Source organism: Macrotis lagotis, chromosome 1 (genome assembly GCF_037893015.1).
Source record: "Macrotis lagotis isolate mMagLag1 chromosome 1, bilby.v1.9.chrom.fasta, whole genome shotgun sequence".
Taxonomy (NCBI): domain Eukaryota; kingdom Metazoa; phylum Chordata; class Mammalia; order Peramelemorphia; family Peramelidae; genus Macrotis; species Macrotis lagotis.
The window spans coordinates 856,649,559-856,721,647 of record NC_133658.1 but is presented as its reverse complement, the minus strand read 5'-3'; the positions used below and the strand labels follow the sequence as shown (position 1 = coordinate 856,721,647).

The window sequence follows — 72,089 nt, the reverse complement described above, 5'->3', positions numbered from 1 at the left end:
GGTCCAAATTACCAAGCTCTGCAGCTGGGAGCATAATTAAGGATAATTTCCTGAACAGGAGCACCAGCATCCCCCTCCCTGCACCCTCCCTCCACACACCCCGCCCTGCCACCCCTACCACCATGCAGGCTCTCAGCAGTAGTCATCTTGAGAGCAGAGCCCTTGGGGTCTTAGACACAGAGGATTCTGGTATGGACAGGGCTCCTATCTTCTTTTTGGCCCCCATGTTGCTGTAGCATTCTGTATGGTATCACAGTACAGGAGGGCTTTAAAGACAAAGGAAACAGACCAATTTAAGGAATTCATGGAGAAGTGGGGGGGGGGGGGTGACAGGATAAAGGCAATGAGTTAAATTTCCTATAGCACTTTGATATCCATGAGGAATGTTCTATCAACTAAAAGTGTCAAACTCTAATGGAAATGGGGACCATTAAGCCATATATCAGAATTTCTGATTGATCTAGTTTTAAAATGTAATATTATCTACTTTTTAAAACTTGCTTTTATTTATTTTGTTAGGTATTTCCCAGTTGTATTTTAATCTGCTTCAGGCCACACTGGTGTGTTGTGGGTGAAAACTTTGGACAACCAAAAGGTCAAGACTAGAGAGAGAATGAAAGGCCAGAGTAGTAGAAGGGTAATGACAACTGGGATTCCAAAAAAAATCTCATCAACCTGGAACAATGGGATAAAACAAAATCAGTCTTTTAACAAGACTTACTCTGTGCTGATCTCTATGACAGAACATGAGGAACTCAAAACTCAGGGAGCTCACATTTTAATGGAGGAGGACAAATGTAAACCATAAGAGGACATTTAGCCAGGATGGACATAGTCTTGTACTGCTGATGTTCAGATAATCAGCTGTACTGGCATGGATGGGAGAGGCATGGCCAGAAAATAAGGATGGTTTGTGTGGAAAAGATCTGGGCATCTATTTGGATCAAAAAAGTCAAAATGAGTCCCATCTTCATACCTTTATACTATATGTTTCTCAAGTATGGAATGATTTTACTCCTCATTTCTACCTTGTAGGATCCCTGGATAATTTATTGATTTTTTAAAAAAATCCTTTTCCATATCCATGTCTCCTTTGTATGCATCTCTCATATATTCCTGTCCAGTTTATGTTCATGTTGTGTCTTCTATGAGAAGATAAGCTCCCTGAGGGCAGGTAATCTTTTGGCCTATTTTTGTGCCCTCCCTCTCTTAACACAGTGTCTGGAACATAGTGGAATGAATAATTCATGAATGCTTGACTGATTCCTGGCACTGGAAGTATAAAAAAGAACAAAAGAAATAATCATGTTTTAAACATAGTACTTTAGAAATATTATCTCATTTGATATTGACACCAACTCTGGGAAGTAGGTGCTATTAATGTTTACCTTTTTTACAGCTGGGGAAACTGAGGTAAAAGGTTAAGTAACTTGCCCTAGGTCACACAGTAAATATCTGAGGTAAAGCTTGAACTCAGCTCTTTCTGATCCTAGTTCCAACTCTCTAACCACTGAGTTATTTTACTGCAGATAATCCACCCCACCCCCCAAATCAGGGATTTAGTAGGAAGGGATTCTACATTGGAAGGAAGATTTAATTAATGAAGCTCTTAGACTCTTTCTACCTCTGACATTCAGTCATTCTATAAAGATCTGGAAAGCAGCCGTATGAGTGAAATGCTATTTCCATAGATGACAGCAATCACCCAGGTTCAAAATTGTGGAGTCATTGTTGACAATTCCTTCTCCCTTGCCCCCAGCATTCAATTTCTGTAAGAATCATTTGCATCCATTCCCTTCTTTCCACTCACAGTATCACAACATACCTTCATGACCATTTTTTTTTCTGGACAATGGCAGTATCTTTGTCACTTGTGCCTATGCCTATAATCTTTTTTTTTTCCTACTATGTTTTCTTTTCTTTTTATATTCCCTACCCTCAAAGAGCTCAAGGTTTAATGGGGGAGGGAGTAATCAAAATTTGTAAAGAATAAATTGTAAATAATCTCAGAGAGAAGGTAGTAGCATTAAAGGGAAGACTTTACAGAGATCTGGTCTAGGTGTTCATTAGAACTACTGAATGGACTTGAAATAACAGACAGGAATTAGAGGAATTATTTGATAAAAAGTACCAAAGGCTTCACATTTGAATAGCTACTTGATAGAGACCCTGGAATCACATGCATACTTTGAAATCTTGTTATTGCTCTGCAGTATCAATGGACATGGTAATTTCAGAGTTTGGTAGTATCATTTAACATAAAGGGAGTTATCATGCCAATCCCTCCAATGTTTTTTTTTTCCCTAGGCACAGTAGTAATCTAAAGCTCAGACTTAATTCTGCTTAAAAAATCATTAGTGGCTCTTTATTGCCTATAAAATTGAACACAGATTCAAGCTCTCCAGTCTGACTCCTCCCTACTTTTTGAGCTTTATTTCACGTGACTCCCTTTCTCTGCATTTTCAGCCAAACTAGACAAGTAGATCTTCTCAAATCTAGTCCTGGCCACTTCTGTCCATGTTTGGAACATTCCCACCAGATCTCAGATCAACTTTTTTTTTATTTGATTTGGGAGTTATTGTGGAAACAACACTGGCCCAGAGGTCAGAGGAAACAAGTTCAAATGCTGCTTCTGATACTTAATCCCTGTGTGATCTTGAGTAAGTTCACAGTAGCTCAATTTTTTCATCTATTAAAAAAAGGAGACTAGATTAGATGACCTCTGAGGTCCCTTCCAATTTTAAATCTGGGATTCCCCCCAGCTCAAAATAATCTCTTTCCTCATCTCCTCATATCTGCTTGGAACACTTAGTCTGTATCACTCTTTTTGCTCCTATGACATCAGACCTTGGATAGGGCTTATTTGTACAACTGTCGCATTCCCTCTGTCCCCATTAGATTGTGATCTTGAGGGCAGAGACATTTTTTTTCAGTGTGCCAGCATAAAGTCTTACCCATACAAAGCATTAAAAGTATATTTGGGGGGGCAGCTAGGTGGCATAGTGGATAAAGCACGGGCCTTGGAGTCAGGAGTACCCGGGTTCAAATCCAGTCCTCAGACACTTAATAATTACCTAGCTGTGTGTCCTTGGGCAAGCCACTTAACCCCGTTTGCCTTGCAAAAACCTAAAATCAACAAAAAAAAAGTATATTTGGTGAGTGGAAATGAATTAAAGCCTGGATTGTAGGTTAAGGGAGGGAATATAGAAGAAAATGAAAAAGAAGGAATAAGATTGAATCTCTGAGGATACCCACAGCTAAAAAGGAGGAAGAGAGAGTCTGGAGTGATGACTTAAGACACAAAGGAAGCCCAGAAACCTGGGGTGATGAAGGCGGGTAAGGAAAGAAAGGGAGGTGAGAAGACCCAGAGGATCAGAGTTCAGACTGAGTGGAGCAATTTAAGTGAAGAATCTGGACAGCATTACAGTATGTGGCCAGGAGGTCCCTGGTGGCTTCAGCACAGTTCTTAAATGTCAAGGAGAATGGAAACCAATTTTTCACAGTGAGGGTAAGGGGAGGAGTAGATGAGAAGTTCCTTTTTGGCATCCTAGAGCCCTGTAGCCCTCTGGTGAAATCTCTGAACTCCTTCTCAAAATTTTTTTGCACACAACAAAAAAATTATTTGAGTTTATGTTGAAAATCATTTTGAAATACAATGATCAAAATATTATTTTAAAAAAATCACAAACCTGAAATTAATCCAGGTTTAGAACCCCTGGAAGAGATGGTTTAGCATAGTAACCAGGGAATATCTACAGTACCAAGAGGCAAGCCCTAGAGATCTAATTCTCAGCAAGGTTGTTGCTATTGTTAATATTTCTGATATTAGTATTATTATATAATCTCTATTAGGTAGGTGGTACGATGGATAGAGCACTAGACCTGAGAAAGGAAGACCTGAGTTCAAATGTGGCCACAAACACTTGACTGTGTGACCCGAGGCAAGCCACTCAATTTGCATAGTAATCTCTTAAAAACTGCTGATTGACTTGATTGACCCTCTATCTGCTTCAGTGCATCAGTGCATGCCATTTCCACCAGGAGTAGCTTTCAACTTTGGAGCTTTGGAAAGACTTCTTTGGATGGTGGAAATGCCAAAGGGGCCAAAAGAATCTCCAAGATTCAAAATTCGCAGAATGAATAAGATGGTTTAAGCAGATAAAATGGAGACCAGAGCATTACCTACTTCCTACCATTATTGGGAGGATTAAATAAGATATTTGCTGCTATATCAATGTCAAATATTACTGTTATCTACTCCATTACCATCCTTTTCAATTCAAGTGCAGAAAGAAAGTGCCCTGAGATCAGTTGTATCCTGCTATCATTCTTGCAAAAGTTGCTTTTCTGAGTTAGGGTCCTAGGTCAGGGAAGGGGCAAGTTAGCTTTGGGAGGCTTCTCTGACAGAACAGACCTCCATTAAAATTTTAAAATGTTGATACTTAGAGATGTTTCATGGTTATAAAATTCTTTTTTTAAAGTTTTTTGGCTTTTCAAAAGATGACCTCATTCCTTCTTATTGATGTGGCACAGTTTGTTTACATGGTCCCTTAAAAATAGCTGAAGTGTTCACCAAGCAAAGAATGCTTCCTGTCTTCCCCAGACCTACCATCTGCACACCTACTGTGCAGAGCTATGAATGGGTTGGTCATGGTCCTGCAAATGGTTAGGGAACAGAAAAAGATGAGAATAAAATCTTTCAGCTTGGAAAATCACTTTACACCATGGCTTTTTAGAATGACGGAGTAGTTCAAGCTCAAGAGATAGAAGGTTACAGTGGGTTGAATGTTAACAGTGGAGCCAAGAAGACCTGGGTTCAAATACCATCTGTCACACTTACTAGCTGGATGACCATGTTTAAGTCGTTTAATCACTGCCTGCCTCAGTTTTCCTATCTGTAAAATAGGAATAATAATAATAATAATAATAATAATAGCACCTGGCTCCTAGGATTGTGATAAAGATCAAATTAGATTATAATTGTAAAGCATTTAGCTCAATGTCTGATGCATAACAAGTGATATTTAATTATTAGTTGTTATTATTAAATTGAAGAGAAGGTGCTGAACTGCATTGGTAAAGGGAGTTTTCTCTAGAAGTTTCCTCCTCTGATGAAATCACTGGTTTGGTTCCCTTGTTCCTACCCCCCCCCCCAAAGGTGGCTAATAATACACACTGACCTACCTTCAAAGGTCATTATGGGTTTCAAACCTCAAAGCCCATATAAAGTCAACACTTGTCCATATCAATGGCATGTCTCTTCTCCCAAGCAGCGCACTCATTTCCCTTGCATCCTATTTACTGTCAGATCTTACCTTCCAACTCCATGCCTGCAAACTTTGGAATTGGCCTCAGAGTCACGTCACGGGTGGGCATAAGAATTTTTCAAATGTCTTGTGGGAGGGTGCCTTGTGGGAGAAGGTAAAGGCTGTGTGTGGTCAGAAGATCATAGGGTTAGGCTTTATTTATTGGTCACAGAGTCCAATCCCCTTATTTTATGACTGAAGGAATGGATTTGCAGAGAGGCTAAGTGAACTGCCCAATGTTCTTCAGCTGGTATTTGTCTGAGGTGGTCCTGAATTTGAGTCTTCCTGATTCCTGAGCCTCTACCTGCTAAGTCACCTCATTCATTTTTTGAATCTTGGTATTTCCACCATCCAAATAAGTCTCTTTTTAATGCTACTTCTTAAGTAGATGGTGGGTACAAATGATATCAAGTTGTTTGTCTCCTCCAGATCTGTCTGGGTCCTCAGAGAACCTTTGCTAACTCTGTTTACCTGCCCAGGACCAACAAGCAGAGCCAGGGATGGCCTAGGCCCAGAACTCTCAGGCCAGGCAAGAGGAGGAGGTTTGCAGAGTGGTTCCATTCAGATAAAGGCACAGAGACATTTGTGTCAATCATATGTTAGCTAAGTTCCTATTAGGTGTCTATCTCTATGGCTATAAAGACAAATGAGATAATTTACCTTTGATGGGGGAAAACAAAATACATATAAAGTAAATATTGATGCAAGGGATCAGAGAAGGCTGAAGTACTAAGCAGTGACTGGGTTATGAGCTGGCTGGTCTCACTCTCTTGCTGGTATTGTTAATTGTCCTTCAATCTTGAATTGGATTTGAGGGGGTGCTATGCTGTCATCAGTCTCACTTTTTCTTCTCGAGTCACCTGGGTGCAGTGTCCAGATATGGATCAGGATGACTGGAAATGCCCCTGAATGGGAGGCATACAGGTTTATGTGACTTAGCCAAGGTCAGTAAAGTTAGTAAAGTTAAATTTGAAGTCAGGTCTTCCTGACTCCAGAACTGCAGTTCTCTCCACTAGTTGAAATAAAGGATCATTGGCTGCAGAACTAGGAGGGACTTCTGTGTTCATCTGAACTAATCTTTCATTCTTCTAGGGAATGAAATATAAATAACTAATAATGAAATGTAAATTACTAGTTTAAGCTCCTAGAACTCCTCTAGATATCATTTTGTTCAGAGGTGTCAAACTTGAAGTCAGCTGGTGAAACTTAACAAATGTGGCCTGAATGAAATTAAAATGTAATTAGGAAGTATTTAACTAACTAACTAAATATATAAAACAACATTTGTTGTTGTTCAGTCATGTCCAACTCTTCTTGATCCGACTTGGGGTTTTCTTGGCAAAAATACCAGAGTGGTTTGCCACTTCCTTCTCCAGCCCAGAGGAAACTGAAGCAAATAGGGTTTTAAGTTACTTGACTAGAGTCACACAGCTAGTTAAATGTCTAAGGTCACATTTGAACTCAGGTCTTCCTAACTCCAGGATCTATCCACCATGCCATTTAATGCCCAGCTCTAAGGGATTTATCCAAAGTCACAGTGGAAGCAAATAGCACTTCTGATTGGAATTGAAGGGATCTTGAGTCTAGAACTCTTTCTCTTGTATCTTCCTGGTAATCCAATCTGACTCATTTCCTTAGGCTGAGCCTCCAAGGGGCTTATGCTTCCTGGAGCTCTTGGGCCTTCAAAGCAATTCATCTTCAGTCTCAGTGTGGGGGAGAAAGAGTTTTTGCCTAATTCCTTTGGGCTTTCAGGATACAGTTCTATCAGATGGGCATGTCCCAGCAAGAGGGAGACAGTGACTTCCAGCCTCAGTCCTGGCAGGGTTAACCTTGTGCTAGGAGTTGTTTCCTGATAGCATCTCACTTTCTCCTTTCCTTCTTTAGAGAGAAAATAAAGAGGAAAGAAAAAGAGGAAAAGAGATGAGGAAGAGAAGGGGGAAAGGGAGAAAGGAAGAGAGGAGAGGAGAAGAGAGGGGGAAAGAAGAGAAAAGGAAAAAATGAAGAGAGAAGAGAATTATAGTGGTGGAAAACTATAAGGGAAGAGCAGGAGTAGCAAAGAGAGGAGAGGAGAGAAGAAATAGAATAGAGAAAAAGAGAAATGGAAAGCAAGAAAGAGGTGTGCAGAATAATTAAAAGAAAGGGAGAAAAGAGAAGTATAGAAAAGGCAATTTGAGGCTAGGAATGGAGTAGAGAAGAGTGGGCAGGAGTGGGGGTAAGAACAAGGAAGTGGGGAAGGCAAAGCTGTGTGGGTGCCCTCACAGGCCAGCTATCCAGAATATGAAATACAAACCCATTCATACAAAATTGCCCTCCACTATTGTTTTCGGGAGCAGATCACAGCTCATGTCAGCACAGGGCTAGGTACATTTCCCCTCCACAGCTTAACCAAATATTTATCCAACATCTTTGGGTAGAATAGTTCCCAGGCATGAGCAGGGAGAGAACTAGCCATGCTGCTGCCTGACCCTGTTCTCATGTGCTCTGCTTGGACAGAGCTGCTGCCTCCCTTGCCAGCACAGACTGGCCAACCCAACTCAGTCAATGCCTTCAGCCAGCTGGAGAAGTAACTGCAGCACACTGGAAGGAGCCCTGGGCTGGGAATCAGGTCACCTGGGTTCCAACTCTGGCTCTGCCCTTGGGGAAATTCCTTTTCCTCTCTGAGTCTCAGTCTCTGACTCTGTAAAGGGAAGATGAACATAATGAGCTCAAAGGCCCCTGCCAATTCTAACATACTGTAACTTCTCAGAGTGAGACAGAACAGAATTAGGAAGACCTGCATTTGAATGCTGCCTCTGGCTTTGTGACCCTGAGCAAGTCACAGTGTCTCAGTGATTCTGGCAACTCTCTAGATCACTTTGCTGCAGATCAGGTGCTGAAATGCTTTGGAAGAAGGAGTGTCCTCCCCACAAAGCTCTCAACACTTATGAACCCCATCAGGACTCCAAGATAAGTGAGTTCCATCACATTTTTTATGTGGGGTTGGGGTCAGGGAAAGGATTTAGTTTATTACATAGACAGCCTGGTATTGGCATTCAATTTGGAATCAGTAGAACTGGTTTTCAGCCCTAGCCAGCTGTGTCCCTTGTTATTGTTCTGACTTTGGGAAATCACTTGCCCTCTCTGTGCCTCAGTTTCTTCTGTTAAATAGAGATAACAATTCCTACAACTAGCTGCTTCACTGACCTGTAGTTAGAAAGGCCTTTTGGAAGTTTAACAGCTTTAGGGATCCCTCACTGTGGTGTTTGTTTTTATGATGACCCATGCTGTACGGGTGTGGGGACCAAGGTCACCCTCATTGTCTTCTAAGGCTGCCCTGCTCTGCTGGGCTCCTCAGCAGGGCTCTGGGCCTGCCTGAATGTGCTGATGAGAGGCCACAGCTGGGCCCTGGCACCATGAGCCAGCACCTCCTATCTATGCTTCAATCATTCTGCACAGAGCTTGTTCTAGTTCCTTCAGGACTGTGACTTGGGGGAAGGAGAAAGGGATGACTGCTGAAAGAATCAGAAAAGGATGACTGTTGAGAGCTAGGTTAGGTTGGGGGGCTTTGCCTCCAGTGAAATGGCACAACAGAACCCCCTTCCCTGGAAAGACCACTGGCTTTGGGACCAGAGGATTTGGGTTTAAATCCTGTCTTCCAACACTTAATAGCTATGTGTCTTTGAAAGTCCTTCACAGGTTAGACCCTTCCTACTTTTTACAATCTTCTACCTTACTCTGAGCTGCATAATCTAGGATTCAGCAATGCTAACCTTCTCACACAGCTGTCCATCTTTGGACTCTGGGTCTTTTCCCTGGTTAGTGCCAACCAATGGATGTCTGTAATCTGACTAATCATCTAACCCTCTTACAATTCAGTCACTCCCAAAGCCTGTTCTGGTTTGCTGGGACTCAGTCTGAACTATGCTGGACTGTGTTCCACTTTCACATTGGTGTGACAGACCTTTCCTCCTGTCCTTCTAAGTTGTCTTGGACTGGAAAATTGTTTCACCCTTCCTTTTATGGATTCTGCTACTCCAGAGATTGCTTTGAGCCATAATTTAACTGGAAATGATCCTGGGACAAGTCACTATTCTGTTTATTTTTGTGTGTCTAATGTAGGTAAATAAAATAAATGCTCTTTGTCACTGAATTAAATTGTATAGATAGAAGGTTATCTTCTTTCTTCAGGCTCACTGAAAGCATCGTGGAAAAATCTTTAGTAATAGGTAGGATGACAAGATTGATATTCCTCCTATGCCTATTGAAATTGAATTCCCTTGACTGAGCATCTATATTTTGAATGTTTTTCATTTTATGTAGTTTGGATCTTGAGTATTTGACATAGTGACATCTGGAGTCCGACTGATCTTGCTGTTTTTTCACATTCACTATTTGGTAAAAAAAAACACAAAAAAACAAAACAACAACCCAAAAATAAAACAAAAAGCTTCAGTTTTTCTTTTTCTTCCTTCCTTCCTTCCTTCCTTCCTTCCTTCCTTCCTTCCTTCCTTCCTTCCTTCCTTCCTTCCTTCCTTTCTTTTTCACTCCTCACAATATTACCATATGCATTTGGTAAATAATGCAGATATGTTTATTTTTGTTCATGTCTCTCCTGATAGAATGCAAATTCTTTAAGTTCAAAGACTGTTTCATTTTTGTCTGGCACTGGGGAAGCTAGGTGGGGCAGTGAATAGAGCACCACCCTGGAGTCAGGAGGACCTGAGTTCAAATCCAGACTCAGAATACTTAACAATTACCTAGTTGTATGACCTTGGGCAAGTCATTTAACCCCACTGCCTTATAATACCCCCCCCAAATATGACTGACATCTCTAACAGAACTTAGTGGGTTTTAATAAATACTTATTGATTGTTTAGGAATTTGTCATACAGTGGGAGAAAGTGCTGCATTTGGAGTTAGAATGGTAGAATTCCTTCAAATCATGGGGGCCTTTGGCAGGTGGTTGAGGGGAGGAGTAGAAGCTGTAGTTTTTTTAATGCTCTCTAAACTCCTTCTCTTATATCTCATCATAGTAGGTGACCCTAGATTCCCATAGACTTGGCCAGTGGACCAAACCTCTACTGGAAAGGTTTTTAGTATTGGCCTGGTGATGCCCTTCTGTGGCTATGAATGGATGAATGAATAAATGAATGAATGAATGAATGAATGGATGGATGGATGAAAATAAGCTACTCATTAATTCAGGGGTGGGAATTATTATCCTCACTTTATAATGGGGAAATTGAATAAATGAATGAAAAAACATTCATTCATTTATCTTTTTTATTCATTTGGCTTCAAGGTAACCATCTTCATTTGCTGGTAGATAAACTGACTAAATGAATGAATAAGATGTATTCTTTATTCATTCTTCCTTTCATCTCTTCAGGGTGGGGTCATTACTCCCATTTGATGATGAGGAAACTGGACCATGGTTCAGAGAAGCACATATGTGCCTGCCCAAGGTTACATAGCTATCAAAGAGCAAAAGCCAGACTAGGAAGCCCCCCTCCCCCACCAACCCCCATCTCTATCTCTTGATTTCCAGACCAGACCTGGGTCCCCCCCGCCCAATAGCCTGTGCTCTGACGTCTCAGGCACAGGAAGTGAACAGGAATTGGATGCTTTCCATGGAGGGGCTGGATGGCTGCCCAGGAGGTCAGGGATAATTCTATGCCTGGGACATGACTGAGACTTATTCTCTAAGATCAGCAGACCTCCCCCCACCCCAAAATCTACCAAGGCAGATACTTCTCCCTCTAGGCTTGAGTGTGGCCCAGTGTACATGCTCACACACACAGATATACTCATGCATGTGCACATACACATATATGCATACACACATGCTGTCAGAACAAGGTGTTTCTATCCTCTGTCTTGAGGGTCAATGACAGGAATCCCTTCCCTAAAGGAAGGATAATAAAAGGTTAAGTGATGTATAATCAAACTGGTCCAAGGTCGCACATCAACAGAATGCATCAGAGGCAGGATTTGAACTTAGGTCTTTCTGATTCTGAGGCTTTTCCAATCTACCCCAACCCCAACAATTTGTTGCTATCACCTTGAAGGCTCCTTCTAACTCCAACAGTCTATGATTCATGTAGTAGGGACCCTTGTCCCATGCCTCTGTACCAAAGTCAATGGTGACTCTTGAAAATGGGTATTCTCCCTGGGTTGGTTCTTGGCCCCACCCTCTATCCTGACTCAGAAAACAGTTTATCCTGACTCAGCCATACCATTTCCCATAGAAAAAAAGCACCCTTTTGTCTTCCCAGCCAAGCTCTAATCTTGACCTAGTCCAGCATGCTGTTTGGCCACTTGCAGGAGGGTGGGGGAGGGGAGAAGGGCAAGAGGGACCAGGAAGAGAACTGACAGCGAGAAACTCCCTTTTAGACAGACTAGAAGGAGTAGCCACCTCCATGGCCTCCACATGACTCTCCCGGAGATGGGACAGGTACTGCATCCTAGGCACTATGGGCATTTGGCTCCAAAGATGGGGTTCGATGGTAGACTTCTGAGTCTGATGAACTGTGCTAGCTGAGTGATAGTGATAGGGATAGAGAAAGTGAGAACATGAGAGGTAAGAATCTTAAGGGAGGGAGGAACCTTAAAAGTGAGTCTAATCCCCCCCCCCCATTTTACAGATGAAGAAACTGAGACCCTTATATTATGAAGGGTTTTGTCTGAGGACACATTGATAGGAAGCAGCAGAGCTACACACTGAACCAAGGTCCTTTAAACCTCTCCTAGTATTTTACCTGATCTGTTGATGTTTTCAGACCCCAACCCCAGACTCTTGAATAGAAATTTCCACTCCCTTGTGATTCATTCTCAAGTCATGATCTTAAAGTGGAATTGTAAATTGTATCTGACTTGCAATTGGGTTCTTCCATTCTTACTTCCTTCCACCTTAACTTAGTTCATATTCTTGTTTTCTACCCCAATGATTTCAGAATGTGTGGTCAATAGGATATACTGGCAATAGTTCCGGGTTTGGAACCCCGTGACCTGGTGTGAACATCAATTTGTTGGCTTCCTAGAATGCTGATCTTAGAGTCAGGAAGACCTGAGTTGGAATCACACCTCTGACACTTATTAACTCTGCCATCATTTAATCTGTCTGAACTTCTTTATCTCTTACATAAAGATAATGAGCACTTCCCACACAGTCCATGTTCTGAGGATCTAGTCAGATAATGTAGGTAAATAGCCCTAAAAGGCTTTTATAAGGGTTAGTTATTATGATTATTATTATCATCACTACCATCATCTTTATAAAATCTCATCTTTTTCTTTTTTTCTTTTGGTTTTTGCAAGGTAATAGGGTTAAATGATTTGCCCAAGGTCACACAGTTAGGTAATTATTAAGTATCTGAAGTCAAATTTGAACTCAGAGCCTCTTGACTTCAGGGTCAGTACTCTATCCACTGAATCACCTAACTACCCCTCAGCTTTTTCAATGAAATTCAAATGAAAGTGGTCCTGGAACAAATTGCTATCCTGATGTTATTCTGATATGTCTAATGTGTGCAGGTAGATAAAATAAATGTTTTTTGCTATTGAATTAAAGTATAGAGATAAAAGGTTATCTTCTTTCTGAAGACTCACTGAAAGCTTCATGGAAACAGGCAGGAAGACAAGATCGATGTGCCCTTCCTCCTGGGCCCTTAGAAACTGGATCCCCTTGACTGAGTCTCTATATTTTGAAAGCTTTTCAGTTCATGTACTTTGGAAATTGAATTTTTGGCATCTGTTAAAAAAAAGAACCATCAGTTTAAAATTTGGGGGCATCAAAGTTTTGTCAGGAGATTGGGGGTTTTATTTCTATCTGTGATAGTGATCTGGTTCCCAAACAATTTGTTGGTTGAGCTCTGAGATGTTTTGAGTCTTTTATCTGTAATATAGAGGTTCAATGACTATTAGTTTGTGAAGGATAGTGAAGTTCTGATTTATAATTATAGCCTCTAGGTCATGTCTTTTTTTAAATAAAGGTATTTATTTATTTTTAAACTACTTGTGAAGATAATATTCAACTATCATTTTTTATTGTTGTTTTGATTGTCACATTTTTAGGTCATGTCTTTATGGGAAGCGAGAGGAAGAGAACAAGGATTTATTAAGTACCCACTATATGCCAGCCATCATGCTAAGCCCTTTAGAAATATTTGACCATCATAACAACTTTGGGAGATAGGTGCTATTATTATCTTCATTTTGCAATTGAGGAAAAGAGGCAGACGGTGGTTAGATGATTTGCACAAGGTCACTCAACTAGTATTTGACAAGAATTCAGTAGGTACCACATTTTTGAATTCCCAGCCAAAGTACTTTCTCCTTCACATGGACATTTATTGAACACTTTTCACAACTCTCATGAAATTATTATGTCCTCCTTACTCTTCTAATTCCTGGCATCTCTGAATTTTCTTTGAACCAGCAAGAAATAGCTAAGATTAAGAACATTAGCCAAAGCAGAGAGAAGTAGTCAGGTATTGTGATAAGAAGTTCAGATAAGAAATCAGATAAGAAATTCGGAATCCAAATATATCAGATAGAGTCAATGAAGACCCAGGGTAGGCAACAAGGGATTAAAGAACTGAAGATCAAAGTAGAGGAAGGGTCTGGGCAATTTATAATTAGGGTGGAAAAATGACTCCAGAGGACAACTCTCAGTAATTAACTGTCCAGACCAGGATAGTGACATAAAATAAAAACTAGTCAAACCCAGGTCCTTCTACACTCCCTCAGGAACAATGGAAGACAGTAGCAAACAAAATAGAGCATGTAATATAGCATATAAACAAAGAAAAGGATTGCTGCTGCAATCCCCTACACATACAAAAAAGATCAAACAACGGTCCATTGGAAGTTCTAGATTAGAGCCAATGTCAGGGCACTGCTATCCTCCTCCATAGTCCCATCTATGGAAAGGAAAAGGCATAGGTAACATGGTCTTCACCTTGGGGTCCCTGGTCAGGAGAGATCAACTCCTGACTTCTCCAAGTCCTAGGATTTTATCGTAATAGTGGATATTATGAAAAATAGAATGGAGAATTCAAAAATGAAATGATATAACAAAACATATTACAACATATTACATATAAAAATAATAATACTATCTAGCACTTCTACAGTATTTTAAAGTTTGAAAATCACTTTACAAATATTGAGATAGGTTCTATTGTTAGTCTCATTTAACAGATGGAGAAACTGAGAATAAGAGAAATTAAGTGAATTTGCCCAGGGACACAGAAGTTAGTAAACTTCTGTGGCTGAATTTAAATTCAGGTCTTCTTAATTGCAAGGGTTCTATCTACTTTACCACCTAGAAGAACCTAATATTAAAAACAACTGACCAAGAAAACAGGATGGAAAGAGAGAATATAATCACTGGACTCCCTGAAAATTATGTAAGACAAAAAAAAATCTGGCTACCATATTTCAAGAAATTGAAAAAGATATTCACCCAGAACCACCCAGAGATTCAAGTGAAAGTAAGACAGAACCCACAGGTGGCCACCTGAAAGTAATGAGAAAAGAAAACTGGAGGCAATGGGAACCTTCTGAGTTCCTTGCTTAGCCTATGAGGGGCAGGCAGCAGAGCCTACCAAGGAGGGCAAGCAAGGAGAAGACCTTGGCAATCACTGCTACCTTACTCCTTCTGTACACCCAGCTCAGCACCAAGGACCCTCTTAATGCATGCTGATGGGTTGATTTAACCCAATAAAAACAAGAAGTGTTCAGTATCACTGCAGGAGACTGTTTGGGGAAGATTATAAACAAGGCTTCGAGGTAAACAGGACAGAGTTGCCAGACTTCAGAGGTCCATCAATCCTGGAGAATCTTTTGACGTCCTCTCTGATAAGGATGCCAGCAAGGGGAAACTCACTGCTTCTCAAGGGAATACATACTATGTTACAATGTTGAGAGAACTAGAGTGGTCAGAAAGTTTTTCCTTATGTTCATTCTAAATCTTTTCTCTGCAACTTGTAGCCACTGTTTCAAGCTCTGCCTTTTTAGGTCAAACAGAAATATTAGCCAATATGTCAATCAAATATTCATCTCATATACTTGTCAGGCATTGAAAATACAAAGACCAAAATGAACCAGACCCAGAGGATTTCTTACAGTCCAACCTGTTCTTCCTAACAGCCCTTCAACTAAGGTAGTTATGGTGTAAGATTATAGGCAAGATAATCCATCTCCCAGCTCTGTACATTTCCTCTGGCTGCCCCACATGCCTGGAATGCTCTCTTTCCTTATCTCTTCCTCCTGGCTTCCTTGGCTTCAGAAAAAATCCCACCTTCTATGAGAAGTCTTTCCTGGTCTCTCTTAATTTTAGTACCTTCCCTCTATTAATTACCTCCAATTTATCTTGAATGTATCTTCTTTAAACATACACCTTTTCATGTTGTCTCCTTCATTTGACTGTGAACCCCTTGAGGACAGAGATTATGTTTTGCCTTTGTATCCTCATGCCTAGCATATAGTAGGAACTTAATAAGTGCTTGTTAACTGATTGACTCTATAGAGTTAGTAGGAACTTAAGTCATTTTACTGATGAGGAAACTGAGGCCTATAGAGGTTAAGTGACTAGACCAAGGTCATGCAGACATTAAATATCAGAGTTAGTGTTTTTAACCCATACTTTCTTTCTTCAAAGTTCTTTCCATTATAATCCTTTGCCTCTTCAGAGAGTTCAACTTTGTAGTATTATATTTTTTTTTTGCAAGGCAAACAGGGTTAAGTGGCTTGCCCAAGGCCACACAGCTAGGTGATTATTAAGTGTCTAAGATCAGATTTGAACCCAGGTACTCCTGACTCCAGGGCCGATACTCTATCCACCTAGCCTCCCCGGATGTTCAACTTTGAACTATGGACAAAAGTAGTTGCAGAGAGACAGGTATTGGCCCAGAGTTTATATGACAGTGGTGTGGGGAGGGATTGTTTGGACTAGGGAGGAATTGCCAAGTTATTCTCCCTTGCAGGCCCCATTTTCCTGTGGATTGGACCACTCCTTCCTAAGTATTCCTCTGTCTTACCCTTTAGGCATGAATCTCTAGTCATTCCCTCAGGAAGGAGGGTTTCCCTTCCAACCCTCAGAGAAGACAATGGGAAGGGGAAGTGGTTGAGGGCCCACTTCTCAAAGCCTCTCCAGTTCATCTCAAGCTCTCCCCTAAGTAGAATTGAAAATCCATTTGTCTAAGATCTGGATCCAAGTTTTCTTACTATTCTAGGATGTTATATAAAATGGATCAATAATTCTCTTTTTTTGTTCATTCTGAGGGTCCATGCCAGAAAATACCCTCAGATCCACAAGCATCTCTTTCCTTTCTCTGTCTCTATCTCTCTATGTCTCTGCTGCTGTCTGTCTCTCTCTCTCATTCCTCTTCACTGACTGCATTTCTTCTCCCTTTGGCATATTTGCGTAATAGACAGTAATGCAATGGTTAACCACATTTATCTTAAGAGAAACCAGCTTTAAAACAATACCAAAACAGAAAGCCAACAAACTCTTAAGAAATATTGAGGAACAGGGTCATGGACGGAGAAAAGAAGGAGGGGGGAAAGAAGAGGAGGGCGGAAGTGAGGAATCACCCACTCTGTTCTAAGCAGGAACAGGTCCAACAGTTCTGTGTCTTTCAAGTGGTTTCTTCACAGTCTGGTCCTTGCCTTAGTGACTCAATGTATGCTCATCATGGTTCCTGGGTTGGCCCTTCTCTTGCTGAACTGATCCCGGTGGAAGCTGTGTCTAGCCCTTCCCCCCACCCCACCATCCTCTCTTATCCTGCTTCACCATGATCCTCCTCCCTCACTCTCCCCTTTTAGGACTAATTAGTCCTGGGGTAGAATCCACTCTCTGGCATAGGGTTAAGGATGGGAACACAAGGAGGGCTTCTGCCTTACCAGCATCCATATATCCTTGGCAATCTTAAGATGTGTTTCATAAGGAAAGGTTTCTTAAGTGTTTTAAGTACCCCCAAAGTGGAACGGGCTGTTTGGGAGTAGTGAGTTTCTCATCATGGAGATCTTCTAGTGCAGGCTGGATGACTGCTTCTCAAGAGTATTTTTAAGAGCATCTCTTCTTAGGTATGGATGGACTAAAGACCCTCTGAGGTCATTTCTATCTCCTTAAAGAGAATTTCTTCTAGTTTTTCATCTCACTTAAAATTACTTTGCTTTACACCTATACACACACCCACACACATATATATATACACCAATATAAATACAGGCATATGCATATATTCTTATAGATGTGTATATATGCATTCAAACACATGTATATATAAACATATGTATATGCATATGAATATAAAATATAAATTTGATTATATGTGAATATAAACATTTGAAGGTAAACATTTTGAGTACAGGGGCCATCTTGCTTCATCTTTGTATCCCCAGCATCTCACACATGATAGATGTTTCATAACTGTTGGTCATTGATCAGATGATTGATCCCATGTGTTATAGCCAGATCTATGATATTATTGCCAGACTCAGTGTATGGGAAGAGCTGGGGCAAGTGTGTTGCCAATGCACTGTGGCCTGCTTTAATACATGGCAGTTTGTAATGGTAATTACACCATTATTATGATTGCAGGGTTGGAATTGCCATCCTCCCTTGAGGGCTGCATTGTTGAGGTCATAGGTCTTCCCCAGTCTTTGCCACAGTGTGATTCTATGGAAAGCAGCAGGGTGAAGGGTGAGCTTTCCTTCCTTGCTCCCTGTATCTCCAGAAGATCAATCAGTCTATGGGACCCACCCCTTAAGGAGGTTCTAGGGATTTGACTCTCTCTATGTATGTCATTCTTGTAGTAGAGAAAGTGTGATGTAATGGTTCTACTTAGAAAAACCTGAGTTCAAATCCGGTCTCTTTCTAGAAATATGATTTTGGAAAAGTCATTTATCCTCCCACTATCCCAGGAAATTCTAAGTTTGGTGAGGGAAAGGCTGGGTGGGAAAACTACAAATTATAGAGAAGGCGCTGACTTATATTGGGAGAGGAAGTTCCTCATAGGAATCTCCCTACTCTGATGAAATCACATATTTGGTAAAAAAAAAATAAAAAATAAAAAAAATTACTTGACTAACAAAATTGTAAGGAACAATTAAGAAAGTGTTTGCAAAATTTTAAGGTCTATATATATATCCTCCATGGGAAAGAAAAAGGGGTCTACCACAGAAGGAACAAGATTACATCTTGTGCAATGAGGTTCTATGCCCTATTTAGTTTATTACAAAGTGTGAAGAGGTTTACCTGATGTAATTGGAATGACAGCTTGTGTTTGGTGGGTCAAAGGTTGTCCATGTCCCTGGTGACCTTTAAAAAGCTAAATAAACTTGCTAACCCTGGACACCCAATCAAAATAGTTGAGGGTAAGAGCAGCTTTTATGGAGCATGATATCAGTGCCCCTACCTAAAGGCAGCAAGGGGGGAAAGGATCTCTTCCCCCCCCCCCCCCAATCAGCTAAGCTATAGAGAGGAGCAGACCTGGGGAGCTGAGCTCAGCAGAAAAACTGTGCCCATTGGGGACTGGCTTTAAGGCTCCATAAGACAAGAATCTCTGTTCTCAACTCTTGGGGATGATGCTGCTTCCTCTCTTTCTGCTCCCAGGGAGATGTAATGTGTCTTCCTAGCTTTGCAGCAAGCTACCGTGATTGAAGGGGGTGAGGAGGGAATCCCCTTCCTCCAAGGTGCTCTCCCCATCCCCAAGAGCTGCCTGCCTCCACTGTGTGTCTAGTGGCTTGCAAGCTTAACTCTTGTAAAGACCACTGGGGATCCAGCCAGTCTCTCTGACCAGCCAATGGCAAGAGATCCTTCCAGTTTTATTGGGAAACCTGTGACCCAATTTGCTTACACTTGTAACTTCTATTTGCTGTCCCTTATTTTCTGTGATCACTTTAATTAGACTGAGCAGGGTAGGGAAGCAGCACATCCCCCCCTTACCCCCCACCGTATACTTGTGAGATACTCTTCTAGTCTCTATTCTTAAATCCATCTGTGTTGAATGAAACCCAGTTTGAAACCCAGATGAAAATCTGAGTTGGAATCCTGCCTCTAACATTGAGTCAATTAAAACAAACACTAAATGATTTACAAATATCATTTTCTTTGAACCTCACAATATCTGTGAAAGGTAGATGCTATTATTCCCATTTTTTGTTGTTGCTGTAGTTCAGTCATTTCAGTTGTGTCCAACTCTCTGTGATTTCCATTTGGGGTTTTCTTGGCAGTGATACTGGAGTAGTTTACCATTTTCCTCTTCAGCTCATTTTATAAATGAGGAAACTGAGGCAGACAGAGTGAAGGGACTTGCTCAGGATCACATAGCTAGTACATGTCTGAGGTCAAATTGGAATTCAGGAAGATTTAAGACTTCCTGCATTCAAGGCTTTTACTCTACCTACTGTGACACCTAGTTGTCCATTTTACAGTTGAGAAAACTGAGGCAGACAAAGGTTAAATCTTTGTAGCTCAGATACAGTTGGAAGAGACCTCAGAGGCCTTCTAATCTAACCCCTTGTTTTACAAAAGAACCTCAGGGAGATTAAAGTACCTTCTCCACTTCACACAGGTAGTCAGTAGAACCAAAAGGAGAAAAGAAACAAGCATTTATTTAGTCCTGGGCACTTTACAAATATTAGTTTACTTGATCCTCAAAACACGACTGGGATGTAAATGCTACAATCATCTCCATTTTACAGATGAAGAAACTGAGGCAAACAGAGGTTAAGTGACTCACCCAGGCTTGTAGTCTGAGGTCAGATTTGAATTCAGGTCTTCCTGACTCCAGGTACAATTCTAAATAACATGCCATCAGATGTCTTAATGGCAGATCTGGAATTCAAACCCAGGGCCTCTAGCTCCAAAACCAGAGTTTTCTCCACTCCCTACACCCCCTATCCACTGTCAAAGTTGACTTTGGAGACTAATGAAATGACTAGACTGGAGTGGAGCTCCTACTTTTATGAAAACAAAATCCCCTTTGCTCTAAGGCAAACATTGTTCTTAAACTGTTTTTGCCCTGGGCCCCTTTGGCAGTCAGAATGAATGCAACCGATGGATCCCTTTTTAGAGTAAAGTTATTAAATGCAAAAAATAAAATTCATAGGATTACAAAACAGAGATGAGTGAAAAAAAAAGTGTAACTTCATCCTAAAGAGGTTCATAGACTTATTGAAATCTTGTAGTTAAAAAAAAAAGAAAAGAAATCTTGTGGTAGTAGTTCTAAGGTGACTCACTAGATTAGGCATTTAGAGATTGTCATAGTGCCAAGATACTGGCCTTGGAGTTGGGTAGACCCAAGTTCAAAACCTACCACAGACATTTACTTGCTTGTGATTTTTCAGCACATTGTCTTTCTTCTCTAAGCCTTATGATGCAGTCTCATTGGCCTTGAAGGACCCTTCCTGTTATAAATCTGGGGTTTTGAGTCCTGTGACCCAGAAGTCTGTGTGGAAGGAAAGTCAATCAGGTTGAATTGCAGTTGGGTTCTGGGGCTCCTGTCAAGTTTATGGGGACTGCAGAAACAGCAGAACACTTTCTGACTGGTTTGAAGGAGGGGCATCACCACCAAAGGAGCAGGTGCTGCTGAGTTGCCATGGGGATGCCCTTTTGGAAGCAAGAATTTATTTTAGGTTCATTATTCACTGTGTGACCAGAGCCAAGTTCCTGCCCCTTCTGCTCCTCATTGACTCTTAGCTGTAAATGTCCTTTAGAGAGCATCAGGTCTAAATCTCATTTTACAAAATGACAAAAGCTGAGACCCAAGAGATTTGTCCAAGTTGCAAAGAGAAGATTAAAGACTGAGTCCAGATTCCAGATCCAGTGCCTCCTCAGTTTCCCATCTGACAAATGAGGGAATTGTATGAGATCTGGGGCTTTTAACTTTTCTTGTGTCCCAGACTTCTTTGGCAGTCTGGTGAAACCTATGGTCCCCTTCTCAGAATAATGCTTTTAAATGCATAAAATAAAATATAGAAGAATACAAAAGAAACTAATTATGCTTAATTGTAGTTATCAAAATATTTTTAAAACATGGTCAAGATCTTAGTTTAGGAACCCCTCCACTAGATAATTTTAATTTCCCATTCACCTGATATTTAATGACTGTGATAACCCCCACTTGAAAGCTACTACTGAATAGAATGACACTTGTATTCTTTTCAGGGAATTCCCAATGAGCAGCTCGGGTAATGGTGACAGCAGAAGGAGGGTCTTGCCCATGACCCTGGTCATATAGTCCAAAGTATTTCCTAGATTTTCTGGGACAATCCCAGTTTTAATAGCAACAACAAAAAAGGACCCAAACCTTTCTACAAGAAAGATCCTTTATCAGACCCATTATGGCAATTTGAGCACTGGAATTTGGTAGTGAAAAGATGATTCAAGTGGGGTTGGAATTAGGAAGACCTGGGTTTTAGTCCTAAATCACTCACTTCTCTACTTGGTTATGGGTAAACCACTTCCCCCCTCTGGCCCTTACCAGGTTGTGGGTAACAATGGATTACCTCCCTGGGTCCTTCTGGCTTTGACTTTCCGTGATTCTGTCACCACATTCTTGAGTCTTGTCAGTCAAGTCAGTTCTCTGATTCACCTGAGTCCTTATTCCATATGTAACTGAATATGAGGCACCAAGGAGGGAAATGGGAAGGAAAAAAATAATATGGTTCCTACCCACTAAGGATGGGATTCCTCATCTTTATATATCATGGGTCCCTTTGTCATATCGAGGAGTATGTAAAATCCTGAGAATTATGTTTTTAAATAATTGAAGTAAATGGTCAATTTCAGTTAAAGAATAGTAAAAATAATGATGCATTTTTTCTTCCTCCAAGTTCAAAGAGCCCCTGAAATATAACTATAGCAAGTAGCCCATGAGCCCCAAATTAAGAACCCATGCTCTAAAGACTTGGAATCTGAATGCAGGGAAAAGATTTAAACACCCCCCAGACACTTGTCTAATATTGTTGGGGGTATTTAATGAAGCCAAGAAAAAAATTAAAAATAAATGAAATCCAGGTCTTCTATCCCAAGGACAACAGTTCCAAGTCACTGGGCTCAGATTTTGGAGGGATCTGAGATGACTCTTTAATAACCCACAGCAGAAATAATAATAATAATATTTTTACAGATTAATTTGCTATAATTAATTAATATACCATCTATTTATAAGATATTCACATATTATAATGAACAAATTATTATGAAAAATGAATATATTAGATATTCCTATATGTACATATTTTTATACAATACTTTTATATAATAATGTATTTTATTTAGCTACAAGAAGCAGTTATTTTATCTATACATATTATAATTTGTTGTTCAGTCATTTCAGCCAAATCTGACTCTTTGTGACTCCATTTGTGGTATTCTTAGCAAAGATTTTGGAGAATTTTGCTATTTCCTTCTCCAGATCATTTTTTAGATGAGAAAATTGTGGCAAAGAGGGTTGAGTGACTTGCCTCAAGTTCACTCAGCTAGTAATTGCATAAGACTGGATTTGAATTCAAATATTCCTAATTCCACACCCTGTGTTTTGTCCCTTGTGCCACTTAGCTATAATAATCCATAAATCATTAAATATTAAAGTATAATAATAGATAATTACATGAACTGAGACATTTTCAATTTGAAATTCATCAAAAGATGAGAATTTTCATTTTAAAATAATAATAAATGAAATATAATAATAGATGATATTTATAAAATGATTTTGATTTGCAAAGAATTTGACATAAATTATTTCATTTGATCTTCACACCCGCTCTGGGGGGAGGTATAGTATTCCCACTTTACAGAAAAGGAAATTAAGGCTAAGAAGAGGTAAAATAGCTTTTATCCCAAATCATACAATCATACAACTAGTGTCTAATTTAGGATTTGAACTCGAGTCTCTCATGATGCTGAGACCAGTATACTTTTTACTATATCAGCAATTCTTTTTCTTTTTTTTTAGATTTTTCAAGGCAATGGGGTTAAGTGGCTTGCCCAAGGCCACATGGCTAGGTAATTATTAAGTGTCTGAGGTCGGATTTGAACCCAGGTACTCCTGACTCCAAGGCCAGTGCTCTATCCACTGCGCCACCTAGCCGTCCCTATATATCAGCAATTCTTAAAGTGTGATCTGAAGACTATTGATTGTCCCTCAAGTCCTTTCCAGAGATCTGTGAAGTCACAACTATTACATAATAATACTAAGATGTTTCATTTATTTTCCAATATTGTAAATATTCATGGAAAAAGCTCACAAAATGCAAAAGCATTTGGGAGGAGGAAGTCCTCCATAATTTTTCAGAATGTAAAAATGTTTATAAAATGTTTGTGAATCACTAGAGAATACCTAAATCCTCCTTAGCCTTGCCTGCCTACTGGACCTTCTTTAATAGCCCAAAAACTATCCCGTGCTGCCCCTTCTTAACTTCCAGTTGGGGTGAGGGCCTGAGTGTTCCCTACCTCCTATCTTAGGCCAGCCTCTGAAAACCTTCCCCACTTTCTGGCAGGGATGTCATCCGAAGCTTGGGGCCACTGACAGCCTAGACCCGAGTTCCCCTGTTATGAAGCTCTACTCACTGAACATTGTCCTTAGATCTGGAAGAGACCAAGATCATCTAGGCCAAGCATTTTCCCAGACATTATCTCATCTCAGCAGTCCTGGGAGGCCGGTTGTGCAGGCTTAGCCCCATCTGAAAGATGAAGAAACCATCAGAGTGAGAGGAAGTCATTTGATCGTGGTCACACAGCAAGTCAGAAGGCAAGCAATAGAGCTGGGCATCCCTGGCCTCCAGCCCCGGGACTGTCCAATTTACTGTATTGCCTAAATCATATTAGCATGTGTAAGAATGTAGGAGTGTAGAGCCTGAGCCCTCTGGGGCTATGTGATCCATTAGAGGTGATGAAACTGAAGCTCATCGGGGAACCAGGGGAGGGGGGTTGCTCAAGGGGGCACCCAGCAGAAAAGCTGAGATTCAAACTTCAATCCTGGAACTCTAAATCCTGTGGTCATGATATTTCAGTGCCAGAGTAGCTGCCAAGTCTGAAGAGAGTTTGGTCTAATTGGAGTTAGATTTGATTAATCAGGGAAAATTTCCTGGGCAGGATATAAGCGGGGGAAGGGAGAGCATCACTGTGCCACATAAATGTGAGAGTGATTTGTCTGTATAGGTACATGTTGTCTCTTCCATTAGAAGGTAATCTTCCTGAAGGCAGGAATGCTTTTTGTCTTTGCCATCTTATTGACTGGCACAGTGGCTGGTGCAAAGAAGGTGCTTGTTAAATGCTTAGTGATTAATTGAATGTCTAAGTCCAGAGCACTAGACTTGAAGTCAGGAGGCTTAGGTTCAAATCCTGAGTCTGATACTTACATTATGACCTTGAGCAAGTCCTTCAGCCTTTGGTTTCTTTTCCCTTATAAAAGGAGAGAGAGAGAGAGAGAGAGAGAGAGAGAGAGAGAGAGAGAGAGAGAGAGAGAGCTCTACCTAGACAAGGATAGAAAGAGGTAGAAGATTGACAGAGATGTAGAGATTGATAGATGATGATGTTTGTCCTCCATTCTTGAAGACATCAGGGAAGGTGATGCCATGACAAGTACATGGATTGAATTTGAGAGAGGGAATGCTGTGCTAAGTCAACAGCCTCAGTTTCTTCTTCAGAGCCATCTGAGTCAAGTGGCCAGATAGGAGTCAGGATGACTGGAGATGACCCTGAATGCAAGGTAATTAGGGTTAAGTGATTTGCCCAAGGTCACACAGCTAGTAAGTGGTAAGTTTCTGAGGCTGGATTTGAACTCCTGTCCTACTTACTCCAAGGTCAGTACTCTATTTCCTGTGCCACCTGGCTGCCTGGATAAGTAGAGAAACAGAAGAAGATGGGTATATGTTTAGATAAAGATAAATGATAAAGCTAGATTGATAGATACATATATGTAAAGAGGTAGATATAGAGATAGGTATATATATAATATATACATATATATACAGAGAGAGAGATTTATATATAGATAAATGTTATTGATAAATGATTAGAAAGATAGCAGTATGTAGAGAGGTAGATTGATATATAGTTTTATATATAGAGAGAGATTTATATAGATAAATGACAAAGGTAGATGGATAGAAAGATACAGGTATGTAGAGATAGAAATGTGTAGGTGGATAGATATATAGAGAGATGCATATATTTAGATAGATCTAGATAAATGATAGAGGTAAATAAATAGATATAGAGAAAGATAGCAATTTTAGATGGAGATATAGATATATGATAAATGGCTGATAGAGATTAGGTGGATGTTTAGAAACTTAGAAATAGGGAACAGAGAGAGACAGGAAGATAGTGTAGAGAAGTAGGTAGGAAGTACTTTTAAAGCATTTTCCATGTACCACACATCTATCTTTAATATGGGTATAATAATGCTTCAGAAAGTGTTTGATGATCTTTAAAACCATTTTCATCACTATCATCTGGAAAGGAGTGTAGCCAGTGGGACCAGGGCTTGGGGTAGAAGATTGATCCAGGAGTTGGGTGTCATGCTTGGGATGCCTGCTTGGGTGTCCTTGGGGTGCCATGTGAGAAGAGGTTCAAGGAGACAACTCCCACCATACTTGTTTCAGCTTCTCTAGTGAGTGATGCTGTTGTTTTCACAGGTGGAGTTAAACTTGATGCCATCAGAGAATGCCCCTATCCAGGAGTCCAGGAAATACATCTTGCTGTAAGTCATCTCATCTTTTCTCTGTGACCAAGCCAAAGAGACACTCTTGGTTCTGGCCCAAGAACTGAAAAGAGTGGAATTGGGAATGCTCCTCAGGAATTATTTCTGTCCAGCCTAAGAGCTGACCTTCTTGGTGACCTTGCCCTCTCCTTCAAATCAGGTTCAGGTCACTAAGACCTTTCTCTATGTTCTGAAACTCCCTAACAAACTTACAGAGAGGAAGGCTACAAAATAGATGTCCATATCAAAGTCTGTCGGGAATGATTTTGATTGTTTTCTCTTCGTTTCAAACTATTGGACACTTCTTTAGTGAGGAGAAAATAAAGTACTCATATGTTTGACAATCAACCAATCAACACTCAGTCAATGAATATTTGTCATTTAATATTTGGGCATCAGCACTAGCAGATCTGTGAGGGTCAGGAGAAGGTGCAAAAAGATAGACCTGAGAAAGACTCAAAGAGCCTATGGGCATGAGAGGATCTTCAATGTATCCCCAATGAGTTTAGGCATTTCTTAAGGACCTCCCATTTTCCTGGGCTGTGCTAAACCCTCGACTAACCTGTGAGGGGCTGAAGGCCAGTGAAGACACCCAACTGAGAGGCAAGGTAGCTACATGTGAATAAAAGAAAAGACAATGGACAATCAGACAAGAACCTCTTGTTAAGTGCCTACTATGTGTCACTGTTCTAGCCCTTAGACTACCAATGAGGTACAGGGAGGACATGTGTTTGATTACATACAACTTTGGGAGTCATAAGTATGTGAGAACAAGTATCTCTGGAACAAGAGGGCCCTCAAATCTCACCTTTCTCTCATATGCCCAATCAATCCATTCTACCCAATCCAACAAGCATTTATAAACAGTGTTAATATGTCATATGTTGCTCTAGGCCAGCCAGAACACAAATGCAAAATATTATCTCAGTCACCTGCCCATCACCTATCTCCATCTTCAGTTACAGTTCCATGCTTATTCTCTATTCAGATATGTAGATATATATTTGTCTATGTATGAGATGTCTGTGAGCATACATCTGTTGAGTCATTTTAGTCTTGCTCTACTCTTTGTGATCCCATTTGGGGTTTTCTTGGCTAAGATGTAGCAGTGGTTTGCCATTTCCTTCTGCAGCTCATTTTACAAGTGAAAAAACTGAGGCAAAGAGGGTTAAATGACTTACCCAGGGTCACACAGCTAGGCAGTGTCTGAGACCCGATGTGAACTCAGATTTTCCTGACTCCAGGTCTATTGTGCCACCTAGCTGCCCTAGATTAAAATGTAGCTGGGAAACATTTAGCAAAATTTGAATGCACAAAGATGAGTCTTCTTTATTTCAGACCCAACACTCTATCCATCATGCCCCCTAGTTACCCTATGAGATCACATTTGAGTTCACATATATGTACATGTCTAGGAGACTCTTCTTTTTGTTTTTAATTAAAAATTTTTTCTAATTGATATTTTAATTTTTAAATTTTATTATGAAAGTTTTTCAATATTCATCTACATGCATATTTTTGTTACATAATTTCCTTCCACCCTCCCTTCCTACTCCCCTCCCCTCAGCAGCAGTCTAGTGAACATTGCATATGTACATTTATGCTTAACATTTTACATATTAGTTATTTTCTGTCTAAGGAATTAGGACTAAGGGAAAAGGAAAAAAAAACTATGGGATAGGAAGGAAAAACATAAGAGAAATATTTTTAAAAATGAACATAGTGTTCAGATTCTGTAGTTTTTTTTGTTTTGTTTTTTTCTTCATCTGGATATGGATAGCATTGTCCATAACAGGTCTCCCAGAGTTGTCCAAGTTCTCTGAACTGCTGAGAGGAGTTAACATATATCAAAGCTGATTAACTTGCAATGTAATTGTTAATGTATATAATGTTCTATTGATTCTGCTCCTTTCACTCAACATCATTTTGGAGACTTTTCAAGAATTCTTTACCTGGGGTCACCTGGTTTGACTATATTTCACTATAATTGGTTTTCTTTGTAATCCTATGTGTTTTATTTTATGCATTAGATGGTCTGAGAACACAGAATTAAGGATCCTTGTTTCCTGGGAACCAGACCCCAATGTGATGGGAACCACTTCCTTTAGTACCTGGAGTAATGGGACAAAGCAACTTCTGTTTGTTGAGAGTCTAAATGAAGTCCCAGCTCTGGCCACTGCCCTGGCAGGGAATGTCTCAGTTTAGGGAAATGCATATTGGCAGTTTGAACCAAGTGTAAGAGTCCTCAAATATAAATGAATTCTCTTCATGAATATTGGTTCTTTGATGGCTTCCACAGTCCCCAGCAGACAGTGCCAGTAGAACCTCCGTGTGCAATGTGATATAGACACTTTACCCCACACTGAGAAAACCCACAGGATGAAGCCACAGAACACCCTGCAGAGAGGGAAAGCCTAAATTTCCCAAGACACTCTGCCTACTCCCATACATAGGGAGAGACCTACTCCTACTTCTGACTCTTATCTCTGAATCCAAATCACTTAAAGTTGTACTTAGAAGAATATAATGGCACTTGTCCAATCCTTCAGCCACTCTAGAATTCTTACAAAAAATAAATAGACTCTGGCAACATAATAGAGATAAAAAGGGTCTTGGGATAGTTAGTGTCAGAGCTAGAAAAGACTAGATATATACAGGGTAATTTGGGGGTAACCAGATCAAGACTCTAATGGGGGGGACCAAGAAAAGTAAGTCCTGTAGGTTTTATTATTATCCTCATTATATAGATGAGAGAACTGAGGCCCAAAGCTTTATGACTGGATGATGGTCTCATATGAAGTGAATGTCAGAGGTAGAATTTTGATTCTCTCCTCACTCCAAGGTGTAGAAGGTGTAGAATACTACACCTTAATGAGCCAAGGGAAGAAACTTCCTGGGGAAAGAAGCATGATTCAAGTTGAAATCTTCTGAGATTGCCTTATAGTCATGTTCTTTCTTATAGGTCCATAGTTATTTGTATATTGTCTCTCCCAGTAGAGTCTAAGTCCTTGAGAGCAGGCACTCCCTTTTGGTCTTTTTTTGGTATCCCTGGTGCCTCACACAGTGGCTAAGTATTTAATACAGTCTGCTGTCCATCCCTCCCCCACCCTGTATAGTTAAATGATAACAGTGCAGGTGTCTAAATCTATAGACGAATAGATGAATGCTTCCCATCCCCCTTTCTACTTCTCCATACTACCTTTTTCTCATCTCACCCACACAGTTTGGTTTGCCCTTTGGCAACCACACTTGTAGGGTGAGAGTGTTAGGAACATCTCCATTTTACAGATGAAGAAACCATGATTCAGCGATCACACTGTGATAAGAGGCAGGGTTTGAATAGCCAAGAACCTGAGCATCAAGATGACATCTTTATTTTCACTAACTTTTGGTTTCCTGTGTATCTTATTTTATACATTGAATATTATTGCTCTGAGAAAAGGTCCATGGGTTTCCCCAGGGTGCCCCAGGGGATCATGGCACAAGACACCTTATCTTATTTGGAGGTAAAATGACACTCCTTGACACTCAGAATATACTGGCTTTGAATTCATCAGAGATCCCTAGTCAGTAAGACACACTTTTACTCCAATACTACTATCATTATAACATTTTCAGGTGATTTTTTGCACATACTGCTTCATTGCTGGACATCAATGATGTTTCCTGGAAGGGAAGAGTGAATCTGAGACTAGAATTCTCTATGAAGATGGCAGTGAGATATCAGTGAGATACTAGGCCTGGAATAAGGAAGATGACAGACACTAACTGTGTGACCCTGGGCAAGTCACTTAACCTCTGTCTTAGTATTCCCTCTGGAAAATGGGGGTATTAAAATGGGTAAGGGTACCTTCTTCCCAGGATCAAGTGAGATATGTTTGTAAAGTGTCTTGAACACCTTAAACCATGATATAAATGCTATCATCATCTTCATTATTATCATCAGCACCTGGTCTTCAACATTGTGAAAAGGATGCCATGTCAGGGGACCAAATGACAAATATTACTGAAGATCTGGATTGTACCTCTACTACCTCCTGGCTGTGTGTCATAGGAACAGTCCCTCCCCCTCACTGGGTCTTAACATCCTTCTCTGTAGAATGAAGGCATTGTACTCAGATGTTCTCTGATGTTGCTGGTTCATGGGTCAAACTTTCCTCTTCCAGGTTGGCTGCCTCATTCCTTCCCCTGTGTCTGCACCTATGTAAAGAATTATTTAGTTTCTCTTGAGCCTGATGGTAACAGCTCCCATTCTCTTTATTCCCACAGAGTTCTTCCGACATGTGGCCTCCGACTTTCCCCAGTCCAGAGGAATCAGAGGCAGGGACCAGGTCGTGACCCATGGGTGTAAGTACAATCAATAATCAGTAAGAATTTCTCAAGTGCCAGTAAGGAGCCAATCATTATGCTGAGGGCTGGACAAATAAGTACAAAGAATGAAACCATCTCTGTTCTCCAAGGGCTTCTAGTCCATCAGAGGAGACATTGTGTAGGTAGAAACCCATCCAGACCACATATAAAGAGAATCAACAGAAAATAAGCACAAAGCACTTAAATACATATAAGAGTTTTTGGGGAGAGGGGAAGACCAGGAAATATTTCATATAGTAGTTGGCAGTGGAGTAGAGCCTTCTAAAAGATGGCAGCGAGGAGGGAGTACATTCCAAGCATGGAGGATTGTCAGGGCAAAGGTATGGAGGAGGAGACAAGAAGTGACTTCTTATGGGAAGAATGGAGGGAAGACCAGTTGGGCTGGATAGTAGAGTGCCAGATGGGGAGTAATGTTCAGTGGGGTTGGAAAGAAATGGAAAGCTAATCCCCAACTGGCCACCCTTTTGTCAGTGAATCACTCATTGCATGATGCACTGGGCTGCTGTCTCCCTTCCCCACCCATATGTCCAACCCTCATTTGGGTGACCCTGAGCCCTGCCTTTTGTACCCAATAGGAACAAAGCCATGCCCATGGGGCTTCCTCTGTTACATGTTCTACTAACTAGAGCAGGATTCTAAACTTTGGCAAAATAGTGTTTGCTATTTGGCCAACTGGCTCACCCTGAAACCCACCCCAGCTCTGCTACCACTGAGTTGTGTGACCTTGGTCAAGTCCCTTTCCATGTCTGAAACTCAGGTTCCTCATCTCTATAACAAGGAGAATAGATTATATGATATTTTGGTACCCTCTAGTCTAGATCCTCACATCCTAAAGGCTCCAGGGAGGGTCCACAAGACAGAGGTTATATGAGGAGTTAAAGTCTTCATTCTCATAATGGCAGCTCTGATTTCTGTGGTGCTTTAAAATGGGCAAAACACCATTCCTACATTATCTCTCGAAGTCCTTACAATAATCCTATGGGATAGTTGCTATCATTATCTCTGTTTTTCAAATATAGAAACTGAGGCTAAGAGATTAAGTGGTTTGGCCAGGATCCGCACAGCCAGTAAGTATCTGATGCAGAAGTGAACCCTGGTGTCTCCACCTGGAGCCACTGATTGGTATTGGATCAGTGGGTGGGAAGGAAGACAGTGTAGTGTCTTTCATTTGTCCTCAACCCTCCCAGCCTTGGGTTTGTGTGCTTCCAGCAATGTGTGAGTCACTAATGGTAAAGCCAGGAGGGGTCTTTGAGGGTGGGGGAAAGAAGGGATTTTGGCCTGAGTATGCAGACAATTGAAGGTTTCCTATTGTATTGTGAGGGTTGTGGAGGACAACAGTTTAAAAAGCAAAGTCATAACTTCCAGACTCTTTTTAAAGATGCTACAATGACTTCTTTTTTCCTTCTCCCCCCCCTCTCTCTGGTGTGTGTGTTTGTGTCTATGTGTCTGTATTGTGTTTATGTCCCTGAATGTATTTGTGTATATGTGTGGTATTTGTGTTTTCGTGTGTGCTGTGCATGGTTTGGGTGTGTGCCTGTGATGGACTTGTGATGTGTTATACCTATGTGGTATACATGTCCTTGGTGTGATATACATGTGGTTCTCCATGTGTGGTATGTTTGATATATGTGTGGCAAAATGTCTGCATGGATGTGATGTGTCTGTGTATTTGTGAAATATACATGTGCATGTGTGTTTTCCTGTGTTCATTGTGGAACCTATGATTCCAGAAGAGTGTGACCTTCTTGTCCAAGACTACCAGTTCCCAATACCAACTCAAAGGGAAGGGACCCCAAGGGACCAGCCCTCACCATTCAGTGTTATTGAACTCCTCCTGTGGGAAAGAGCTACGCTAATGACATGAGCTGGACTGTCCTGCATTCGCAAAGACTTGCCAACCAGCACGAGACAGACATGTCCTGGGCTGCCTCCTGACTCTGAGGGCGCTGCTGTCATCAGGAACAAGATGGCCAGACTCAAACCGTTAACAAAGCCCATCGGGAAACTCTTTGGACTCATAGTTCTGAGCTATCGCCAGGCATTGAAGTAGCTCCACCAGTGGGAACTTCTTTTTTTGACTCTCGTGCATTTTTTAGTCCAATAGCAGCCAGCAACACTTCAGTGAAAGCTCCTCTGGAACCACCTCTGGCTTCCCACTTTTCCAATGCAGGCAGAACCAGGTCACGCGGGCCATTTGTAAATGAAGCCCCGTCCACCTTTCCCCAAGTAGCATCATCCCCAGCCTCTGATAAGGCCATGGATCCCGAGCAAAGCGTCAAGACCGCACAGACGTCGGAGGGCAGCCCCAGAAAGCGGCTTCCCAAAGGAGAAGCCGTGCAAGCCAGTGGCCCCTCCACCGCTCCGGCCACAGCTCCGGCCCTGACCCCAGCCCCGATTCCGGTTCCAGGCCCGGCTCCGCCTCCATTCCAGGGCAGCTCTACTTCTTCCCCCGCCACGCCCCTCCATGAGCTACTTTCCCAGCAGCAGCACTTTTCAGGACCTCCGCTGGTCCTGAGGGAGGGGCCACAGGAGAAAACGGGCCACCAGAAGCCCCCAAAGAGAGCTACCGTCGAAGGCCCACCCCACCTCCCCCAGCTCCCTCAACACCCTCTGTCACCAGCATTTATGTCGCCCGGCAAGGCCGAGCATCTCCTGGAAGCGCCCACGTGGCAGCTAGTAGAGCCCATCAGGCCAGGTCCTTCTGGCTCCTTCGTGTCCCCGGGGCTCCACTCTCAGAGCCAGCTCCTCCCGGCCCACCCGACCATCCTCCCTCCCGAGGAACTGCAGCCCATCCCCAAAGTCTACATCCCGCGGGCCCCCCACTTGGCCATGAAGCAGGCCGAGGAACCACCCAAGAAGGAGAAGAAGCCCCAGAAGCCCGGCAAGTACATCTGCCAGTACTGCAGCCGGCCGTGCGCCAAGCCCAGCGTGCTCCAGAAGCACATCCGCTCGCACACCGGGGAGCGGCCCTACCCCTGCATCCCCTGCGGATTCTCCTTCAAAACCAAAAGCAATCTCTACAAGCACCGCAAGTCCCACGCACACCGGATCAAAGCCGGCCTGGCTTCGGGGATGGGCTCGGAGATGTACCCCCCGGGGCTGGAGATGGAGAGGATGGGCGGGGAGGAATTCGAAGAGCCCACCGAGGGAGAGAGCACCGACTCGGAGGAGGAAACGGGGGCCGCGGCCGGGCCCCCGGCTGACCTGTCTCCCAGACAGAAGCAGGCCCTCCTGGGCAGCGGCCTCTACGGGGCGGCCGGCGGCCGGGCCCCGGCCCCAGATCGCTGCTCCTCCTCCTCACATTCGGGCACCTCCCAGTCGCTGGAGGAGAGCCCCCAGTTTGCCGAGCCTCTGTCGTCGTCGTCGTCGGAGCATCCGCTGAGCCACAAGGCGGAGGACACCCACACCATCAAGCAGAAGCTGGCCCTGAGGCTCAGCGAGAGGAAGAAGGTGCTGGACGAGCAGGCCTTCCTGAGCCCCGGGAGCAAGGGCAGCACGGAGTCGGGCTACTTCTCCCGGTCCGAGAGCGCCGAGCAGCAGATCAGCCCCCCCAACACCAACGCCAAGTCCTACGCCGAGATCATCTTCGGCAAGTGCGGACGGATCGGCCAGCGGACGGCCATGCTGACGGCCGCCGCCGCCGGCCAGCCGCTCCTGGCCCTGGCCGCCGACGACAAGCCCAGCCTGGGCCCCATCTCCGTCCCGCGGACGCAGGTCATCGAACACATCACCAAGCTGATCACCATCAACGAAGCCGTGGTGGACACCAGCGAGATCGACAGCGTGAAGCCCAGGAGGAGCTCCCTGTCCCGCAGGAGCAGCATCGAGTCCCCCAAGGCCGGCATCTTCCGGGACCCGTTCCAGCTGGACCCGTCCAAAGCTCTGCTCCCCCACGGCGAGAAGGGCAAGGCCGACCCATCCCTGCTCTCTCTCCAGCAGCTGCCCCCCAGCTCCACCGAGCCGGCGCCCCTCCTGAGGAGCCATTCCATGCCTTCCGCCACCTGCACCATCAGCTCCCCGCACACCTTCCGAGGTAGCTACTCCTTCGACGACCACATCGGTGAGTCGGACGCCCCGAGCCGCAGCCAGGTCTTCACCTCCCACCCGCGCACACTGAAACGCCAGCCCGCCTTCGAGCTCCCTTTGGGAGGGGAATATAGCTCCGAGGACCTCGGACTGGGCCCTAAGGACACGACCTCCAAACCCCCCGAAGAAAAAGAAGTGAAGGAAAGCGAACTCACCAAAAAGTCCCGGAAAGGCTCCAAAGCAAAAGGGATAACCTTCGAATGTAACATCTGTGGGGCTCGGTACAAGAAACGGGATAATTATGAGGCCCATAAAAAGTACTATTGCTCGGAACTTCAGTTGGCCAAACCTGCTTCCACGGTTGCCCATCCATCCTCTGAAGTAGAAAAGAGCCAAGGGGAGCCCGAGGGGTGGTCTCAGATGATGCACTATAAGTTGGGGACCAGTTTAGAACTCACACCACTGAGGAAGAGAAGGAAAGAAAAGAGCCCGGGGGATGATGAAGAGCCCCCCTCCTTTGAGTCGGCCAAAGGTCACTCCTCGCTGGGGCCTGGGAGCCAGTTTGCCAACCCAGTCCCCTCTGAAGCTGCTTTGACCCTCCCCCACGAGCCCACCAAGCCACCAGCAGAGCCAGCTCCATCGGTGCCACCCCTGGAGGGGACCATGGCCTTCCACCCGAGGATTCCCAAACCAGCTGCAAGTTCTGAGTCTGGGAAGGAGAGAAGAAAAATCTCCACGGAAATTTCGGTCATTCAGCACACCAGCTCCTTTGAAAAACCGGACCCTCCAGAGCAGCCTAGCCACCAGGAAGGAGAGGACAAGGCTTTGTCGCAGTTCCCATCCCAGCCACCAGTCACTCCCCACGGGCGCTCTTCCCACTCCCTGCAGCCGAGGTTAGTCCGCCAGCCTAACATCCAGGTTCCTGAAATCTTGGTCACCGAGGAACCTGACAGGCCGGACACTGAACCCGAACCCCCACCCAAGGAACCCGAAAAGACTGAGGAATTTCAGTGGCCTCAGCGGAGCCAAACACTCGCTCAGCTCCCAGCAGAGAAGCTGCCCCCCAAAAAGAAAAGACTGCGCCTGGCAGAGATGGCCCAGTCCTCAGGGGAGTCCAGTTTTGAGTCCATCTCCCTGACCCGGAGCCCTAGCCTGGAAAGCAGCGTGTCCCATGCTTCCAGCCACTCAGCATCCTTTGAAAGGGAAGACCATGGGAAGACAGAGACTCCTGGGCCTTCCTCTGAAACCCACTCCAAGTCTTTTGGCACCCACATGTTGACTGTTCCGAGCTACCCTCACCACTCCAGAGAAATGCGGCGGTCAGCCTCAGAGCAGTCCCCCAACGTGCCACATCCTTCTCAGATATCTGAGACCCGCAGCAAGTCTTTCGATTATGGGAGTTTGTCTCTGGCTCCACCTCCCACCTCATCGGCCCCCCCAGAAAGAAGAAAATGCTTTCTGGTGAGACAGGCTTCCCTGAGTCGGCATCCAGAACATGAGCCAGAGGCACCTCCCAAAGGGAGACCGGAAACAGAGGAGACATTACCTTCATCCAGTAAATCTGCCTCCAAAAGTCTGCTTCATCAGCCTTCCTCTTCCTCTCCCTGCTCAACTTCTACCACCACCACCACCACTTCTTCCTCTGCCTCTGCCTCTTCCTCCTCCCATGGTGGGTACCTCAGTGCTAAGAGTCAGCAGAAGGACAGTCCTCAGCTGGTGTCCAGCCCACCTTACACGGAAGCCCTTCAAGTGTTCCACCCACCCATTCCCCAGCTCTCCCTGCATGAAAAACCATACCTCCCTCCTCCAGTCTCCCTTTTCTCTTTTCAACACTTCCTCCAGCCTCCAGGACAGTCATCAGAGTTGTTCTCCACTCCGGCCATGCCAGAGGTCTTCCCTGCCCCATACTCCATGCCCCCACTTCCCCCCTCCTTATTTCAGACTCCAATTCCCCTCCAGCAAGCTGTTCTTCATCCAGGCCAGCTTCATATGCCTCACCAGCTCATACCTCATCCAGCTGATTTGCCCTTCCAACAGCACCCTTCCTTTCTCCCCGTGCCCCATCCCAGCTCCTCCTCACTCTCTTCGGGCTTTTTTCTGCCTCTACAATCTCAGTTTGCCCTTCATCTGCCTGGAGAGATTGGCAGCCATCTGCCCCCGGTGAAGTCCAGTCTGTCCCCACTCACAGGGCCCTCTGGCCTCTCCCCTAGTACAGACTATGGCACTGATGTTCAGTTGCACCCAGTGACGCGTGCCCCCAGCCCTCCAGTATCGACGTCAACCCCTCAACTGACTGTTCCTTCCTGCCCAGACTCCACGGTGTCTCTGGTTGTTCCTGTCCGAATTCAGACCAACATGCCCTCCTATGGAAGCATCATGTATACAACTCTTTCTCAGATCTTGGTCACTCAGTCCCAGTGCAGTCCATCTTCCCTCATGCTTCCCAAGTTCGATGACTACCAGGCCAAAGGGACATTAGTCTGTGGGGTAGATGCTCCCAGAGTGGGTCTCGAGGTAGCCCAGATCAGTGAGGAGCAAAGAAGGGGGTTTCCGACACCATACCTGAGGGTGCCTCTGCCCTTGGCAGAGAGGAAAGGTTCTTCTCTGTCCTCTGAGAGCATCCTGGGCCTGGAGGGAAGCCCGTCCACTGCAGGAGGCAGCAAACGGGTACTGTCCCCTGCTGGCAGCCTGGAACTCACCACAGAGACTCAGCAGCAGAAAAGGGTGAAGGAGGAGGAAGGCTCCAAAGGTGAAGAGAAGCTAGAACTGCTCAGGCCAGCGAGCACCATCCTTGCTGGTGCCGAAGCTGGCAAGAGGCAAGAGAGAGCCCAGTTTGGAAGCCCCATTCAAAGCCGAGGAGAAGAAGAGGCCCTCCCTAGCTCCTCATTGGCTCAGCCCCTTCCCAAGGAAAGTCCTCCCTCTCAATACTCGGGGCTGCCTCATTCAGGAGTTCCTGGCCTGGAAGCATCCAAACAACCACTTGGAAAGCCTTCCCGGAGACAGTCACCCCTTCAGGGAATGAAGAAGGAAGATTCCAAGGACATGTCTGATCATCCACCGAAGACTCCTCCCACCTCCTCCTCCACTTCTCCCAGGATAGCAAAATCCCGGGAAGGTACAGACGCCAAGAAGGTACTACAGTTCCCCAGCCTCCATACGACCACTAATGTCAGTTGGTGCTATTTAAACTACATTAAGCCAAATCCCGTCCAGCAGGCAGACAGGAGGTCCTCTGTTTATGCTGGTTGGTGTATAAGTCTGTACAACCCCAACCTGCCTGGGGTATCCACTAAAGCAGCTCTGTCCCTCCTGAGGTCCAAGCAGAAGGTTAGCAAAGAGACCTACACCATGGCCATGGCTCCACATCCTGAGACAGGAAGGCTTGTCCCGTCCAGCTCCCGAAAGCCCCGAATGACAGAGGTAAGAACCATCATGATGGTTTCTATCATCTCTAACTAGACTGATAATTAATTCTGTTAAGTGATGTCCCTATAAGGACTCCGGTCAGGAAAGGGAATGACTTAGGTTCTGTAGAGAAGATCAGGCCCACTCCCTTCATTTTATAGATGAGAAACTAAGGCCTAGAGAAGGGAAGGGATCTGCCAATGGTTATTACATGATTAATAAATGACAAAGCCAGATCTTCTGAGCCTACTTTAGAATTTTCCCCATCCTACAGAGATGTGACCTAAAGAACAGATTCGTAGACTCATGTGCTTAAAAGGGACCTTAAATACCTCCTAGTGCAACATGCTTCCCCTCAACCCAATGTCCCCTGAAGTCTCCACTATAAATTTTCTCTCTTGATAACTTAGCCTGATCACCCTTTAAAAGAAGTTTATGCTACTTCTCTGGACAGATATATAGGTACATCTTAGCAAAGTTGGCCCTCCAGTGATTTTCTCTAAAAGAAAAACCTTGTTTGCCCATTGATTTCCATTATACAAGTAAAGTTGGGGGGGGGTAGATCAGTAGGAGAGACAGGATATGACTCCCTCAGCAGACTAAGTTGGAAAATTTGTTTTGTAATGGTTTCAAATTCTTAGCACTTTTCTACATCCAAGATCATACCCTTTCTCATCAATGCTTTTGCTATCTTTTTTCTTCATCCTCACTACCAACCCCATTTTGCTCTACTTATTCCCTAGTATCATTGAAGTATTTTTTATTCCCAGAAACTCTTAGTCTTCCTCCTCCTCACTTCTGGTATTTGGTTCTTCTCCTAATAGAGCTGGCTTCTATTTTTTTTAGGTGGGGCCCCCATCTGACATGTGGTGTAACTCCACTCAGAGAATGCCTTAACAGTGAGGCTCTAGGTTCTGTAAAATGAACTCATTTCCTACTTCAAGAATTCTGTGTGCTCAGAGTTCTGGTACTTGACTTAGCGGCTTTGCTCCGGAAAGGGATGAGATTGCTCTAAGGGATGAGGCCACTGGATGGTCTGCTGAGTCGGCTAAGTCAGCTGGCTAAATAAATAGGGAACTACTGCTTGAGGAAAGCAGCCTTAATTGGGTGGATGGGGGTCCTTTTTCCTCTTTAAGTTATTAGAAAAAAAAATAAAAGAACCTCAAAAGAGCTCAAGGTTGAGGACATGTCTTGGTTTTTCCCCAAGGCAGATGAAAATTCCTGTCCCTGCATTTAAATGCTGGCTCTTCCACTCACTAGCTTTGGGCAAGTAATTAGATCTCTCTGAGCCTCAGTTTCCTCCTCTGTAAAATGTCAGGGCTGGATTTGACGCCATCTAAGATTTCTTCTACTCAGAATCTAGAATCCTATGATTCCTTCAATGAAAATCTAGATAGATCATGGGAAGGAAGAGAGGGGAAGAGAAGGGGAACAAATAGTTATTAATTAATTGCCTACCATGTACCAGACACATGCCAAGTGCTTTACAAATTGTATCTCCTTTGATCCCCACAAGGGAGATAGGTGTTATTTTTCCCTATTTTACAGCTGAAGAAACAGCTGAAAAGTTAAGTGATTTGACCAAGATTGTTGCAGGTAGTAAGCATGAGAGCACTTGAACCCAATGCCTCTGATTCAAGAGCCAGGGCTCTTTTCCTATGCCATAGAAATAGCTATACCTAGTCCTCAACCTCTGTGATCTGTGCTTCTTTCTTCCTTGCTCATGGAGTTTATCTTGGTAAAGACCCTAACTAAGCCTGGTTGGAGAATCTCCTTTAGGAAATGCAACTGCAGACTGTTTCTAAGTAGTTAGCCAAAGGAATGCCCTTGTCACTTTGCAGAGGTCCCTAACCCCTGACCAGGGTGGGGGTGGGGGGAGCATGTTGTTCACTTTTCTGGAGAAAGTTACAAAGTAGAATTGTAGGGTTTTGTCAACATGGGTTATTCTTCCTTACTTTTTTACCAACAGGAAAATGAGGGGCCAGAAGCTAATTGAAGAAAATTGAATAAGGAAGAGCTAATTTAGTCCTATTTGAGTTGGCAAATGCCCCTTTAAGTAAATATTGTTTTTTCCAAGATGAGTTATATACAGCAAGATTTCTTTGGGAACCTTATATTTCAAAACTGCCTATTCCTTATCCCCTTTGTTGATTCACCACTGTCCAGTGCCAGGAATGTCCCTGGTGAGCAGAGCCAAGATCAAGGATAGCAAAAATTGGTAGCTACTTCAATTTCAACACACATGGAGAAGGACATCTTTAAAAACTGACTTTTGATAAGTACAACTATATATGCTTTTTACTTTAAAAATCTGTTTATTTTGAAAAGCATACATTATCTCTCCTTCCTACTGCCTCTCTCCCCTCCATTATCATCCAATAAAATAAGTCAATAAAACTCTTATAACCAATATGCTTGGTTCAACAGAACAAATTCCTAAGTTGCCTTACAAAATGACACATCCTAAAATGTGTCCTTCATTTTTCATTTTAAGTACATCACCTCTCTGGCAGGGAAAGAGTGGCTTCTTTCATCTTCAATTCTCAGACTCACAGCTCTTCCTTGTATGGATCAGTCTTTCAGAGTAGTTTTTTTTGTTTTGGGGGGGTGGTAATGTTGTCATAACTTCACTCTGAGTCAATATGTCATAGAATTCTTTCCCATTTGCTCAGAAATTGTCCATTTCATCATTTTTTATGGTGCAATAGTAGCTCATTACACTTATATACATATCACAATTTTTTTAGTTATTTCCCAACAAGTAGGTACCTTCATAGTTTCCACTTTTTGGTTCCTGCAAAAAAGAGCTGCTATAAATATTTCTGTATGTATGGGTTTTTTCCTTTTTTCTTTGATCTCTTTGAGGCATAGACCTCATAGTGGTATCGCTGGGTTGAAGTCACAAAGACTTTTGGATATGGTTCTAAATTACTTTCCAAAATAGTTAGACTTGTTGCAGTTCCTCCAACAGTGTACCAGTGGTGTGCTTGGTTTCCCACAGTCCCTCCAACATTTATCATTTTCCTCTTTTATTATCTTTGCCAATCTGATCTGTGTGGGGTAGAAGGTCAGAGTTGCTTTAATTTTCATTTCTTAAATGATTAGAGAACAAATGCACCTCTTTTTATTTCCAGAAATTTTCTCTCCCTATGACCTGCCCATAAGGGTTTATGTTATGGTCAGTTATCTTGCTATATATTGCAGCAAAGACTCAACACCTCCAATGTGAATTAGTGCAGTGGAGGTTAAAATGTCAGAATCTACCTAAAGGCACAGAAATGCCTTGCCCTGACCCTATTGGTCTAGAACGAAATGTTCTCAGCAGCCCCTGACTTAGTTTAGGGTGTCCCTATGGGGATTATTCAAAGATTAACTCCTTTCTTTCAGTTTTTCCAAGAGCATCTCTTTCCTTTTTTATAAGAGCCTTGAAAGGTGAGACCTCTTCGACATATATACAACTGCCTATGAACACCATCACAAGGAATTCACCAATCAGCACCATGTTATTCCTATGTCCCACTGGTCATGCCATTCTTTGTAATTCATTTTTAATAAGGGATGAGCTCATCAAGTTAGAGAATGTAGGAAGCCTCTTGGCTTATATCATGATGAAAATGGATATATTCGTATCTTAAAAGCTATAGTCAAGAGAACATTTTAAGGTAAAAACAGGCCAGGCAGACCAGTCATCTCCTTTCCATTGTCTCTTTATTTTATCATTAATTATAATCCAGGTATGTAGAAACTCTCTAATCTTTTTTTTTGCTGTGCTTCCTTTTCTCAGTTCCCAGTCCCTTGGCTCTCTCATCTGGTGACTGGTTTCAGGACAGGATTCATTCCTGTTTGTCCCTTTCCTGAACTACCCCAGTTTGTCAACACCCCACCTCCCCACTGCAAGGTGGTAACCAGATGTAGATAAAATACTGCAGGTGTGGTCTGATGGGGGCAGAGGACAGAGAGACTCTGACTTGCCTCCTTCAGAGAGCCTCAGATTGAACTATAAGAGAAAGGGCTTCCAGAATTGAGGAGATGATGATCCCATTGTCCTCTACTCAGGCCAGATCACATCGAGAATCTTAAGGCATGCCACATTTTATATGTCCAGACTGTCCATTTTGAAGGAAACAGGGAGTAGAAGAAAAGAGGACAAAGTAGAGAAATGATGGTTAAATCTTCAAGTTTTTGAAGGTAAGCCACTTGAAAGAAATTTGTTCTTCTCAGACCCCTCCAGGGCAGAATTAGAAACAGTGGGTGTGAATTATATTGTGGCCAGTTTGGGATTGACTTGGGGGAAAATCCCTCCCAACAAAAAGAGTTATCTCAAGGTAGCCTGGGTTGCCTAAGGAGGTAGAGAAATTCCCTGTCACTGAAGGTCATCAGGTAGAAGGTGGATGACCACTTATTGGAAATGGTATAGAGTGAGTTCCTGTTCAGAGGTAAGAGATAGACAGGATGAACTCATTCTTGGACCCTTTCCAACTCAGATTTCACTGTATCTGAGGTTGAATTTTTGATGTAAAACCCAGGCCTCCTGCCCCAAAATGTTCTTTTTTCTTTCTTTTCCTTTCTTTTCTTTTCCTTTTTTCCTTTTTTTCTTTTCTCCTCCTCCATTTCCCTTTTCTCTCCCCCCCTCCCCTTTCTAATCCTCCTATTCTCTTCCTCCTTCTCCTCCTTCTCCTTTTTTCCCTCCTCCTCCTTGGTAGAATGTTTCCATCTAGTCTAAATGTAGCATGCACTCCCAAATCCAAGCCCATCTCTGACTGGTACGGGAACTCCCTTTCTGACCAGGACTGTTTTACTTCTCCTTAGTGTAACCCACAGAATGGGGCTTACCATAGAGGCACCAAACTTATTGTATAGCCCACAATCAACTTTAGTCTTCTTCAAGCTCAGATAAGTGACTGTGACCCACAGTCTCAGCCTCCTTGAGTAACAGAGACTACAGACATGTGCCACTACCACTGGCCCCTTGAGTTTCCAGATAGATCTGTAGGGATAGATAGACTTCTTATCTTGTGGACTGGAATAGACAGAGAGCTCCTCTAAGATGCCCAGATACAGAACAATAGGGATCAGATCCAGGATCTGCACCCTTCTGCATAAGATTCTGATTCTGAAGAGACCCGTGAAAATTTGTGAGAGTGAGTATGAATAGAGAAAGATTCCAGATCCAAAACCAATTATTTCTTCTTTATTCAAAGCAGTACTTCTCACATGTTAGGAACAGACACAGGTTATTACATCAAGTCACAGAATCTCCACTGTTGAAAGGAACCTGAACCAGTCCCAATCTGAGCATGACAGTCCCCCTTTTGTGCCATTCCTATCAAATGATTCTCATCCATCTTCTGCTTCCAGAAATCTCACTACCTCCTGATGTAGCCCATAATGCTGTCAGACAGGTCAATTGTTAGAAAGGTTATGGTAAACAGAAATCTGCTTCCATTCATTGCTCCTAGTTCTGCCCCCTTGGTATCAAGCAGAACAAGTCCAATATTTTACCCAGCTGAAGTGATTATATCAACCTTCTCTTCTTTGATTTGACCATCCCCAATTGCTTTGCCCAATACTCATCATGGCATGGGATCTCTGGTCTTCTCACCTTCCTAGTTGCCTTCCTCTGGACATCCTCCAGTTTGTCAATGTACTTACTATAATGTATCATTCAAAGCTGCACTGGTCACCTGAGATATGTTCTGGCCAGGGCAGAAGAAGTAGGACAAACATTTATTTCATTCTGGTTGCCTGGTCACTTAAAGGCCAACTAAAGCCATTTTGGCTTTTTGATTGCCATGACCCACTGTGGTCTTTTATGATCTTATCATCCACACAAACCTACTAATCTCTTTCCTAAGCTTCTTCCTAGTCCTTCTGAGCATCTCTCACTTTATTCTTCTGCAGATGATTTTTTGAACTCATGTTCCATATTCAATGACTTTCTCTCAGGTTCAACCCATCATTCTAGTCTGTCAGAATGCAAACCACAGGGCCCCCCACACTAGAATTCCTGTTGGCTGCCCTGATGAAGTATTAGATGAATACATCAATGGATTTATGATAGGTGGCAAAAGGCATAGTATTCTGAACTTGGTATCAAAAAGAACTGAGTTCAAATCCACCTCAGACAGGACTTCTATTATTAAATATAGCTTTTATGAGAGGAGTGAGGCAAGTAAGGAATATATTCCCAAGACAACTCACAACTTCAGAACAGAACCTCCATGTCCTTTCTCCTTGTGGAATACTCTTATATTTCCACCAGCTCATGTAGCATCTCTCCATTCTTTACCACAGTTCAGAAGTTTAACTTGCAGAAGAGAAGACTTGAGGAGAGGGACTTGACAGCTATCTTCCAGTATCTGATAGGCAGTCATGTAGAAGAGATCCTAGCATTTTTCTGCTTGTTCCTTTGTAGTATCTGTGTGACCCTCACTCAATTTCAGTTTCCTCATCTATAAAATGGGGATAATATCTACCTCCCAGGGTTGTTGTGGGGATCCAATGAGACAATTTATACATTAAATTGACATTTAAGTACAGTGATAGCTATGATGATGATGACTATGATGAAGGACTCTCAGCATGTTTTCTAACTCTACCAAAAGGACATAATGTGTGCCAAGAGCTAATCTGGTACTGACTTCCTACTTCTTATTATGCCACTTGCCTTTCTCAGGGTTGCCAAGTATAATTGATCCACCATCCTTGGCTACCTCTGCATTTCATGGTTTTTCACATCTCTGACTGAATAAGCAGGTGGTGTCTACACCTGGAAATATAATGCTTTTTGTTATTTCTCTGATGAAACAGGCTCATCTCCCTTCAATGGTCTCCAGTGAGGCTCGTAAAGACCTAGCTCGAACCAAGAAGGAAGAAGAAAAGAGAGGGAAGCCTGAGGAGGATACCCCTGCCTCCAAAAGAGGGGAGCCAGCGAGGATCAAAATCTTCGAAGGAGGGTAAGAATCTAATTTTGTCCAGTTGAATGAAGATAGTCCTCTATCTTTGGTGTTAAGGGTAGGGAGGAGGAACTCAGACCTGAGTTTGGTTAAGAAGGTTCCTTGTGGAACTGGCATTCAGGGATGCCTTTCCAAATGACATCAGCATTTGGCTGCTGTTGCCAGCCGCCATATGCTTCCTGACTTCATATGTTGACTTTCAGCAGATCTCTGTTCTGCTTCCTGACAGGCTGAGTAAAGATCTAGTGGGATCTCCATGACTATGGCCATGGGGTTGCTATAGGGAGGACAAGTTACCTTGTTTGTGTTCAGTGCTGCTCTCGGGTTTCACCATCACTCATGAATGGGGGGGAAGGGTGGTGGTAGCCTTCTGGATGGTTTGAGATGAAAGGAGTAGACTGACTATGAAAGGCTATTTCCATGAAAGTGGTTCCTCTAGCCAATCAAAAAATAATAACACTCTGGTTTCCCCAGTGGCAAATCTTGAGTACCTTTAGAAGGATTTCCAATAATTAAATTCTATTTGGGGGACATTGTCTACTCTTCCTTGGGATTGTCTAACATTTGTGACTTTGAAAATGTGATGATCCAAATGTCTCAAATTCCCAAATGTCTCAAACCGATTTCCTTCATTTCTCTTCCAAAATTTGGGATGGCATATCCATCCAGAAGGAATTTAATAATGTTTTCTCTTAGTCAAGTCTCATGTACATGGTTGTAAGTATGTTTATCACTTAAGGCAGAGATTCTCAACTTAAGTGATGGTTACAAAGAATATTTAGTAAATTATTATATTATCCTTTTGAAATTTACCATTTGTTTTGTTTTTATGTGCCTAGGCATGAGTAACCTCTAGATTTTATTATCCGTAATATTGAACAGGAAATGTGGGAAAGTTTTTTGAAAGTCAGATGGTACATGGACCTCTATGCCTTAAGAATTTGGGGTGTCCTTGAGTTGGCCCCTGTTGGGACACATAGTACCTAAGATCATTACTGCCATCCCCTGCCCATCTCAGTATTCATAAGCTAGCCCAAGTCCAGAACAAAGGACTGACCCTAGCGGAAAGACTATTAAAGTCAGTGGACTCTATTTGGTGTATTTTGTCAGCATTTATCATGTGCAAATTCTAGACCTCAGGAGGAAGGGATACAGCTCATAAGGAAGGATTGTGTCCTTGGTTCAGTCACTGAGACAGAACAAAGAAGAGTAAGGGGAGTGAGCCATTGTCAGGACATCAGAAATATAGCTTTCTGAGAACATTTGTACCTTACATTGCTGTTGGGAAGAGTTCCCCTTGTGTATCTTGATAATTGATATCATTTTAGCATTTTCAAAGGATACGATATGACTTTTGATCACAGTATGACTATGTAGTAGCCATCTTTTATTTTCCACATTTGGGCAGTGTTCAGAATTACCCCAAGTAGCTCCGATGTATAGTCCCTGGTCTTCTGAGATCATCAAGGCTGGAGGACATTCCAAATTGGAATCCTGTTTTCTGAGTGGCAGCTAGGGTGGAATGAAGTCCCAGCATCCCTTTATTCCAAAGGGTGTGTCAGAACAGCTTCCCAACCTTTATATCTCAGCATCTTTAGAATTACAGAAGGCAACAGGGCTATCTGTTGGTAGTTGTGGGGTTACCAAGGAAGATCCTGACCTGAAGTTCTTTTTTTAATCTTTGTGGATATGATTGAATTGATTAGATTATTTCTGCCTAGAGAACTCACTCCTCTGGGCTAATATTGGCTTCCTTTTGCCATTTTTCCTCAATACTTAGAGCCTGAGTCAGGAGAGAGCTCCTGAACTCCTTCTCCAAACTCTCCTTCCACAAATTCTGTGATCCTGGACTTCTCTATACCTTCTCTTTCTCCCTAGTCTTTTCTTCTTTCTCTATTCCTGCCATAGATATCCTCTAAGTCCCCCTGCTCCTTTTCTAGTCACTTCCAAGAATCCAGTTCCCTTGGTTTCCCCTCTGCTCCTATAGTTTCTGTCACCTTCATTGGACCTCTTTCCGGTTCTCCATCTTAGCTATGATTACTCCCTTGCTTTCTGGTTCTGCAACATTAGATGGCTACAGGGCATCTCAGTGAAAATGTCCTTCTATCCTTGAGAACTTAACCTACCAGGGCTGGGCTTGTCATCTAGAAGGAACAACACAGAGCAATGGAAAACATGCTCAGTCTAGAATCAAGTAACCTGGGTTTGAATCTCAGCTCTGTCATTTTCTGACTGTCATTTGATCTATTTAGCCTCAGTTTCCTCTTTACAAAGTGAATTTGTCCCTCAGGGGGATTCTGTGAAGAAAGTGCTTTGTTGACCTTAGAGCAGATGTGATTTATTGCTATTCTCTCCTCCAAACTAACAGGTCCCCTTTCAAATGGCCTCTGGGTAAGCCCTTCCAACTATAACCTTGTGACCCTGGAACCTTGTGGTTTTGATTCCATGTTATCATCAGTAGTGCTAACCATCTCCCCCTTATCTAGACTTTCAACCTTAGAATCTCTTCTGGTGCCTTTCCCTGTTATCTCTTTACTCCCCCTGTCTAGTCAATCCCTTAGTTCTGCTGACTCATCCTGCCCTCCTTTTCTGAATCTACACTCATTTCCTAGGCCATTCACTTCTTCCTCATCTCCTAAGGTCTTCTCTCACCATCCCATTCTAGACACTGATGGGCTTATCCTCCTCAAATACAGTTTTCTGCATCTCACTTCACTGTAGTCAAAATTTTACCTTGGGAAGAATTTCTTGGTTCTCAGAAGAAAAAAAAAATCTAAAGTCCTCAGCCTTATTTTCAAACCCAAATGCCACCTTATTGGTGATCTCCAACCTTATTTCTAGTAAGACACCACCAGTCAAGTCACATCTTCACTCCTGAAGTTACTCTCTGCCCATCAGTCACTTCCCTTCTAAACTTGGCAAGGAACAGTGCCCCCTGTCTAGTACTGACCCACTTGAAATGATTTACTTTACTTTCACACTTTCTGTAACTAGATGATCTATGATTATTTCACACTTCTTGGCATAAAACATTTTTGGTTTGGAAAAGTAAGTCATTAAATCAACAAGAATTTATTAAAAATGCTCACCATGTGATAAGCACTTGGCATACAAAAATACCCACGAAGAAAAATAGTCCGCCTTCTAGGAGCTTAAATTCTAATGGGGAACCCAAAACAGACAGGAGAGCTGAAAGGTATTGGGGATGAGAGAAGAAGATAGAAAATTCTTCCGTGGGGTCATGGCAGCTATGTCCAGAGAAGAAGGAATGGCAGGTCTAGGGAACTCAACAATGGGAGAAGGAGCTCAGATAGGGAACATAAGTCTGCTTATATGTTCTGTTGCTTCATATTCCTGTATATCCTCCCAAAGGATCTGTATTAGAATAGGGCAAAATATTAGGCACTTTGAGACATCTAGGTAGTGCAGTAGGTAAAGGTACTGGGTACTGGGATCAGGAAGACCTAAATTCAAATCCAGTCTCAGAAGCTTACTGGCTGTGTGACTTTGGACATGTCATTTAACCTCTTTCTATCTTCATTTCCTCAATTATAAAATGAGAATGATAACAGTAGCTATCCCTCAGGCTTGTGGTTAAGGATCAAATAGGATAATATTTATAAATCACCTAGAACAGTGCCATATACATGAGAGATACTGTATAAATGCTAGTTATCTTTATTATTACTTGGTAAATATTGTAGACCAGGTAGCTAGTTAGTTAAGAGGGATAGTTCATGTTGGTTCTAGAAGGTAGTGACCTATTGAAACCAAATTCTGTTAGGTTTTGAAATTCTGGAATAGATATATAATGCTATTCAACAAACCAAGTAATGACCATTAGCTACTCCCCATGCACCATTCCCATACTGCATAAAACATCAGAGGGCTCATGGATCTATTCTGTGATCATGTAATTCCTAAACCCCTGTTGTAATCTTAGCCTACACTAAGGCAGGACTTCCAGGAACAAGGAATTGATAGCATTACTTTCCTCTGTCCTGCACCCAGCTCATCTAGATTATTACATACTATTGTGGGCCCCATATTTCAGGAAGGATGCTGATAATCCAAAAAATATTCAGGACAAAAATAAAAAAAAAAACGCTAAGGATCTTGAGTTCTAAGAGTATGAAAATTGGTTAAAGGAACTAGGAAGTTTTAGCCTGAAGAAAAGGAAAGGCAGAGGAAATCTAAGTAGGTGTCTTAAAGTCTTCCAAGGGCTGTCAGTTGGAAAAAAGATTAGATTTGTTCTGTTTGACCCCAAGCAAACAGATAGAAAGAGGGCAGTAGAGGTTACAAATAGGCCAATTTAGGCACAAGCCTAATATCAATATCAGGAAAAACTTGCTAACGGTGAGAACTGTCTCTCAGTGGAAGCACTGCCTTAAGAGGTGCAGAGTTTCTCAACATTGGAGGTCTTCAAAAGGAAACCTGATAACCTTTGCCAGTCATGCTATGGAAGGTAAAGATGGAACTAGATGGCTTCGAACCCCAAAAATTCTGTAATTCTCTGCTCTTCAATCTGGAAAGGAACAACATGGCTTTGACAAAACATTGACTAAACATTTCTCTTAGCTAAGTTGATCCCTCTTATTCCATAGCATCTCAGGAAAAGAGAGGCAGAAGGGCAATGAGGCTTGTTCTCATTGGCCTCAAAGGCAAGAGGCAGGAGTCATGAGAAGTCAGATTAATGTCTGAAAAACTTTCTTATAATCCAAGATTCCAAGATGTGCAATGGGATGCCTTGGGAGGCATGGGATTTCTTCTCACTGTAGTTGGTTATGCTCTAAAGGGGATTTTTGTTCATACAGAGGTTGGCCTGGGGGCCACTTTGGTCCCTTCCAACCCTATGATTAGGTAATGCTGGGTGGGTCTTGCAGAACATGGTGAGATAAGGCAGGCTGGTGTTCAACCTGTGGTGAGGCAAGGGGAGAAAGAGAAGAGGAGCCTATCCCATATCTCTAGTAAAGCAGCTAGACAATGTGACTTCTTTATTCTAATTTGCAGTCAGGGCTGGCTCTGCTACTTTCTAGCAGATTCTAGCAGATCTACTTTCTAGATTGTCTGCCAAAAAATGACCAGGCAAGTCATTTCACCTCTTGAGACTTCAGATTTTTCATCTGTAAAATGGCCATGGAGAAGAGGAAAAGGAGAGACTAGAATCTCTAAGATTTCTTCTATCTTGAAATAATGGGATCTAATGAAAGACAGAGAAGCATGAGAGGAGAATGAATGGGAAGTTTTGTTCTTCTTCCTTTTTTTATTTCCAGTTAAAAACAAAGTCTACCATGTAGAAATCCTTCCCCATCTTGTAACTTCAGTTTACTCCCTCCTTTCTCCACACTGAGACCAGTCTAGATCTGTGGCAAATAGGTTCTTGGTCAAGTCCCACATTTGAACTTATAACAGCTTCTATAGAGATGTACAAACTCCCCCCTCATTATTTCCCTGATTCTAAGTGCTCTTCCAGAGTTACCTATTACTTTGATTACAGATTTTGCAATAGCTGCCCATTCCCTTCCTGCCTATTCCCTCTAGTTGTATATAAAGGTGGGGTCTCAGAATAAGTAGATCTCAGACAGGAGTCTGTGAGACAACTCTCAACCTTGGTCGCTGACTTACCTGTGACTCTACTAACTCAGGACCAGCCCCTGGGGACCTTCAACCTGCTACAACAGATGCAGACCAGAGGGCCCCTACACCAAGATCCTGCTCTCCCGAGAATACAAAGACCATGATGGCTCTGTCCTGGAACAAGGCATACTTAACTCACATCACATACGAAGAAGGGACAGGAAACCCACGGCAGCAGGGGTGGTGCCCCACAGGTGACAAGACTCTGCTAAGTTTGCTTTCCCTATAGCATGGAATTGTAGTTCCTTGGAGAACCTCTAGTGCCACAAGAGTGATAACCAGCAAAGGGTGGGACCCATCTGCTGGTTTCTGTGGTCAGTCATTGATCTGCTGGACTCTGTTGATAGGTGGTGTGCTTACCCATAAGCAGCTGTGTGTGGTATTCTTGCCACGGCCAAGGGCTTGACAGGGTACTGTGTGCCCAATGGTCCTGCCATGTCAACATCAGAAGCTCTGAGAACGGCGGCCTTGGAAAGAGTCAGATGTCAGTACTAAAGTGAATAATAATTTCATACCGACAATGTATTTGATGGTGCCTAATGCCTGTGTTCAAAGCAAGAAGACACGGAATTTCAGAACTGAAGAGTTTACTTGGCACTTGGTAAAGATTATTCCTTAGCAAAGATACTCTCCAAAATAAAAACACTGGATTTCAAGTAATATATTTAAGCTGATTTTTAAAAATGATTCCATAATGTCTTCCTTTCTTCTATCTAACTCAAAAGGCTTTCAAGGGATAGCCTTAAACTCATGCATACCTGTATCAGGTAGTAGAGTGTCAGGGTCCCATGGCCTTTGACTGACCCAAATAAGGTCTTAGAAGATGCTATAGAGGACATAACTATTGTCAAAGTAGTGATGTAGCATCAGCATCACTCTAGTGTATTCTTACCCTAAGATCTCAAATACCTTATAGTACAGTCCGATGCCTAAGACTTTTACCACACACAAAAGCGGTCAATGCAAGGAAAGTCCCACACAGATAACCAGACTCCCTATGGATGCATTGTTCTGTCATGATAGGTATCACCCAAGTTTCTTATTTTCCCTTCTGTGGACCCTTTTGACTTTATATACAAAATAGAAGAGCCACATTAGAAATATTAACTCAGGGGCCTGGACTATCTCTTTTTCCACTAACTGCCTAGAGGTAGCTTCTGAGTGGAAGAGGTTGGCCTCCTCATTTCCTGCTCTCATACCCAAACTGCCTTCTTTTCTTGATTGTAGCCACATTCAGTGAATGGGTCAATACAAAACTCTATACAAAAATAAGAAAGTATCATTAATTCCCAAGCTGTGACAGTAACAATAAGTAATAGTTCATTGGCGTAGACTCCTAGGGTCAGTAAAGGCCATCACCAAGCAAAATTTTCTGTTAAGATAAATTCAGAGAAATATGTTATGTGAATCAATTTCTCTAGGCAGATGTAAGTCAAGATCCTGGGTACTTTGGTTAATTGTAAATTTTAAGAAACCTTCATATCTTAATGGTCACCAACTGGCAATCCTTTGCACAGGAAATACTAGGAGATGTAGCCTGGGCAGACAAGGTGGTGGCCAAACACAAGTTCCTCCTTCAGAGGCCACTGGGAAGTATAGTCCAAAAAAGCAGAAGGTAGGATGGAAGTTAACTCAAGTCCCTTCAAAAGAGGCTCTTGTGAGGGGTAGTCCAGAGAAGGAAGATCCAGTGTCTGCAGGGGAAGAAAATGGGAATTGGAACTGTGGCAAGCAGGAAGAACATAAATAAATGAGGCTAAAGTGCTAGAGAGGTCTACCATACACTAGGGTGCTAGTGAGTGGAGATCATAGATTCAATTCCAAGCAACCTAATTTGGAACGGAATGCCATTGAGTCTGAAATGCTCATCTGATTGACACGTCTTGGTTTTCTGGATCTGTCAGCTCTTCCTCTTCTGTAAAATTGTGTCATTCCATTATTGTTCCATCCTCCTTCCTAGAGCTGGGCATAGGAGAATGTTGACTAAATATCTCCTAAACCAGTATTGGAAAGTAGAGTTAGAAGGGCATCGGGAAGGAAGAGGGAAGGAGAGGATAAAAGTGTTTGTAGGAGAACTCTGGTGGAGACTAATGTTGTCTGATCCTGGAAGAGGCAAGATTCATACATACCATTTACCCTGAGGCAGTTAGGAGGGTATTGGATTGAAAGCTTGACTTGGAGTGAGGAAAACCAAGTTCAAATCTGGCCTCAGACTCTTATTTAGCTTAGTGTGTCCTGGGTAAGTCACCTACACTCTGACTTAGTTTCTTCATCTGTAAAATGGAAATAATTAGTAGCACCTACTTCCCAATGTTGTTGTGTGAGTCAAATGAGATGTGTAAAGCACTTTACAAGCCTTAAAATGTTAAATAAACATCAGCTGCTGTTATTGTTGTTGCTGTAAGCAGTAGACTCTGGACTTGGTGTTCTGTGAACAGATCCTTAGTCTGAGTTGAGTAGTGAAGGAAGTCCAGGAAACTGTGAACCCCTAGGGAAAATAACCCAGTCCTTCTGGCATGGGGGAAAACTGGAACTTTCTTTATCAAAAAACTGATCACCATCATGATGGCGGCTTTGCCTTGTGAGTTGACAGGTCTCTGACTGTACGCTCAGGGAGAAGAAATTCATGGGATTTCCAAGGGGTAGGAAGGAACTGGAATCACTCAACTAGTTTTTCAAAGGTATCCTGAACTCTACAACATGCCTAGCTTCCCACCAGTCGTGACAGAATATTTTGGAAGAATATTTGTGTCTCATCTCCACTTATCTCTCACTTTAACCCCTTCCCTTCTTCCTCTCCCCAACCCCATTCTAGAATGTTCCTCCATTTCCCTTCCTCTTCCCTTCTACCTCTTTGAATCCTTAATTCCCCAAAGGCTTAGCTCATGTACCACTTCCTCCTAGAAGCCTTTCCTGATCTCTGTATATTTCATCCATCTAGAGCTGAAAGTGAGTTCAAACCCCTCTTTTGAGAAATAACCTAGGTCTAAAGAGATTAGTTAAGTGACTTGCCCAAGGTTTCATTAGTGCTAAGTGTCAGAGGAACCCAAGTCCTCTGATTAAAACTGGCACTCTTTCCACCGCATCAAGCTATCTCCCAGTCATATGGCCCCCTACAAAAAATTCCTTTGTATTTGCTTTGTATATATTTGTATTTACTTATTTGCAAATATGTCAATTCCCTCCATTAGACTGTAAGCCCTTTGAGGGCAGGAATTTGTCTTTTTGTAGCCCCAGTACCAAGCTCAGTGCCTGTCACAAATGGTGCTTAATAAATGCTTTGAATGGAACTGAAGTGATTTGACTTGTTAACAGCCACCTGTGTCCCTTGGATCCCTTAGTGCCATCTCTTTCCAAGGATGTCCTATGGGTAGAGTTACCTGTGAAATTAGCCCTTATGTCTAGGAGTTGGTTCTCTTTTGCTAATGTGGACATGAAAGGCAATTAGCCTAACCCCTTTTCTTCCTGCCACAGGATCACAGGAAGGTCAGAGATAGTTGAGTGATTGGCCAAGTTTTCAGTTCAAGGAAAGTTTGCAGAGGTGGCCCCTCCCTGGGGCCTCCAGCTTCCTGGTGGAGGTCTCTGCTCATCAGTTCTGCTTTCAGGGGAAGAGTTTGACTTTCGAGTTGAGCTGGCTAAAGAGCAGAGCCCACCAGACTGACAGGAGCTTAGATCATCTGGAGAGTGAAGATACTTTAACTTCAAATAGTCACTGTGGGCACAGACGTGGATGGTGCGCTTTCCATGAGACATTGACCTGTTCCAGGGATTGGTTTGACCATCAATGGTTATTCCCCACCCACCCATAGCTTAGTTATACTCTGCCTCTTACATTTTCCTGTCTCAGAGACATCAGGTCAGGGGTATGCCAAAAGACTGACAGTAATGAACCTCCTTTTAAAATTTTGGTGCTATGTATTGAGCAGCATCTGGCAACATGGCATATCAGAATAGCTCTCTAACATGAGCAGAGCTCTGGGAACCAACTTTTTGGTGATGAACCTCCAAAGGACATTATTAATTCCCGGTATCACTTCAGATTTTTTTTTGAATTCTTGGGAATCTCTTTGCCATCACTTCAAGATTTCCCACCAAAATATGGTGGGAAAGCAAATAGCTTTCTGGGAATCAATTCTGGCTCCCTATCAACAAATCAGATGCCTGAAAAAAATTCTGCTTCCTAACCAGGATACTTGTTAAATTGAGCATGGAAGTGTAGTACTCACAAAGGTGAGCCCAGACCACATAGAATCATGGAGTGTGGTGCTCAGGATCTCGAGGGTAGGTAAAAATGTCACCCATCTAAGATGATAACACAATGGAACTAAATCATGAAAGGTCAAAAAAACCTTTATGGGGGGGAGGGATACTCCCAAAGAGCTGTCTTTTGTTGGGGTTAGGGTTGGGATCTTCTCCTCCAGTAGAATGTAAGATTGTTATGTGTAAAATTGTGTGTAGAATGCAAACCTCTTGAGGCTAGGGACAGTTTGATTTTTGTTCTGGTAGCCTCAATGTGTTGCACACAGTATATGGTTAATAGAGATTAAGGTTCAGGGGTAGAAGATAGGAAAGAATCACTTTGGCTGGAAGTTACAGTGTTTAAAGGTAAGGTAATTTTCACTAAACATGGAAAGGTAGTCTTTCTGTTTCAGTAACGTTCAGTCTTCAAGCTTTCTTTGTGTTTTCTTTATGTAGAGCATCGTGCTAATCAAAAACAAAGGCAAAACCCAATCCTTGCCCTTGAGGAGCTCCTAGTGTAGTGGAGGAGACAATATGCAATTAACTACATTTGGACAAGATATAGAGACTCAATAAATTGGAGAAACTCGGGGGGAAAGGCACTAAGGTTGAGGACCAGGTATTGCAAGAAGGTTGAAGGAAGCCAGGAAATAGAGAGAAGAGAGAGCATTTCAGGCCTCAGGGAAAATCAGAGAAAAAGTCTGGAGCTGAGAGACAGAGTTGTTTGTTTGTGGACTAGCCAGGAGGCCAGTATTACTGGACAAATGAGTACATGATAGAGTGAAATATAAGAAGAATATAAGAATAGGAAGGAATTAGGATATAAAGGACCTTAAAAGTCAAACAGAGAATTTTATATTTGAACAAGGAGATAGTAAGGGGTTACTATAATTTATTGAATGATCTCCACACTCACAGCATGTGGTAATTGGTATTTGGAGGAAATGAGGGGTCCAAGATTAAAGGCAAAGGTCAGTCCCAGGTGGAGAACAGGATTTAGGTGATTGTTTCTTTGGGATACCATGTTTTCACACTTCCTTGTGCCTTAGCACTTACCTCTGACCAAATAGCTCATGGTAAAGTGACCCACACTTTGCACAATATAGACTGAGACCCTCCATTAAGAGACAGGCATTCAGTCAAACTGGGGTCATTGTCACCTGCCTTTTTAGTGAGGGCACTGCTAGCTGATGTAGCCTCCCATCTCCCCCGCCCCTGACAGGGTTCTAGCTTCTCCTCAAGCCATGGACATTTCTGTATGAGGGCAGGCTGTTGTATAATCCTTGGCCAGGACCAATGATCCTTCCATAAATTGATCCCTTAGTGCCATCTCTTTCCAAGGATTTATAACCTATTGGCAAGGTTGATAACCAACCCTTGATTGTGGTGGAATTTCTTGGTGTGTAGTTCATGTCTTCAAGACCTGAAGGAATATTTCATAATCACATAGCTGCTGCTCATTTTCCTGTCTATGGTACATAGGCCAAAGCCACAATAAACACAAAATCTGCCTTGGTTCAGTAAGAAAGTTTTAGGGTTTAGGGTCCAGGGAGAGGCAAGTCTGAGACAAGAAACAAAGCAACTCATCTTCCTGAATGACCTGGCCAAGTAAGGGTGCTAATGGAATGGCTAATACATTGCCTCTGATGCCTACTACCAACATTACCCATTTTCATCTTTAAGGTTACCCAACTTTATGCAAAGTTATATTCTGAGGTTGGAGCTAGACCACTTGGGTCTTCATGGCTATATCTCTCTCTTGAATTTGGCTGCATGAAAGTCTTTGGTGGCCACAGGAAGGAACAAGTATTTATTAAATGCCTACCATGAACTAAGCACTGTTCTAAATTCTTTAAATATCTCATTTGACCTTTACAACAACTCTGTGAGGTAGGTACTATAATCATTTCCATTTTTTAATTGGAAAAAAAAAACTGAGGTAGACAGAGGTCAAATTATTTGCCCAGGGTCACATGGCTAGTATGTGACTGAGGCTAGAATTGAACACAAGTCTTATTGACTCCAGGCCCAGCGCACTACTCTAAAGGCTACAGATTCTTCTATTCCTTACTCTTTTTTTTGGGGGGGGGGTAATTGGAGTTGTGATTTATCCTAGATAACAGAATAGCAAGTGCCTGAGGATAGATTTGAACTCAGGCTCTCCTGACTCTAGGGTCAGTGCTCTATCCACTGTGCCACTTAGCAGCCTCTCTATTCCTTCTTGAAGAATGGTAAAAAGATTGAGTCAATCCTTCCCTGATTACTTGAAAAAGATGACTACTAACAAAAAGTTTCCTGAATCCTGTGGTCTGTATAGACAAAATGACAACCTATCCTCTGAAAGTCTTCCTTATCTATGAAATAGATTGACCTCGGTGACATCTAAGGTCTCAAAGAGATACCTTAGAACAAAGGAAGAAATTAGGACAATTGGAATTTGGAAGTAGGATGAGCATGAGTGATGTCCAATTAAATGTAGCCACCTGAGAGGTTCCATTACTGAGGGAGGAGGAGAGGAAATTGGATCAGCTAAGGCAGAGAGAGTTGGCTTAAAGCAAAGTTAGATTTGAGCTTGGTGTGCAGGAAAAAAATAACTTTTTAATAATTAATGTTATCCCAAAGTGAAATGGGTTGTCTCAACAGATTGAGATTTTTCCATAAAGCCTAGATGACCACTCTTTGGTGATGTAGGCATGGGCTTCTTGGTTGGATTAGATACTCTCTGAGAATGTGGAATAAACAATCCACCATGGAGTCTGAGCGTAACTTGGATGACCACTTGTTGAGGCTGCCATAGTTCATATTTCTTTCTTGTGTATGGGTTGGACAAGATGATTTCTCAGATCTCTTTCAACACTCCAATTTTGTGATTTTTGTTTCTATAAAATGCATTTCTCTTCAATTCCCTCCCATAGATCCTATTTCTAACCTCTGAGACCGAGCAGGGCAAGCTTGATTCCTTTTCCATGTGACAAACCTTCAGAACTTGGAAAGAACTGTGCTAGTGCCTACACTCAACTCTCCACCCCTGACCTTCTCCTCTCTAAGACAAATATCTCCAGTTCTTTCATTTTTTTTCCATGACCTCTAGGGTCCTTAGTATCCCCTCCTGTAATAGTTTTCCAGGATCCTTCCTAAAATGTGGTTTCCAGAACTGAACCGAGTCATCATCATCATCATCATCATCATCATCATCATCATCATCATCATAATGTTTCTCCTTCATTTTCAAAGAAGACCACATCAGGGAGATGATACCATGATGAGCACATGAATTGAATTTGAGTAAGGGATGCTGTGCAAAGTCACCTGCCTCAATTTCTCCTCCAGAACCATCTAGATCCAGTAGCCAGATGTTAATCAGGGTTACTGGAGATGGTCCTGAATGCATGGCAGTTAGGGTTAAGTGACTTGCCCAAGGTCACACAGCTAGTAAGAGTCAAGTGTCTGAAGTCAGATTTGAACTTTCGTCTTCCTGACTCCAAGGCCAGTGTTCCATCCACTGCACTACCGATTGACCATAATGAAGGGCAACTGAATTATCATACCCTGGCTTTGGACACTGTTCTCCTATTTGAGACTACCTAAGATTACATGAATATTGACATTCTCCTCTGCCCATTCTAGGTAAAAATAGCATTTTTCTTCCATTGGAAACTTATGGATGTATAGAGAAGTCATATTTTATGATTTCATATAACACCCTTCATTATGTCCCACTGTCTATGACACTGAAAATGGTTTTCTTTTAATTCATTCATCCCAGCTGTGTAATGGGAAAAAAAAAACAGGCCAAAAGAAGGACCTCCCTGTTAGAACAGTTTGCTAAACCAGAATCCAGATTCAGTTTCTTGAGTCACCTAAATTGTAAATCATTTGTTGCTTCATCAAAGATTGAGATCTGGGAGGGACCAACTAGTCTAACCCCTCCCCCATTTTGCAGATGAGGAAAATGGGTTCTACATAGGGGAAGTGATCTGTCAAAAGTCACATGGCTATTAGTCAAGGACTTCAAATTTTAGTCCCCTCTAACTCCACATCAGGACCTTTTCCACTACTGCTTGTCTGCAGTTACTGAAAATTTACCTTGAGGGAGAGCACAAAAGTTTAGAGGAAGCTTTTTTCAAGGTTAGGAGAGGAAGCCCTTGTAACATTAGTTGGGAGCATGAAAGGAAGAGGCCAGCTGAGGGGAGGAGGCTGCTTCTCCCATATCTGTCCAATCCCCCAACCCCTCTATATAACTAGAAAGGCTAAAGCCAGTTCAGTGTAGTGGAAGAAATTCTTAGATATCCTCAGAAAGCTTTGCCTCTGCCATTCATTCTCAAATCATATCACTTCACTGACCTGTTTTCCTCAGGATTTACTAAGTTCAGGATCCAGCTCCAATAGTGGATAAGAGTTTTAAGTTTATAAGTTTATAGCCCACAGTCACTGACTTCCTGTCTTGGTTGTGCCAGGAGCCTTTCTAGAAGCCTTGAGAATATTCACGGTTTGTGGGGTGAGGAGGAGAGAGTCATGACCCTCCCAGACCAGCTACATCTGACTTGCCTCATGTAAGAGCAAATGGCCATTCTTCCTATCCTCCTTACAGTAGGGAGTCCTGGACACCCAGAGTCTCTGATGCATATGTGGGGAATAAGGGAGGGAAGGAGGGGTGACTGCTGAGAGTAGTATGAAGTTTGTATTTTCTGCTCCCCACCAATCCTACTCTGGGAAGACCCCCTTAGGCTTAGAGTTGAAACATCTAGCTTCAGATGATTATTTACCAGCCATAAGCTTCTTTGAGACTCAGTTTTTCCCATCTGTAAAATGGGAGAGTACAATCCCTCAATCCCAGAGCTGTGATAAAAAAAAGACTCTAGGAGCCAGGACTGGTTAATACTTATTATTGTTCTGTTTGTAGTTTCATCTTTGCAACCTTCTGGAGTCAGCACCCCTAGATACTTGAGTGCTCTGTGGCTTGCGATTTTGTGGCCAGCCCATGACCCCCACCCCACACACACACATACACAACCCCCTACTTCTCACCTTCCTGTTTGGTTTCCTCTGCCAGTAGTGCTTAAGCAAGCTCCTGTTAGCCGGTGACAGATGGCCCAGTTGTCAGCGCTCCCACACCCTCCGAGACAAGCCGGATTGCAGTCTTGAAAGCAGCAAGTTGTGGTCTCCCCCAGGGTTCCCCGGGGCCAGGCAGAGCTGGGAGGGGGTTGAGGGTGGGGGGATGGCAGGAACCTGGCTCAGCCTACATGCTCTTCTTTCTAGTACAAATAATTAGAAACCTGGACCTGATTCAAGCTTTTGGTCTCTGTAGGAAGAGAGTGAAGCAGAGAGAGGCTCAGGATTCCAGGGCCGTCCACAGACATGCCTGGTGGGTTACAGTGGAAGGGTTGGCCTCGCTCTGTGTCTGTCTGTCTCTGCCTCTGTCTCTGTGCAGGCCAGCTTGGCCAACTCAGAGAGATTTGGAAAAGGGAGGGGGAGATTTGGACCATTTGTAAAAATAGGCCCTCACTGCCAGCAACAGCCTGGCTCTAGCCCCTTAGACCCCTGGCCCAGCCAGCTGGGCCTGCCTGCCTCCTTCTGTGGGGTCTGGCCACTCACACTCAGAGACAGATCAGCTCTGAGCCTGGGCTGAAAGCCCAACTGGAACCTCAGTCTCTGACAGCCAGGTCCTTGGCCATTGACTCCACATTCAGATCCTTTGGACTCCAGGTTCTATTCAATCTGCTAAGTATTTATTAAGCACTATGCTAGGCTAGGGATGAAAAGATTAAAAAGGAAACCGTCCCCACTCTCAAGAGGTTTATATTCTCTTGGGGAGAAACAGTATGTATGGATAAATATGTACCAAATAGAAGAATAGAGATTTGGCCTGGGATTTTATTGTTATTCTCCTGAATGAGGAAACTCCTTCTACCAAGGCTAATTAAGAGTCACCCAGAACCCTGAGAAGTTGCATGACTTGATCAGCTAATATGTATCGGCAGCCAGGTCTTCCTGGCTCTGAGGTCAGCTTGCTACATATCAACACACTATCTCTTTCTATTACTTATATTGACAACATAAATACAAAGTATTTGTATTTATACAAATATGTATACAAAATATATACAAAGAATTTGAGCATGTGGCAGGGCTCATGATGAAAAGAATACTGATTTCAAGTTGGAAAATCTGAACTTTAGCTCTGCCTCTAATATTCACTATCTCTGTTGCTTTGGGTAAGTCACTCTCCTTCCTTTTTGGTAAAATTAAGGTAATAATTTTCATTCTTGAGAATCAGCATCTGTAGGTTTAAAGAAGCTTAGCCTCCCTAGACCTAAGGAAAGATTGTCCACCAAAGTAAGGAGAGGAAGGGGTCGAGACAAGATGATCCAAGAGCTGTCCCTTTTCTTTTTCACATATCAGCCCAAGCCACCACTTACTAGGGTAGAAGGCTCTGAACTTAAAAGGCCTAAGAGCTCATGTCCAAAATAGCTTTGCCTTTGCTTCTTATTGTTCTCTTCTAGAACACCCTCTTCCATACCCCCACCCTTTTTGCCCATCCAAACCTTTTCCTTCCTTCAAGACCAAGTCACTTAACTTTTTCCAAGAAGCCTCCTCTGATTTTGCAAGCCCAGACTACACTTCCTCCTCTCTAAATTCCTGGTATACTTGCAGGTTATATGGGGTGTCTTGGCCTAGTGTTATTGGCTAGTTCTTAGTGGAGAGGGGAACAGCATTGGAGTCAGGGAGACCTGAGTTAAAGTTCTACTTCTGATGATAAGATTAAAAATTGCAGAGAAGTTAATCCATCTGTATTGATGGAGGAAGTTTCCTCACCAAAGTTCCTCAAACTGATGCAATCACAAGTCCAGATTCCTCTCCCCTTCCCCCACTCCTTCTCCACTAAAAATAAAAAAAAAATAAAAAAAATAATTCCTCAGGGTTGTTGGGAGGGAAAGAGCTCAGCAGCCTTCAGAATGGTAGTGTCCAGAACCTTTGCCTGGAACCTTCCCTTCCATAGTTTTCTGCTTTCTTGTAGGGAGGTCAGCAGCTGCAGAGAAGTCCTGGGAATTGAGAGCTGAACCAAAGGCCCCCTAGAATGGATCATTAGTTCTTTCAGCTTTAGTGAAAATAGTTCTCCCTCTCTTATGCCTTTAATCACATGGTTCCCTCTTTGTCGATTATGATATGGTACCCCAAGCATTTATTATATACCTACTGAATTAGGAACTGAAAGAGATATGAAGTATCTATGCCAGTGCCTTCATGGAGTTAACAGTCTGGTAGGAGAATAAGATATACTCATAAGTGACTAGAATATATAATATTACATAAGTGAGTTCAATAAGAACAAATTTAGGACTAAATATGAAATTTCAATTTTAAAATGTTTTATTGGTATTTTTTGTTTTGATGTCACTTTTATTTCCTAATCACTCCCATCCTCTTCCTAGAAAACCATCCTATATGACAATGAATACAAATGAGAAAAAAAGTTCAGCTATAATAACCAATACTACAACTATATCCAACAGATTTTGCAGTGTTCCACTCCCATAATTCCCCACTTCTGCAAAGAAGGGAGAGAAATTCATTTTTATCTCTCTTCTTTGAAGTCAAACTTGCTTATTATGATTTCATAGCATTCAGTTTGATTTTATTATTGCTTTTCTTTTCAGTTACATTGGTGCAGTCATTTGCAAATATTGTTTTCCTGGTTCTGCTGACTTTGCTTTGCATCAGTTCATATAAATCTTTTCATGCTTCTCTGTATTCTTCAGCTATATGAGATTTTCAAGTGAATGCGGGATGGCCACTTGTCATCGATATTATAGATGGGAATCCTGCTCAGGTACGAGTTGGACTAGATGCCCATTGAGGTCCTATCCAACACTGTGAGTCTGTGAATTGACATGAAGTGTTTGATCTCCCTGAACTCCAGATCACTTGCCTGCCCAGACCCACACAGCCTGCTTGCTCCTTTCTGTCTTTGTCTCCCTCTCTGGACCTCTGACCTGCCTAATCTGAGGTTTTTGCCAGTCTCCTTCCTTTGTGTCTAAACTCCCAGACCTGCCTTCAGCTCTTGCCCTTTTGTACCATCTAATCCTGGTAATCACTGTTCATTCATTTAATATTCCCTGAGACTTGACTCTGTGCAAAAAAAGCACCAGATAAAAAGAATCATATGATCCCTGCCCATAAGAAAAAGATATTAATACAACAAAGTCTGAATCAAGGAAGAATGTAATAGATGCCATGAGGGAAATATTTTATGATATACTGAAGTAAAAGAGAAGGAGAGAGAGAGAGAGAGAGAGAGAGAGAGAGAGAGAGAGAGAGAGAGAGAGAGAGAAATAGAGAGAGAGAGAGAGAGAGAGAGAGAGAGAGAGAGAGAGAGAGAGATCTCCTAGCTGTAGAAATCAGGGAAGACTCCCTAGAAGAAGAGTTGGTAATTGATCTAGGTCTTGAAAAATAAATAGGATTTTGATAGGTAGAGATGGCTTTGGGGACTTTGCAGACAGAGAAAACAATGTGAGCAAAAGTTCAAAGGCAATTAAAAAACAAAGTGTGTTTAGAGAAACAATTTCTATAAAAGTGCAATGGGATATTAGGTTGAAGATCCTAGAATGCCAGATTAAGGAATTTGGCCTTTATCCTGTAAGTAATGGAGGTGCAGTGAAAGCTTTTGAATTAGGAAATGGCACCAGAAATGGACATTTTAAAAATTAGTCAATTGGTTTGTGAAGGATATATTAGAGGAAAAACTGAAGGCATGAGAACCAGTTAGAAAGCTCCTACCTCCAGGATAAGACCAGAAGGAAGGTCTAGGTAAATGGTACAAAGGGCACAGGGAAGGACACATAAGAGACCTCTGCTTGCTCTCATCTTCCAGGAACTAGGCCATTCACCTTCCTTTCATAGAATTTTCATTATTTGTCTCACTATTTTTCTGTACCCCAATCTCTGCTCTCATATTCAGGGGCTTCAGTATACACAGAGAAGTTCCCTCAAACATCCTCTCTTCCCAGTTCAACATCCTCAGTATCCATAACCTTCATCTTCTCTCTTTTTTCAACCACACACACACACACACATAGGAAGAAAGAAAACAAGCATTTATAGGGACCTACCTTAGACCAGGCACTATGCCAAGCACTTGATTATGTTATTTAATTATGTTATTATGTTATTATATTATATTATGTTATGTTGTTTAATCCTTACAACCACCCTGGAACAGAAGCACTGTTACAGTTGAGGAAACCAAGGCAGGCAGAGGTTAAGTGACTTGACCAGCATCAAGAGATTTGATGTCAGGTCTTCCTGACTGTAGGTATAATGGTATCATCTTAGATCTCACCATCAACCATAACAGGTATTCAGAATTTGGACATTCCTGTCTTTCACAATCTCCTATCCTTCTGTCTTACTTCTTCCTAAATCTCTTCTCCAACTTCACCAATGGCTCTCCAAGGACACATTCAACTGAAAGAAAGGGGCATATACTGAGACTGAAGATACTAAGTGGACTGGACCAGGAATAGTTATTTCATCATAGAGGGAGGAAACCTCCCTCCTCCAATGCAGATCAACTGTAGTCACCTGAGGCAAGGAGAGATTAAATGAATTGCCCAGGGACAGAGACTGAACTTGAACTTGGTTCTTCTGAGTTCCTGGTGGCCCATTCTTCTTTTCCACCTTCCTCCCCTCCAAGTTTTTGCAATCTAGCAGTCCTGGTCTCCTTACCACTTCTCCCATATTATGTCCTCTATCCCAACTCCGAGCATTTTTCCTGGACATCCCTCATACCTGGGATGCTCTCTCTCTTCATCTCCATCTCTTGTTTGTCCAGCTTCCTTCAAGCCTCCACTAAAATTCCACCTGCAAGAAACCTTTCCCAGTTCACCTCAATCTTAGTGCCTTCCAATATCTTCTGTATATATCTTATTTATATATCATTGCTTGCATGTTTTCTCCCCATTAGACTATGGTTTCCTTAAGAACAGGGATTGGGTTCTTTATTTGTTTTATTTTTGTTTTTGCCTTTGCCTTTCTTTGTATCCCCAGCATTTCGCACACTGCCTGCTGCATAGTGGTGATTTAATAAAATGCTAGTTGATTGACTGAGTGAGTGATTTTGAGTCTGGCTTGCCTCTCTATTGTCTCCTGCTTCTTCCCAAATATGTACATTCACATACAAAGTACACACACACACACACACACACACACACACACACACACACACAACTCTTAGTTTTCAACCAAGGAGAGGATAGAATAGAAATCTTTCAAAAGGCAATTGAAATCCAAGATTAAGTGAGGCCATAGTAAGGTAGTACCTAGCTGTCCTCCATGACTTCAGGTCAACAGTCCCAGTCAAACTGTAGTCTGTGGCCCTGAAATCCCTTGAGAATGACTGCTAGACAGCTGGTTCTCATATTGAGACTCACAGACTCTAGTCTAGAGACTAGAAGGGCAGAGACAGGAAAAAATAGCATACTAATTTTTAGGAACAATAAGAAGGTGACCAGCAAAATTCCATGTCATCCCTTAGGATTTTAGACTGTTAGGTTGTCCTCTGATATTTTCAGGGTTTTGTAGATAATAAAGCAGTACCCAATGGTGTGCCCTCACTCCCCCGACTCTCCTTCTCCAATGGCACATTTTCAATGAGTTCTTTTATGCCTTTTCCCATATACACATAGAGAGCCTGGGTTTGAATCATGATTCTTGCTTGCTCTTGTTTGATATTGGGCAAGTCACATCTATTCTTCATCTCCCTTATCTATACAATAAAGGTGTTGGATTAGTTGATTCCTGAGATCCCTGCTAGCTCTACATCTGTGATCCCACGATCTGAGTTAGGCTTACTATGTATCTTTTCATGGATTCTCAGCAATGGGATCTGAGGCCATGTTAATAAAGGGATGATATCCACAAAGGGAGGTGATAGTCTCATAGTCCTCTGCACTGGTCAGTCCCCAGTTTTCTGATGCTATTCTTGGTGCCATATTTTAGGGAGGATTTTGATAATCCATAGCATGTCCAGAGGAGGGAAACTAGGTTGAGGAAAGAACAGGAGACCATTTCATTATTGGAAGAGACTTGAGATGTTTAATCTGGAAAAGAGAAGATTTAGCAGACTTGCTTACTGCCTTTACTTATGTGATGAACTGCTATACAGTAGAGGGATTAGGATAGTTCTCCCTGGTCCCAGAAAATAGAAGGAAGAACAATGAATGGAAGCGAGGGAGGGTGGGAGGAAGGAAGGAAGGAAGGAAGGAAGGAAGGAAGGAAGGAAGGAAGGAAGGAAAGAAAGGGAAAGGAAATAAGGAAGGGATGGAAAAAGAGGGAGGAAAGAAGGAAGGAAGGAAAGAAAGAAAGAAAGAAAGCGGGAGGGAGGGAAGGAGGGAGAGAGAGAGAAAGAAAGAAAGAAACAAAGAGAAAGAAAGAAAATGGAAAGAAACAAGGGAGGGAGAGAAGGAAAGAGGAAGGAAGGAAGGAAGGAAGGAAGGAAGGAAGGAAGGAAGGAAGGAAGGAAAAAAGAAAGAAGTATTTATCAACCATCAACTATATGCCAGATACTCTACCAACTTACAAAAATGCTAATTTAGGGTTTTTTAAATTTATTTTTAGGGTTTTTGCAAGGCAGTGCGGTTAAGTGGCTTGCCCAAGGCCACACAGCTAGATACTTATTAAGTGTCTGAGGCCAGATTTGAACTCAGGTACTCCTGACTTCAGGGTTGGTGCTCTATCCACCGTGCCACCTAACTGCCCACAATTTAGGTTTGATGTAAAGAAAAACTCCCTAATTAGAACTCTCCAGAAGTGAAATAGGTCACTTAAAGAGATGGTGAGTTTTTATTCACTGGTTGCTGTTCAAGCAGAGATTGTATGACATCTTTTCAAGAATATTGGAGAGAGAATTCCTGGTCAGGTCCAGATAGCCTAAAGCAGGGAGTTCTTAGCCTGGTGTCAGGGAACTTGTATTTTTTAAAAATATGTATTTTCTTCACTATAGTTGGATTAGTTTCTTTTATAATTGTAAATATTTTATTTTATGCATTTATAGATATGATTTCATTTCACCAGATTGTAGAAAAGGTTAAGAATCCCTAGACTAGATGGTTTCTGAAGTCCCTTTGTGAGTTTCCATTCTATATTCCCTATATGCTGAACTCTAAAGTACAGAGTAGATGACCACTTGTCAAGGATCCTGGAGAAAGAATTCTTGGTCACGTAAGGGTTTGAGCTAGGATAGTTAGTTGGCACATTGTACAGAGTGGAATCAGCACAATCTGAGTTCAAACTAGGTCCCAGATGCTTACTAGCTGTGTGACCCTGGACAAGTCACTTATCCCTCAGTTTCCTCCTTTGTAAAATGGGTTGGAGAAATGACTGAACAACAATAACAAGGGTTTGGGCTAAGTTACTGCTGAAGTCCTTTCCAGGCCTGAGATTTAAAGGATATGAAATTTCCTTTGCCTTCATTTCCTCATCTTTACAGAAGGGAGCTGTAGGCAGAGCTATTTTGTGAATTGGGAGGGAACATACAACACCAATAAAAAGGACCTTTTGCCTAAAGCTCAAAGTCCCTGTGGGAAACATGGTCCTGGGAATGTGAACATGAAGTCACAAACTCTCATCCTGGCAAATCTTTGACTGGATAGGACATGGATCTTGGAAATATCAAATCTGTCCAGGCTGTACTCAGCTTCATGGCCTGCCCCACAACTGGATCTGACCCACGGGGCCCTGGGAAATGCTCGAAGGCTACTACTTTGCATTTGGAGCATTTGTGTTTCTCTACCCAAGAAGATCCAGAAAAGCGGGAAGAGGAATCACTGGATAATGGTGCTCAGCCCACTCACCAGACTTCCACTAATTTGCCAGGTGCCCTTGGACAGGATGCAGCACTATCTCTCATGCTAGAGCTGAGCATGCTATTATGAACTAGCTTTATGTGGGAATCCTATTCCCTCCTAGTCTCCTTGTCCTTCAAATAAGCCAAGAATGTTGTTGCCTGAATCCCTGTTCATCTTGCAGTATCACCCTGACTTTGCTACTGCCTCCTAATGATTCTTTGGGTTGGCAGTTGTAGGCAGATTTGGATTGGGAGGGAACTGATTACATCAGTTTGAAGCACTTTTCGCCTTATATCTTGTATCCTCTTTTTTCCAATATAAGAAACATTGACTAAAAGTCTTCTTTGTTCAAACCACCTATGAAAGAAATTCAAAGACTCATAAACTCACATATGGAGGGACCTCAGAAACCTTATAAGCCAATCCAATCATTTTACCCATGGGGAAACTGAGTTTCATAGTGGTTAAATGACTTGCCCACGTTCATTAGATTCAGGAAAATCTGACTTACTAGCTATGTGACTCTGGGCTAGCCATTTAATCTTGATTTGCCTCAGTTTCCCCCTCTGTTAAATGACAATAGTAATAGTACCTACATCTCAAGGTTTTTGTAAGGGATCAAATGAGATAATAATTGTAAAGAACTCAGTACAGTGCCTGGAGAATTCTAAACACTATATAAATGTTAACTATTTTCACTGAACTTATATCTCATGCATCTCTACTGTGACTTGGGCAGCTAGATGGTATAGAGAGAGAACTGGCCTTTGAGTCAGGAGTATGGGAATTCAAATTCAGCCTCAGACTCTTGATATTCACTAGCTGTGTGACCTTGAGTAAGTCACTTAACCCTAATTGCCTGGCATCCAGGGCCATCTCCAGTCATCCTGATTCATATCTGGCCACTGGTCAGATGAATCTGGAGGAGAAAATAAGGCTGGTGACATAGCACAGCACTCCCTCACTCAAATCCAATTTATGTGCTTGTCATAATATCGGCTCCCTGTTGTCATGGTCTTCTTTGAGAATGAAGGACAAACATCATCAGATCTCATGACTAAGTTTGATGGCAGAGACAGCTAAGTGGTTCAGTTGATAGAACTGTGGACTTTGAGTCAGGAAGACTCAACTCTGTTCAAATCTGGTCTTAGATACCAGCTGTTGGATTCTGGATTAAGTCACTTGACTTTTGTCTGCCTTAATTTTCCCATCTGTAGAATGGGGATGACAAGTGTACTTCTTAGTGACATGAAGATCAATTGAGAAAACATTTTACAATGATAGTAATTAGTAATTAGCCCATAGTGATTACTTATAAAATGATTCCTTCTTTCTTTCCCCCACCAAAACAAAAAGCAGTCTCTGTCCTTATGAAGTTTACATTTTATGAAGAGCAGGCATTTCAGAAGAAATTGGAAAGTATACAGAAGAGAGGCATATCTGAGTGGAACAAATTTGGATGACTCTTTTGCTAGCTACCTACCAGATACCAAATTGATGGAAGTAGATAGTCCTCTCTCAGTTTTCCCCTTCTCATATCATGTTATGTATGATTCTTGTTTTTGACTCAGCTTCTCCTTTAGGCATTTCCTGCCTTTGAACTTTTGAGGTAAATAGTTCATTTTCTGGCCTCTTGACCCCAGTGATCCCATGTGGTTCGGATCCCTTTCCATGCAGGAATTTCTCAGTTACAAACACCCTCCCACCTCTCATCCCAAACCAGGGAATTCAATTGATTCAATTCAACCAAATTTGACATACTGCCTAATATATGGTATTGTTTATCAAGGCACTAGAGATTAAAGAAAAAAATGAAAAAATCTCCACCCTCAAGCTAACATTCTACTGGGGTATGTGGAGGAGATAAAAATGAGGAGGAAGGTCAGTTTTATGGACCCTTAACAGATCATAATCTCAGGGAGTCCCAGAGAGAATAATACACTTCCGGGGATTCGTGAATTTTATCTCTCAAGACTTTTCATGATGTCATTATCAACTTGGATGCTCTCTTAATCCACTCCCAGATAAACAGCTTCCTTCTTGACCCCTGATCCAGAAACCAGCATTTGATCCAATCCAACTAGCATTAATTCCATACTTAGAGTGTACAAAGGAAGGGGTTAGCCTTGAAGTCAGGAAGTCTCTGACACATAATTGCTGTGGACCATAGGCAAGTCTCTAGACCACTCAGTCTGCATCCCTCCATTCCAGGCATTTCTCTGATATTCTAAATTCCAATGGTCAATCTTCATCAGTAGAAGGCATTTCCACACTGTGAGACCCAATAGGAAGATATAAAACTGGGCTCTATCTTATTACCCTCAAATGCACAAGCATTGCCAAATCCTTGGATGTGGTTCTATATTTAAAGTTTTGGTTCTAGAAGCTGCTGAAATTTCTACTCCATCAGAATAATCTCTGAGACCCTAAAGTCAGCCCAGACCACAACAGAGTCTTAGAGAACCTTAGTGTGGATTTGCATTATTAATAACACAGTTCAAGTCGCTAAGGTTTTAAAGTTTACAAAACACTTTTCTCACTCATCCCCCCCAAAACCACCTACACACACAATCCTGTATGGCAAAGCGATATATTTTTATCCCTATTAACAAATGCAGAAACTGGGGTGAAGCAATTTGCCCAGGGTACCCTAATTGGTGGTCCCTGACTGGGCCAGAAGATGAATCCAGTTCTTTTGACTGGGTTCTAGCATTTTCTACATCATTCCAGAGAGGCCAAATTATTTGTCCACTTCCCCAAAGTCACACAATTAATTAGCCTCAGAACCAGCCTAATCCAGTGACTTCATGGGCTGTGGGTTCGCCTGTGGGGTTGAGGGGGTGGGGTGTCCGTCTTAGAGTAAACTGCTCAGATTGATTCCCACCTGCAGTGTGGAGGCTTGAGCACTAGAGGGCACTGGCTTTCTATATGGTTTTGTCCTCATGTTGTGGTCTAAAACCTAGGTGGAAGAAGTCTCTTTTCTTCCTTGGCTGGCAACTGTATCCTTTAAAAATATTTGTTTTCTAAACCCAGGCAATTAGAAGCTTTAGAGCTGTCTGATACTTGCACTGGACTAAGCAATGTATACTGAGACCAAAAGGAAGCAGACCCTGACTTTTTCTGGAAGGGGAACTATCAAAATCACTTGGGTCCCCAACACTCCAACCAGTTTGGTTTCCTTAGTGTTCATGGAAAAGATGCTGATCTGATTGTGATGGGTCAGATACATTATCATCTTTATATTGTGTATGTGTTTGTGGGGCGAGGGGAGGAACTGAAGACCTCTTTGGGTCACCTTGTACTATGGGGGCAAAGGGGATAGCCATGTTTTCTAATTTGATCAGTTTATCTCTGATGAGGTTGGAGAGTTCCTTTAGACCCTTTAGACACCAGGCAGTTCCTTGAACTCCATTTCTTTCCAATATAAGTTTGGAAGGAGGATCCAGGTAGAAATTTATTATTAGATAGCAGAATATTAGAATATTAGTCTAATATTAGAATCAGTTATAGACCATTAATCCTGGGGGTGTTATCAGGTTCCTTTATTGGTTGTCTTAGCCTAAAGGATATTGTCCAATTCTTTTCTGGACCTCTAGGATAAAGACCCTTGAGGTTTCCCTGAAGCAAGACTGCATTCTCCAATGAAAAGCAAAGTCCAATGACCTGTCCAACCTAAGAGTTAGGCTAGCATAAATCTCTGCTATCCCACTTGGTGGCAGGGGAACCCCAGTGTCAAGTATCTGCCATGGCAGAGATAAGAAGATGAGCAACTTGTCAACAAGTCTCATGAGGATGCCTCCCTAAGCCACACAAAACGCCTATAGACAAGCTATTTTCTCCATCTCACAAGTAAAGACAGTCTTACTTAAAACCCCAGTTTCAGAGTAGCAAGGAAAGCAGCAAGACGGCCCTGGTGATTAGTGCCATGTGAATAGGATATGAACTCTATGATCCAGCTTAGCTTTCAGGACAATGCTTCACTCTGAGTGTTGGGTTGACTGAGACTATCACTCAGTTGAGTCAATCTGCAAGTATATAGTAAATGCCTACAATATTCTAGGTCAACTAGGGATATGAAGGCAAGATGAATCAATCCCTGCCCTCAAGGAGCTTATTATCTGTGGAGAAGTCAAAACATATACATAATAAATACAAGAGAATGGAAGGGAAGGACAATTCTCAATTCTGGCTGGGGGTAGGGAAGATTAGGCAACAGGATGTGGCAATGGGGAGTATTCAGGACTAACATATCCTAGGGCATAAAAGGAGGTGAAGCCAGTGCTATAAAGGATGATAGAGTTGTCACATCATCTTGGAGATTAACTTTGCCTCTAGGTTTTTGCTACTATAAAAAGTGCTCTTACTAATATTTTAGAACAATTGGCATAATAAAAGATCATAGGACTGTTGTCAAGAAGACCTGAGTTTGAATTCTGCCTCAGTAATTTACTAGTTGTATAACCCTGGGCAAGTCCCCTGATCTGCCAATTTGTCAATCTGTAAAATGGAGGTGATTATAATAATTTTGTTATTGTTGTTCAATCATGAACGACAACTCTTTGGGACCTAATGGACCATACTGTCCATGGTTTCCTTGACAAGGAT

The 72,089-nt window shown here is 42.4% G+C and overlaps 1 protein-coding gene across 2 annotated transcripts; it reads left to right on the top strand.

Moving 5' to 3' along the window:
• The first annotated feature begins 22,910 nt into the window (after positions 1 to 22,910).
• On the top strand, positions 22,911 to 65,854 carry HIVEP3 (HIVEP zinc finger 3). Of its 2 annotated transcripts, XM_074217775.1 has the most exons (5): positions 22,911 to 26,008; positions 30,278 to 30,355; positions 32,110 to 37,825; positions 44,621 to 44,766; positions 50,412 to 65,854. In XM_074217775.1, exons 3-5 carry the CDS (start codon positions 32,636 to 32,638, stop codon positions 50,599 to 50,601), a joined length of 5,526 nt encoding a protein of 1,841 aa, XP_074073876.1. In that variant the 5' UTR covers positions 22,911 to 26,008; positions 30,278 to 30,355; positions 32,110 to 32,635; the 3' UTR covers positions 50,602 to 65,854. The 2 variants fall into 2 exon arrangements, with proteins under 2 accessions (XP_074073876.1, XP_074073877.1); XM_074217776.1 differs by lacking the exon at positions 22,911 to 26,008 and having other exon boundaries at positions 29,801 to 30,355.
• Positions 65,855 to 72,089: the final 6,235 nt, after the last annotated feature.

Excerpts from the sequence above, each read along its gene's own strand:
- HIVEP3 (XM_074217775.1), top strand. The coding sequence starts at position 32,636 with ATGGATCCCGAGCAAAGCGTCAAGACCGCACAGACGTCGGAGGGCAGC. Across the intron at positions 37,826-44,620 it reads GAAAGCCCCGAATGACAGAG|GCTCATCTCCCTTCAATGGT; the intron begins GTAAGAACCATC and ends CTGATGAAACAG. Across the intron at positions 44,767-50,411 it reads ATCAAAATCTTCGAAGGAGG|GACCAGCCCCTGGGGACCTT; the intron begins GTAAGAATCTAA and ends CTACTAACTCAG.